Source organism: Solenopsis invicta, chromosome 6 (genome assembly GCF_016802725.1).
Source record: "Solenopsis invicta isolate M01_SB chromosome 6, UNIL_Sinv_3.0, whole genome shotgun sequence".
Lineage (NCBI taxonomy): Eukaryota > Metazoa > Arthropoda > Insecta > Hymenoptera > Formicidae > Solenopsis > Solenopsis invicta.
The window spans coordinates 13,200,985-13,272,147 of NC_052669.1; the positions used below are offsets into that span (position 1 = coordinate 13,200,985).

At 48.2% G+C, this 71,163-nt stretch overlaps 5 protein-coding genes across 6 annotated transcripts; 4 read left to right on the top strand and 1 right to left on the bottom strand.

Annotated features, from left to right (window-relative positions):
- Positions 1-8,103: 8,103 nt before the first annotated feature.
- LOC105201050 lies at positions 8,104-8,997 on the top strand. Its single transcript, XM_011168904.1, has one exon. It carries the CDS (start codon positions 8,104-8,106, stop codon positions 8,995-8,997), a length of 894 nt encoding a protein of 297 aa, XP_011167206.1.
- A 34,636-nt stretch (positions 8,998-43,633) lies between these two features.
- Positions 43,634-45,138, top strand: LOC105198742. The gene is made up of 2 exons (XM_011165577.2): positions 43,634-44,330; positions 44,372-45,138. Exons 1-2 carry the CDS (start codon positions 43,634-43,636, stop codon positions 45,136-45,138), a joined length of 1,464 nt encoding a protein of 487 aa, XP_011163879.2.
- A 613-nt stretch (positions 45,139-45,751) lies between these two features.
- Positions 45,752-46,343, top strand: LOC105198743. Its single transcript, XM_011165578.1, has 2 exons — positions 45,752-45,908; positions 45,952-46,343. Exons 1-2 carry the CDS (start codon positions 45,752-45,754, stop codon positions 46,341-46,343), a joined length of 549 nt encoding a protein of 182 aa, XP_011163880.1.
- A 2,327-nt stretch (positions 46,344-48,670) lies between these two features.
- On the top strand, positions 48,671-50,763 carry LOC105198745 (protein ANTAGONIST OF LIKE HETEROCHROMATIN PROTEIN 1-like). Of its 2 annotated transcripts, none has more exons than XM_039451093.1 (4): positions 48,671-49,036; positions 49,120-49,260; positions 49,380-49,651; positions 50,176-50,763. In XM_039451093.1, the coding sequence occupies exons 1-3, from the start codon at positions 48,849-48,851 to the stop codon at positions 49,618-49,620; spliced, it is 570 nt and encodes a 189-aa protein (XP_039307027.1). In that variant the 5' UTR covers positions 48,671-48,848; the 3' UTR covers positions 49,621-49,651; positions 50,176-50,763. The 2 variants fall into 2 exon arrangements, with proteins under 2 accessions (XP_039307027.1, XP_025996033.1); XM_026140248.2 differs by having other exon boundaries at positions 49,380-49,647.
- LOC120358158 lies at positions 50,746-52,921 on the bottom strand. Its single transcript, XM_039451092.1, has 5 exons — positions 52,683-52,921; positions 52,068-52,166; positions 51,719-51,975; positions 51,505-51,635; positions 50,746-51,388 (listed from the first exon to the last, which is right to left on the bottom strand). The coding sequence occupies exons 1-4, from the start codon at positions 52,834-52,836 to the stop codon at positions 51,531-51,533; spliced, it is 615 nt and encodes a 204-aa protein (XP_039307026.1). The 5' UTR covers positions 52,837-52,921; the 3' UTR covers positions 50,746-51,388; positions 51,505-51,530.
- Between the last annotated feature and the right edge of the window lie 18,242 nt (positions 52,922-71,163).

A 71,163-nucleotide genomic window follows, 5' to 3' on the forward strand; every position in this document is an offset into this window, starting at 1 on the left:
TAGTGGTGGCTCTCACCGCCTTTTCCATGGTGGTATCAAGCAGTTGCGTAACTATATCAGTCCAGCGTGTTGGTGAGCGGCCCCTTCGCCTCTTTCCTTCTGGCTTTCCCTGAACTATCAGGCGTTCGATGTTGTTACTGCGATTTACATGCCCAAAAAACTTGAGGATTTGGCTGTACACCACACTCGACAGTCTTTGTGGTGGATTTATCTCTGCCAAAATGGACGCATTTGTTCTTCTCGCTGTCCAAGGAATTCGCAGCATCCTTCGCCAGCACCACATCTCGAAGGCCTCCACGCGTTTCCTATCAGCCGCTCGCAGCGTCCATGTTTCGGAAGCATACAGAAATACCGAGAATACTAGGGCCCTGACTAGATTGACTTTGGTGTGTCTTGTGATGCTAGGATTTTTCCATACTTTAGTCAGTTGGGCCATTGCTGTTCTACCCATTTGGATGCGCCTACGGATCTCCGCTTCGCAGTCACCCTGGTTGTTTATTAATGCTCCCAAATACACAAATTTATCGACCACCTCAAAATTGCCGATACGCACCGTTTCTGGAGAGTTGTTGTGTTCGCGGTCAATTATCATGATCTTTGTTTTCGAACTGTTTATGCGAAGCCCATATATCTGGCTGATATTTTCCAGTTTTTTCATGAGTGTTATCAGTTCTCCTTCGCTTTTGGCAATCAGCAGCGTATCATCTGCATATCTAAGGTTCGAAAACTTATCACCGCCTATGGTCACACCGCCGTCCCAATCCTCCAGCACCCGTCTCATCACGTGTTCGCTGTAGATATTGTACAGTAGTGGCGATAATATGCAGCCCTGTCTCACTCCCTTCCTAATTGCACTCTCTCCCGCGGTGATGTTCTCAATTTTTACGACAGCTGTGCTGTCTTTGTATAGATTTTTGATTAAGTGTATGAGATGTGTCGGGACGACCATTTCTTTGAGGATGGGCCACAGTAGGCACCATCTGACATTATCAAAAGCCTTCTCGTAATCTACAAAACAGACGAATTATTTATATAGTTTATATTAAAAATATCTAAGGCTAAATAATCATAGGGTTAGTGATAGTGTTTGCGCGATATTCAAAACTTTACTTCAAATATAACTTTTTATTAACGATATCACATGTACAATTAGCTCAGTGTTAGCGTGTTAGGTTGTTATTCCGAAATTTTAGGTTCGAATCCCGCCGGCGCCGATATGCGTTTTCAAAAATTTATAAAATAATGCGTAATTCTAGTAATTGAATTAAAAGATCCGATAACGCACGGTGCGATAACGCACCAACCAATCATCTCGGCTTATCTAACCCAACCAACGGAAAAACTGAGTGGTGGTGGGCTATCGGTCCCATGCGCTATCGGGATCCGCCCGAATCAAAATGTTACATGTAAAACTGTGGATACAGATTATGCTATAACAATAATAAAATCTGTTTAAAAAAAATAAATTTTTTTATTGGTTTTGGAAACATCAGATTTGATCTGTATTTGGTGTCATTCTATCAGCACATTTGAAAACAAATTTGGTTTGTATTTGGCATTTTTTTTAACGCATTTGATAACAGATTTGGTTTTTGTTTGATGCCATTTTGTCACCACATTATTATTTTCAAATTTTTTCTGGTATTGGCTTTAATTTGATTTCAGATATGTTCGTCAGATTTGGTTTACATTGGGCATCCTAATGCGGACACAGTAAGATATGGTTTTGATACGGAATTTTGCTGGAATTTGGTGCCAATTTGATATACTTTTGCGTACAAAATGTTTGCTGGGTATAGATTTTCAGTATTAGCAATAAATATCGGAACATTGCATCAATGAAATTGTCCTTAACGCTCAATGCTTGACGGACGGGATCTGATAGCGCACGGTGCGATAGCCCACCAACCAATCATCTTGACTTATCTAACCCAACCAATGGAAAAACTCTAGGCATCAGCCGCTGTAAGTGGTGGTGGGCTATCGGTTCCGTGCGCTATCGGGATTCGCCCATGCTCGACGCTCCTATGAAAAGGTGCCTGGCCCTATTCATAGTCGTGACTTGTTTTCAAGATCGTTTTAAGTACGGTCTTAAGTTGCTTTCTAGATTCATAATCATAAATCAAGCAAATGCTTGAGTAAAATCTCAAGTCAAGACTTTTTCAAAACGATCTTGGGGGCTATTACGGTTCTTAAAACTAGGTGAAAATTACCAAAGTAAGCAAATTTACTAGAATATTTATAACTTCATTAGTCAACAACTAGTGAATTTGCTCACTTTTGTAATTTTCACCTCGTTTCAGGAACCGTAATAGCCTCCTTTGTTTGGAAACGTCTTGTTTGGTCTCGACATGATTCATAGACAGATCTTATTTGAAATAAGAACAGACTTAAGAATATCTTATTAGTTATAAATTCATAGTCGTAAAAAGACGTCTTGTATGACATATATACAGCCGAATAAGACGATCTTTGCCAAGTCGTGGTCGAAGTGGACTTAAGCAAAGCTGTAGAGTACTATTCTAATCTCAAATTAATATTTGCCGGAGATGAAATACTTAAATTTCAAAGAATGACTAGTTAATTATAGATTTTTAATTCCTATTTTTTTGTAAAAACATGATTGGTATTAAAAAAAAATGTAAAAAATGTAAAAGATATTTTTTGTTTTTTTTTCACAACTTACATTAATATGCTCTTTATGCAGTTCATCTTCGATCTGTGCAAAAATTGGATAAAATAGCTGTTAAAATTTATAATTTATCTGTAATTTTTACTGGTACTTAAAATACAAGAGTGATTTGCAATAATATAAATATAATAATATATTCAATAATATTGTTTGATAAGAAAAAATATACTAAAAAAGTTAAATATATTAAAAATCTCCGCGAACACGCAATTTCGGCAGCAGACAACCACATGTTATTAATTTATTAAGACGATAAATATCTATTAGTATTAATTAATACAAATATTACTTAAATAATATTTGAAATATACATTAATGAATATTAAGTAAATATTAAATAAATGTAAAGTTAACATGTAATTAATGTTAAATTAATGTTTATGAAATTATTGTTTCAAATCAAAATTAATATTAAATTAATATAAAATTAATATAAAATTAATATAAAATAAATATTAAATTAATATTAAATAAACACTAAATAATGTTTTTGAAATAATTACGTTAAAAAACAATTAATGTAAAATATATATTACATTAAAGTTAAATAAATGTTAAATTAAATTTTAAAATTATTGTTTCATATATAAAAAACTAATGTAAAATAAATAATTAATTAATTTTGAAGAAATGTTAAATTATGTTTCTTTAAATTATTATTGCAAATAAATTATTAATGTAATATAAATATTAAATAAATGTTAAATAAACGTTAAATAAATGTTAAATAAACATTTTCCCAAATCATTATTTTAAATGAGTAATTAATAAAATATAAATGTTAAATAAACGTTAAATAAATATTAAATTAATATTTTCTCTAAATTATTATTTTAAATATTTAATTAATGTTAAACAAGTATTTAATAAATTTTTTATAATTTCTATTGTTATAATAAATTGTACAATAAATAATTTGTTGCATCCGGGTGTCGGACACTTTGGGTGATTTGATTAAATGTTATTTAATATTTTGTTTTGTGATTTTTGTATTGGGCTGCTGTCACCAGTCCAGCATTTTGTCCAGGAAAAAATATTTTTCTTATTAGGTTAGAATATTTGGTTATTTTTGATTGAATTTAATGATTATTTATATTATTATCATTATTATATTTTTTTGGTTTAATTTAGATTAGGAAGCATAACTAAGAGCGGTGGCGTGGGATTAAATTCAAATGATTTATAAGCATGGTTAAGTGGAAAATAATGTTGTAAATTTATTTAAATGAAAAGATGTTAAGGAAATAATTAGTTACAACAGTTTGACAGAAAAGATAAAAGTACCGTGAATAAATTGATTTCATTATAAAATATATATATTTATAATTATAAATACCCGGGGGTTGAGCTACCTACCGGGCGCGTCTCCGGGTGGCGGATAGGAGAACGACTGGAGGGGTCCGAGTCCCCCAGGGATAAAATCCTGCGCGGGATTAGGGTACCTCCGGTTAGTGGCGGTTATAACTGGTCTCCCAGGTGTAAAACCCTGCGTGGGGTCAGGAAGGCCGCTACCGCGGACCAGCCCCCCAAGCCAAGCTGTAAGCTATCGTGGCGATGGCTGCGTGGCACTGAGGGAGCAGTGTCTGAACGATACCTCTGGGGCACCAGGCGACACCCCAGAGTAACAGCCTTACCCACGCATGGGGCTCTGTGTGGGCGGACCTTTTGTTCCCTAGCTACTCGTGGGAATTGTATGGATACACTTAACAAACTCAAAGACGTAGTGACGGAGATGGAGGGATCGCAGTGCGGGACCTTCAGTGCGGAGGCGGCGGAGGGGGTTGCGGACGGGGCTCATCTGGGCTCTGGAGGCGCCACCGCCGTCGGCTCCGGCACACAGACGGAGACGGTGGGTGCGGATGGGGCTCTTCCGGGCTCCGGAGGCGCCACCGCCGCCGTCTTAGAGAAAAGCTCCGCGCCAGCGGCGGGCACTCTTGGCAAGAGGAACCGCTCCGGTGCGGAGAAAAGGAGGGCCAAACGGGAACGAGAAAGGTCTCAGTGCAGGACCTCCTCGGGCACCGTGAGCCCCCCGGTAGCAACGCCTAGGGAGAGGGAGGGGCACGCCGGCGGCAAACGCCGGAAGGGCCCCACGGACACTCCCCCTTCGGCGGAAGGACCCGCTAAGAAACATAGGGCTCAACACATTGGGACCTATGCTGAGGCGGTGGACCCTTTAACAAGGGTTATCATCCCCGAGGGTTACCCCGAGGAGGAAATCACCGCTGAGCGGCTGGCTCTCTTAAAGCTGGCCGTCAGCAGGGCAATCAGTGGGATCCGAGAAGGACCCATGCCATGCTTCCGTCGTACCATCTTTGGGGAGGGGCCGCGGTAGTTTTAGGCAGGGATGAGGCGTCCCTAGTCTGGCTCGCTGAGCAGATGGAGAGCATCTCTCCCTAAGAAAACGCCAAGGTCAAGGTGGTGGGCCCGGAGGTGCTTCAAAGGCAGCACAGGACCGTGGTCTGGGTCCCGGGGGCTCCCGATGAACCGGCCGCGGTCCTGGAGCGGCTGGAGAGGCAGAATCCTGGGCTCAGCACCGGGAGCTGGAAAATTATGGCTGAGAAAGTAAGGGCTACCAGGGATGGTAGGAACCTGGTTTTCAGGATTCCAGAGTCCAGCGTCCTCAAGCTGAAGGCGCTGGACTTCAAGCCCTACCTCGGGCTCGATCAAGTCACTTTCAAGGTGAGCGGGGCCCAAGGTGGGGATAGAGAGGGCGAGAAGGGGCCCCCTATGGACGAATCGTAAAGTTCGATTGTCCCGGGGTGACCTTTACTCAAATTAACTTGCACCACAGCAAAGGGGCCTCGGCGATTCTGTCGAGGAAACAAGCTGCGGTGCACACAGCCGTCTCACTGATACAAGAGCCTTGGATTGTCCGGGGCCGTATCAGTGGCGTGGCAGCATGCGGGAGGTTATTTAAGCCTCCAACAGCCGAAAAGCCCAGAGCCTGCGTAGTGGTGAAGGGCGTTGACGCTCGACTAATCCCGCATTTATGTTCCAGAGATGTGGTGGCGGTCGAGCTCGATGTCGCCGATTCCCTGGGAAGCAGGAGGAGGGTGGTGGTGTGCTCCGCGTATTTTCCCCATGACGAGGGGGCCCCACCGCCGCCGGAACCGGTGACCAGACTGGTAGAGTAGTGCCAGAGTGAGCGGCTTCCCCTGATAGTGGGTTGCGATGCTAACTCGCACCAGACGGTCTGGGGTAGCACGGATACCAACGATAGAGGTAAGAGGCTGTTAGAATTTCTAGCGTCGACGGACCTGGAGATTCTCAACAGAGGTAACGAGCAAACCTTTTGCACGGCGGTGAGGAGAGAGGTTCTCGACCTTACTGTCTGTTCTAGGTGTATATCGAGGGACGTGGTCGGATGGAAGGTCTCGCGTGAACCTTCACTGTCAAACCATAGGCAAATCACCTTCAAGCTGGCCTGGGCTAGAGGTGAAGTGACGACGTTCAGGGACCCCAGAAGGACCGATTGGGACTTCTATCGGGCGGACCTGAAATGCCATCTCGAGGGCTTCCCAAGGAGGCACGGGACCGAGGAGGAACTGGAGCTCTGCGTGGATCATCTGCAGAGGGCTCTGGTGGAGAGCTATGAAAGGAACTGCCCAGAAAGGGCGGTTAAGAATTCCAGGGGCAACTCCTGGTGGAGTCCCAAGCTGCAGGAGCTCAGAAGTGCGGCTCGGAGGGCCTGGAATAGGGCCAGGAACACGGGCCGCCAGTCGGACTGGGAACTTCACAGAAGGGCCCAGAAAGACTACAGAGACTCCGTGGTAAGGGCAAAGAAAATGAGCTGGAAAGAGTTCTGCGAGTCGGTAGAGGGCGTGCCCGAGACCGCAAGACTATGCAGGATTCTAGCCAGAAATCCAGACGCCGTCCTGGATTCCATTAGTCTCCCCGATGGGACATTGGTGACCGGGGAGCGATGTCTGGTGCATCTGCTGGAGGCCAGCTTTCCGGGCTTTCGCAGAGAGCGGGTGAATTGTTTGCCTATGATGCGGTGGGCTCGCGCAGGGCTCGCAAGGCGGACTGGGGACTAGCGGCCAGCATTGTCAAGCCCGGAAAAGTGAGATGGGCGATAAACACCTTCAAACCCTTTAAGTCGGCGGGACCAGATCAAGTATTTCTGGGTCTTCTACAGGAGGGGCTGGAGCTGGTCGTGGGATCTCTGACAAGGACTTTGAGGGCATGTTTGGCTCTGGGCCATACGCCTAGCGCATGGAAACTATCGAGAGTTCAACCCAAAAGCGAGAAGAGTGAGCTACTCCTCTGCTAAAGACTTCAGACCGATAAGTCTGACTTCGTTTCTCCTGAAGACTCTGGAGAAATTGGTCGACGCGTATGTAAGGGACGTTGTCCTCCTGCGGCGTCCCTTGCACTGCGCGCAGCACGCGTATCGCATGGGCTACTCCACGGAGACGGCTCTTCATGCGACTGTGTCGTTTATCGAGGGGCAACTGGAGAGGGGCGGTTACGCGGTGGGCACCTTCTTAGACATAGAGGGTGCTTTTAACAACACCCTGCACAAGGTGGTATGTGAAGAAGCGTTGCACAGGGGTGTGCCGGAGAAACTCGTAGAGTGGATCCGGGGCATGCTAGGGCGGCGAGTTGTAGCCTCGTTGGGAACAACGAGGGTCAGTGGATGGTTGGAGAGGGGGTGCCCCCAGGGCGGGGTACTCTCTTCACTGCTATGGTGCCTGGTGGTGGATGGGCTGTTTGAGGGACTGAGTAAGAGGGGCTTCTTCGTGCAGGGCTACGCTGACGACGTAGCTCTGCTAGTGCGAGGACCCTTTCTCGGACCTCTCTTGGAGCTCATGCAGAACGCACTGGGAACAGTGGAGCGGTGGTGCAGGGGGACCGGTTTGTCAGTAAATCCGCTGAAAACGGGGCTCGTTGTTTTCACTCGCAAATATAAAGTGGGCAGTATAAAGGGGCCCATCTTTGAAGGTACAAGGCTAATCCCAACTGAGTCAGTGAAATATCTAGGATTCCTAGATAAGAAGCTGTCCTGGAGGGAACATCTTGAAAACCGCTGTAAGAGTTTGTGCTCCTACTTCTGGATGTGCAGGAGAATCGTGGGTGCTGAAGCCCAGGATGGTCTGTTGGATCTACACTGCAATACTTCGACCCAGGCTTACCTACGCAGCAGTCGTGTGGTGGCCGAGGGCGCGGAAGAAAGCGGCGGTGGCGGCGCTCGAGCACATCAGGGCTCTGATTTTAAGAGGGGCCCTGGGTGCAATGCGAACCACGCCGGTGGCAGCCATGGGCATTTTGCTCGGGATTGAACCACTTCACCAGGTGGTGGTGGTGGCGGCGGCGATCGCCGCACACCGACTAGCCTGTGAACTGAAGTGGAAAGAGGGGCTGCGCATACTAAGTTCCCCAGCGGCGTGCTGACCGACTCCATCTTCAGAATGAGGCAGGACAGGATGCCAGCAGTTCGGGCCCTGGACAGGCGCTTTAAAGTGCAGGTCACAGGGCTCGCGGACGAGATTGAACCCGGAGCATCGGTTCAGGCCTGGGACGGGAACGTCTGGTTCACAGATGGCTCCAAAACGGGTACGAGCTCCGGCGCGGGCATTGTTCGCCGACAGAGGAGGGTGGCAGAAAGCCTGCCCCTGGATAGGTACGCCACGGTTTTCCAGACGGAGATCGTGGCAATCCTGAGATTTGCCCAACTGGCCCTGGAAGTGAAGGAGACAGGTGGGCGCGTGAGAATATGTTCGGACAGTCAAGCTGCCATGAAGGCACTCGAAGCTCCGATTTACACCTCGCGGCTGGTCTGGGACTGCAGAAATGCACTGGAGAAGCTGGCGAAGGACAAAGAAGTTATTGTGACCTGGGTCCCCGGTCATTCGGGGATTGAGGGCAATGAAGAGGCCGATCGACTCGCCAGGGCCGCTTCAAGAATGAAGGTGTTCGGGCCGGGACCGATGCTGGGGGTCCCTTTCTGCCTTGGCAGGGATAGGCTTCGGGCCTGGCTGCGGAACGAGCACCTCGAGTTTTGGAAAAATGAGCTGGGGACCAAGTGTCGACAGGCCGGAGCTCTACTGGGGGAAACACCCAGCGAGGGCCTAGTTCGGGACATAAGGTCCTTGAGCAGAAGGGGCGCCAGGCTAGTGGTGCAAATACTGACTGGCTATGGAGCCCTCAATTACCACATACGCAGGTTGGGCCGTTCCGATACGGCCGAGTGTAGGGCCTGTGGGGAGGAAGAGGAGACAAGTCTCCACATTCTTTGCGACTGTCCGGCCTACGCGGGGCTGAGACTAAAACTACTAGGCTCGGTATTTCCCGAGCCAGGGTAGATTAGCAGGCTGCCTATGAGGGACCTGAGTCTCTTCTGGAAGGAATCGGGACTCCCATAGGCAGCAAGCGACTGGAGGGTGAGACAATGGACAACAGTCTGCGTGCCGGATCTTTGATCCGAGGACCGCCCCCTCAGTCTTTATTATTATTATTATTATTAATTATAAATATATATTATACTATTAAAAATAAACAAAAATAATACAGAGATAATACTTATATTAAATTTTAACTACTCTATTATTGTGGTCTATTATTGTGAACCCACTGGGAGTTCTTTGAATCCAAAAACTGGGAGTGACATTGGATAATACTTTTATTATTTTGTGTTTTTCAGTATAGACGGCCGGATTTATAGGTCACGTGGGTTTCCTCTCAGGAATATAATTTAAAGTGGGCTGCTCTCTTCCTGAATTCCTGTATTTCTTTTTTTACATCTCGTTTGGGAAGTGGAGGAAGTGGAGATGCAATAGGAGGCTCCGGCTCCGGTGACTCCTCTAAGGAAGGATAGGAAGTAGCTCAGACCAAAATTCTGAGAAATCGAACTCACTGATTGAATTTACTCTTTGTCGGAGAGCACGCAAGAAGTGTCTGCGATCTCCTGCTTTACCGCGATGGGTCTTCTTGCCCATGTTGCTTTATAAAAAATTGCCATTTTTGTTGATTAATAAAAAAATTTCGATTATTAAAGAAATAAAAATAAATTCTTACCGATTTTCTGAATATTAACTTAATTAGAGAGAGAGGAGCGTGAGCGTAGGAATATGGCGTGTTGAACAACGGAGTGAACTTTAAAAATTCAATTAATTAATTAGTTTTTAAATTAAATTTAGTTTGCCCTTGTTGATTTTTGGTTTAATTTAAAACTGAACGTTTTAAGTTTAATTTTAAATTTAAATACCGGAGCATCAAAAAATAACTTAAGATGCCGGTGGGGGTTTAAAAGAAGGAAGAGAGGTTAGGAGATATGATATGAAAAGGAAAAGAGGTGGCGAAGAAGGCGCAAACACAAGCGTAAAGCCAGGTTGCACGCAACTCGAGAAAATCACACCTCTCAGGGTAAAAAAAAATGAAAAAAAATAGACAGTAGGTGTCAAGAAGTGATGCAAGCAAGTTACGCCAAGACCAATCTGCGGAAAGGAAAATGAGGAAAGAGAGAAGGAGTGTAAGTTAGGCCAAGGCCACGACGTGAAAGTAGCTCGACCGTGCAAGACGGTCGAGCTACGTTTGAGTGGCCTGGACGACTCGGTCACCTCGAGTGAGATGGCCGAGGCCATGGGAGCCGTAGGAGGATGCTCCCCCCACGATATCAAAGCGGGGGAGATCCGAATGGCTCCCAACGGGTTAGGCACTTGCTGGGTCCGTGTCCCAGCCAAGGCCGGTAAGGCAGCTCTGGCCGCCCCCCGCGTCAGGGTGGGCTGCCGAGTGGTGCTGCTTCCCCCTCGGGGGTTGCAGTGCCACAAGTGCCTGGCCCAAGGCCACGTCCAGGCCAGATGCAGCAGTCGGATCGACAGATCCGGCTGCTGCTACAGGTGCGGAGGCCTTGGCCATCTGGCCAAGGCATGCACTGCAAAGGCGGGCTGACCGGTCTGTCGAGACGCGGGCAAGCCCGCCGAGCATAGGATAGGCGCAAAGGGGTGCCTGGCGAACAAGCCGCAACGGGCACCTCCGAGCACCGAGGGCCGGAAGGAGGCGGGGCCAGCTACAACTCTAGTCCCAACCCCGCCCCCTGCTCCGCTCCCCATGGTAGTAGTTGAGGAGGAAGCTCCTCTCCCGCAAAGGGAGAGGAGCATAAGAACGACGAACGCGGAAACCCGCGAAACCGAGATGGAGGTGGAGGAGCCTCAGGGGACAACTGAAAATGCCCCTTAGGCTCCTCCAGGCCAACCTCAACCACGCCAGGGCTGCGCAAGACATGCTTGCGCAGTGCCTGGCGGAGGGGGGTGGCGGGCTGGCCATCGTCGCCGATCCGTATAGGATCCCCGAGGGCAACCCCAACTGGGTTGGAGATCCCTCGGGGAAGGTGGCGATGGCCAGCCATCATGTGCCGAGCGCTCCGCCGATGATCCCGATATCGGCCGGAGAGGGATTCGTGATGGTCGAATATGGACCTATCGACGTCGTGGGGTGTTACTTCCCCCCTAGTCTTAATAGGGGGGAGTACGAGGAGGCCCTAGATGCCATGGAGAGCGAGATCATTGCTCGCTCTCCTAGGCCGGTCGTCGTGGGGGGAGACCTCAATGCCCACGCTGTGGCTTGGGGTTCCCCCCGCACAGACCTTAGGGGCCACCTCGCCCTGGAGTTTGCGGCGGGGCTCGGCCTGGTCCGGCTGAACAGGGGCCAGGTCAGCACCTACGTGGGGGCCGGGGGGGAGTCCATCGTTGACATAACGTGGGCTTCCCCCAACACTCTTAACAGGGTGAAGGGATGGCGCGTGGAGGCGGGCTCCTTGGGGGAATTGTCTGACCATAGACTGATCTCCATGGAGCTCGTCTCCCCCCCCACCCCCGCGGAGGTGCGCGAGCTACGCCGCCGCAAACGTGATGGACGTCGATGGGTCTTGAGGAAGCTCGACCCGGAAGCCCTCGAGGTCAGCCTCCTGGCATCTACCTGGCCGGGAGGAGAGGCTGACCTCGGAGCCGAGGAGGAGGCGGAGCGCTTATGCGAGATAATGTCGCGCGCATGCGACGCCTCCATGCCCCGCAGCCGACCGATGGCGCGTCGCGCCGCCTATTGGTGGTCCACGGAGCTCGCTGAACTCAGGCGAGCCACCGTGGCCGCCAGGCGGGCGCACACACGGGCCAGGCGGCGGGGCATGGAGGAAGCGTTGATAAACGCCACAGCGGTCCTCAGGGACGCCAGAAAGGCCCTGAGGACCGCCATAACCCGGGCGAAGGCCGCGGCCTGGGAAGATATGCTCTCATAGCTGGACCGCGACCCATGGGGCAAGCCATACCGCATAGTGATGAAAAGGCTTCGCCCATGGGCGCCTCCAGTCTCGGAGACGCTGGACCCCCAGTTCCTCCAAAGGGTGGTGGACACACTGTTCCCCACCCGGGGGAGGGATATCCCGGAAAAGTCCGGCCCTCCCCCAGGATGGGCGGAGGAACTGGAGGTGTCCAGGCATGAAATGGTCGCGGCCTTTGCCCGCATTAGAGGCAAGAAGGCGAAGGCGCCCGGGCCAGACGGCATCCATGCCAAGATCTGATCCCGGGCATCGCCTATCGTAGGGGAGGCACTTCGTGCCATGTACACAAAGTGCCTCCGAGAAGGTACCTTCCCCAGGAGGTGGAAGAGGGCCCGGCTTGTCCTCCTTAAAAAGGAGGGCAAGCCCGCGGAGAGTCCCTAAGCGTACAGGCCCCTCTGTATGCTGGATGATGCGGGCAAGATTTTTGAGCGAATAATCGCTAACCGCATCATCCGGCATATGGCCCGGAACGGTCCTGAACTGTCCCCCGAACAGTACGGGTTCCGAGAGGCGCGATCGACTATTGACGCGATACGTCATGTTCGGTCCCTCTCGGAGTCCCTAACGGGGGACGGGATGGTGGCGTTGGCGATATCCTTGGATATCGCCAACGCCTTTAATAGTCTCCCCTGGGGCGAGGTGATGGCGGCGCTGAGCGAGCACTTTCGCCTGCCGCCCTACCTCGTCGCCATTGTTCAGGACTATTTCCGGGAGAGGGAGCTGCAGTTCCGCGACAAAGACGGACTCCAGCAGCGGAGGGACGTGTCATGCGGCGTTCCGCAGTGGTCTGTTTTGGGCCCTCTGCTATGGAACGCCGCATATGACAAAGTGCTCCGTACGGCCCTCCCCCCCCCACTGCTACGTAGTCGGCTACGCCGACGACACGTTCATAGTAGCGGGGGGACCTCCTGGGGAAGAGCAGTCGCAAACGGCGACTGGGCCATGGCCTGTGTCGTCGGCGCCATCAAAGACCTGGGCCTGAGGGTGGCCCCGGAGAAGACAGAAGCCATCTTCTTTCACGATGGCTCCTCCGGGGTACCGCCCCAGGCCTTCGTCCCGGTGGACAACACCCGTGTTCAGGTAGGTGCAACCCTGAAGTACCTTGGGTTGCACCTGGACGGTCGCTGGGCCTTCGCTGATCACTTTGACCAGCTGGCCCAGCGGTTGGGCAGGAGAGTGAATGCCCTCAATGGGTTGATGCCCAACCTCCGGGGTCCGAGGGTGAGTGCTAGACGCGCGTACGCCCTCGCGGTCATGTCCGGGGCTCTGTACGGAGCCCCGGTGTGGTTCCGCGAGGCGTTGGCCAGCCGCCGCATCAAGAAGGTGTTGCACGACGTGCAGCGGCGGCTGGCGCGAAGGATAACGCGCGCGTTTAGCACCGCTCCCAACGCGGCAATCATGGCCCTGGCGGGGCTCCCCCCGGCGGAGTACACGGCCAATGCCCTGGCGTGGACTTACGCCAGGGCAAAAGCCATCCGCCTTGAGGGAGGGGGGGGGGTAGTTACCCCCAGGGCCGCCGTGTTGCTACGGGAGAGGGCCCGCCGGCGGGTGATGAGGTCATGGAAGAGGAACCTCATCGAAAACCCGCCGGCGGCCGGATCTCGGATCTTGGAGGCCGTCCTACCGCACCTGGACGTGTGGGTGGGCCGCCCGTTTGGCGGCTTGTCCTATAGGACGACACAGGTGCTCACCGGGCATGGTTGCTTCGGTGAGTACCTGTGCAGGATAAGGAAGGAGCCGACGACACAGTGCCACCACTGTGGCGCCGCCCGGGACTCCGCGCGGCACACGCTGGAAGAGTGTCCAGCGTGGGAAGAGCTGCGCGGAGTCCTGAGGGCTGAAGTTGGAAATGACCTCTCCCTGCCGGCCATCATTAGTCAGATGGTCGGCAGGGAGAGCGCCTGGAAGGCGGTCTCCTCCTTCTGCGAGCGAGTCATGCTGCAGAAGGAGGAGGCTGAAAAGGTGCGGGAGCGTCAGCCTGGGGGCCGTATGCCGCCAGGCGATGCGAGGAACAGAAGGGGCGGCGGAGACGGGGGTCACAATTCGTCTCGGCCCCCGCCCCGTCCGCCCCGACGGAGAAGAAGTGGCCCCCCCCGGCCCCGGAGTTCCACCGATCGACGGCGGGGCAGAAGAGCCGTGGCGGTCGCCCCCTCCCTCCCCACTATCGTGGAAGAGAGGGACGACGGCGACCGCCACGGGAATGAAGAAAGGGAGCGACCCTCCTCCCCTACGGCTGCCGGCCTAGCTTTCGGGACGCGCAGCCGTGGGAGGAGGGCCCCCCGCGCTAGTGAGCCTGGCGAGGCAGATCTGACCTAACGGTCCGGGGGAGCGATCGCGCGCGCTACTACGCGCCATCGCTCCCCCTCTAGCGCCACGCCGGGGTGCTGGTGGGGGAGTGGAAGGAACTTCTTCCTACCTCCTCCCTCCCAACACTGAGAAGGAGAAGCCGCCGCGCCGGACTAGTCCGGCGCTTAGGGGCCCGGGACATCTGGCCGGGGGGCCGGACTCCCGGGCTTTACCCCCGTAAACACCTCAAGGGGAAGAGGCGGGGGAGGGCTGGTGTCCCTCTCCCCCGACCTGAGGCCGGCTTGGCCTCACGGCCCTGCCGGGGGACCTGTATCAAGATCCCCCCGGCGTGCTGAGTCGGCCTCGGCCGACCGGTCCGGGGAGCTCCGGAAGCATGCTGCACGCGTTCCCGGAGTCCCCCAGTCAAGGACCAGAGCCGGACACCCGGAGGGGTTTTAGTGGGTATGGCCCCGTCGTCACGTCGACGGCGGGGGAGAGCCCCACATAACCGCCAGGCTTCCCCCGGGGCCTGGGGTATGCGGTAACGCATTTAATGAGGTAACGCACAAAAAAAAAAAAAGGTTAGGCCAAGGCCCCCCTCGATGGTGACCCACCTTGACGTGGTAAAGGGGCTGCCCTCTTCCTCGAGTCGCCTTCGGGCGAGGAGAGATGGAGGGTCTAAGAGGTCACCGGGAAGGCACCTGTCTTCCATTGGAAGGCAGCTGCGCTGCCCAAGGCGCCTTTGGCGCGGCGGGCACGAGAGGTGGAGGGGCTGGCAATTCCCGTGTCTGGGGACGGTGTCGTTTTCACGGCTCGCGTCCTGGCACGGGGAGAGCTGGCTCCTCAAAGGGTAGGACGGTGGGACCTCGGTGTTACCGAACCCGCCGGGCTGGGCCGTCTCCGGGCCGCCTGGACGTATTCCAGGGCAGGGTCGGAGCGGCGGGGGTGTCCCGGCGCGGGCATCGTGGGAAACTCTCCCCGATGCATCGGGTCGGGGCGGCCTTCGGGCCGCTCGGACTTTTCCGAGGCTGGGCCGAGGGCGCATGCGGACAGCGGCGAGGAGTTTCTGTGAAGGGACTTTTCCCGGAACGGAGCCCCTCGTCGCTCCCAATTGGACGAGACGGGCCGCTGGGACCCCGGTGTCAACCGGACCCAGCGGGCTGGGCCGTCTCCGGGCCGCCCGGAATTATTCCGGGGCAGGGTCGGAGCGGTGGAGGACGGTCCAGCGCGTTCCTCGTGGGAAACCCTCCCCGAGGTCACGGGCTGGACTGGCCCTGGGGCCGCTCGGAAATATTCCGAAGCGGGGCCCGGGGCGGTGTTGGCTAGCCTGGCATTCCGCGACGGCGTCCCTTCCGAAGCGGGTGCCGGGCCGGAGTCTTGTCCCCCCAGGGGAGTTGTCACCCCCCTGGGTGAACGTGCAGGTCGCCACGGCGGTTAGGGTGCGGAAGGGGCGTCGCTTCCGTTGCCCGACCCGTCCGTGGGGCCCCCCGGGTGGCGCCACCCGTGACGATGCCCCCACTGTCGGAGGCGGGGGACCCCTAAAAGCCCATACGGGGCGAGCCCTTGATGGCTCCTCCGTATGGGTGTGTAGGGGGCTGGAGGCCTGCGCACCGGATGTCACATTCCCGGTGCCTGCGCCATAAGCCGACCCCCCGGGAGTACCCGGGGCACTCCTCCTCAATATACGTATTGGAGCGGAGTGGGAGATACGCCGGTAGGTGCAGCCGTCACGGGGAGTGGTATTCAATCAAAATGAGCACACCCATTAATATTAAAAAGGAGGGGAAAAGCGTCGCGTCCCCGGGCGCACGCTTGGGTGGAGGATTGGGAGGGGCGAAATCTTCGTCTTCTCCCGATTTGTTGAGCCAGGACGTCTCACCCGCTGAAGGAAGAGACACCTCAAGACACCTCAAGACACCTCAAGAGGACCTTCTACTGGGGCTGGCGAGCTGGAGCTTTTCAGCCCGTCCAGCTCCCAGGGGAGTCCTATGAAGAAAGAGTTGCGGAAGCTACAAATTACCCTTGAGGACTTTCTGCCCAAGGATGGAAAGGCGGGCTCCGCTGGCTCGAGGCTGGGCCCGGCCTGCAGTAAAGGGATAAAACCCAGTAACTGCGGGCCAGATGTTACCGGCCTCGCGTCGGGTAGTGCTCCTGGGCCACTTGGCCCGGAATCGAAGAAAGGAGGCTCTCTGCCTCCTTCCCCATTTCTCCCCCCGGTGTCTGTGGATATGGACATAGATACCGATCGGGAATCGGTAGGGCGGGGGAAAAAAAGGGCGCATAACAAGACTTCGACCACGAGGTACTTCATCACTTCCTCTTCGTTGGAGTCCGATGAAGGACCCCCAAAAAAGGGACGTGGCAGGTCTGCCAAACACCCCTCACACGAGGGGCAATTCACTGCGCAGGCCCTAGCCCAAAAAGCAGAAAAAGAAAAAGCTAAAAAGCTAAGGAAGGACCATAAGGCTATCCTCAACCCAGAGGTTGAGCCTTCCTCTGAGCGCGCTGCAAGGGCAAAAAATGATGCCCTTGAGCGCGCCGAGGAACTCGAGGCGCAGCCCATGGCCGCTGTCGCAGCGGTCATGACACAAAGCCTGGGCATGATGGCCAAGTCGGTGGAGAGATCCAACAACATACAGGGCTCAATCCGCAAGGACCTTTGGCGGGCCTACACCGACTTGACGGCCGGTCTGACGGCCATCATGTCCAGAAACAGAGAAGACAATGAGGCGCGATAGCGCCGAGAGGAAAGCGCGGCTCTGGCTAAAGCCAGAACCAAATGGGAGGCCGAGAAGCGCAAACTCGAAGCAGAGCTTGGAAAGCTCCGTGTTCGAGTGGCGCTTCTCGAACAAAACCCCCCTACGCGCACAGACGTAGATGGTCAAACTGACGTTGAGGTCCAGACGGACCTGGACCTCGACGCAGAAGTAATGGCCACTCTGACGAGGAAAACTCCCTATCAGCCGTACACGTTTGAAGACACGGATACGGCGATAGAGGGACCCCCCGTCGAGAAGCCCCTTGCAGAAGCCGAGACCACCCGGCGTAAAAGGAAGCCGGTAGTGGTTTCCATGGAGACGCTCAAGGAGTCATTTTGCCGTCCGCCGCTGAAGGGGGTGAGGAAGCAGCTCAATCGCGGCGGACGTGAGGGTGGCTGCCGCCTCTCACTCCTCCTCCTTCCCACCCCTCCCCCCGCCCTCACGTTCCTTAGAGAGGGCAAGACGAACAGGGGAGACGGAGAAAAGAAGGGGAAAGGCGATTACGGAGGACGGCCTTAGGGAGGCCTTCAACAGGGTCCTCCCGGCTGTCCTCCGTGAGATGGGGCTTCTCCCGGCCAGGGCGACGACGACTGAGAGGCCCGGGACGGTCTCTGCTGGAGGCAGGGTGACTACCCGCCCCCAGACCGAGACCGCCCCCAAAAGAAGAACGGCGGGCGGCACAACCGCAATGGCGGCCAGGCCCGCACCAGCCGAAGAGACCACCTCCCCCTCCATACTAGAGTTATGGACGGAAGTGGTCTCTAAGAACACTAAAAGGAGGACTGCCAAAGCCGCTGATCAGGCGGCTGAGGCGGTCCCTCCGACAAACAGGCCGTTAAGGATTCTCCCGATCCCCCCCCCCGAAAAATCCCCCTCAACAGACTACTTCGGCTAAGAAGAAGAAGAAGATGGGCGGACGCAGAGGGGGCCAGAGGGGACCCGGGGGTCAAACCCCGAGCGGAACCAGCTTCCAGGGTCCGGCTAAAGTGACCAAGATTAGACCGCCGACCACGGCGGCTGTTACGGTCACCTGCGCTGACCCAGGAGCTTACGCGCAGGTCCTCAAGACCGCTAGGGAGAAGGTCGACCTCTCCTCCCTCGGGATTGAGGACCTGCGCCTACGCCATGCGATACGGGTGCCCTGATACTCGAGGACAGGGGCGTCGACAACGGCACCAAAGCCGACGCCCTGGCCGAAGGTATCAGGGTGGCCCTAAGTGGACGCGACGACGTCAAGGTAGCTCGACCGTGCAAGACGGTCGAGCTACGCTTGACCGGCCTGGACGACTCGGTCACCTCCAGTGAGGTGGCCGAGGTCCTGGGAGCCATCAGAGGATGCTCCCCCCATGATCTCAAAGTGGGGGAGATCCGCATGGCTCCCAACGGGCTGGGCACCTGCTGGGTGCGCTGCCTCGCGAAGGCGGGCAAGGCAGTCTTGGCCGCCTCCCGAATAAGGGTGGGCTGGTCGAGCTGCCGTGCGGCACTGCTCCCTTCGCGGGGATTACAGTGCCATATGTGCCTGGCCACGGGCCACAACCAGGCCAAATGCAGCAGCCGGATCGATAGATCCGGCTGCTGCTACCGATGCGGAGGCATTGGCCACCTAGCCAATGCCTGCAAGGAGAAGGCGGGCTGCCCGGTCTGCAAAGACGCGGGCAAGCCCGCCGAACATCGGATCGGCGCAAAGGGGTGCCTAGCCAATAAGACTCAAAAGGCACCCCCGAGCGCCGGGGGCCGCCGAGAGGCGGGGTCGACATCAACGCCGACCTCGTCCCAGGGGCGTCGACAATGGCACCAAAGCCGACGCCCTGTCCGACGGGGCTGCGCCCCCCTCCCCCCGAGGCAGAGGCTCCTCTCCCGGAGAGCAGGGGGAGAGCAGAACAGAAAACCATGAGGACGCACCTAGGTGCGTAGAGATGAGGGAGGTAGAGGAGCCTCGGGAGCAAGACAACAATGCCCCGTAGACTCCTCCAGGCCAACCTGAACCACGCCAGGGCTGCACAAGACATGCTTGTGCAGTGCCTGGCAGAGGCAGGTGGCGGGCTGGCCATCGTCGCCGATCCTTACAGGATACTCGAGGGCAACCCCAACTGGGTTGGGGATCCCTCGGGGAGGGTGGCGATGGTCAGCCATCATGTGCCGGGCGCTCCGCCGATGATCCCGATATCGGCTGGCGAGGGCTTCGTTATGGTCGAGTATGGACCCATCGACGTCCTGGGTTGTTACCTCTCCCCTAGCTTAACCAGGGGGGGGAGTACGAGGCGACCTTAGACGGCATGGAGAGCGACATACTCAGTCGCTCTCCAAGGCCTGTCGTTGTGGGGGGAGACCTCAATGCCCACGCTATGGCTTGGGGCTCCCCCCGCACAAACGTCAGGGGCCGACTCGCTCTAGAGTTTGCGGCGCGGCTCGGCCTAGTCCTTCTTAACCGGGGCCGGGTCAGCACCTACGTGGGGGCCGGGGGAGAGTCCATTGTCGATGTGACATGGGCCTCCCCCGGGGTCCTTAACAGGGTCCAAGTATGGACAGTGGAGACCGGCTCCCTCGGAGAGACGTCAGATCATAGACTTATCTCCATGGAGCTGGTCTCCCCCTTCCACGGAGGTGCGAGAGCAACGCCGCCGCACCCGGGACAGGAATCGATGGGTCCTGAAGAAACTCGACCCCGAAGCCCTCGAGGTCAGTCTCCTTGCCTCCACTTGGCCGGAGGGAGGAGCTAACCTCGGAGCCGAGGAGAAGGCGGAGCGCCTATGTGCGACGATGTCGCAAGCCTGCGACGCCTCCATGCCCCGCAGCAGACCAATGGCGCGTCGTGCAGCCTACTGGTGATCCGCTGAGCTCGCCGAATTGAGGCGGGCTACCGTGGCTGCCAGGCGGGCTCACACGCGCGCCAAGTGGCGGGGCATGGAGAAAGAGTTGAATAACGCCGAGGCGGAAACCAGGAAGACCCTGAGGACCGTCATCGCGCGGGCGAAGGCCGCGGCCTGGGAGGAACTCCTCTCCGAACTGGACCGCGACCCGTGGGGGAGGCCGTACAAAATAGTGACGAAGCGGCTCCGCCCATGGGCGCCTCCAGTCTCGGAGACGTTGGACCCCCAGTTCCTCAGAACGGTGGTGAACACCTTGTTCCCCATCAGGGGGAGGGACATACCGGAGAAGACCGGCCCTCCCCCAGGATGGACCGAGGAACTGGAGGTGTCCGGACACGAGATGGTCGCGGCCTTCGCCCGCATAAATGGAAGGAAGGCAAAGGCGCCCAGACCGGACGGAATATATGCCAAGGTCTGGATCCGGGCGTTTTCAATCATTGGGGAAGCACTTCGTGTCACGTACACGAAGTGCCTCCGTGAAGGAACTTTCCCCAGGAGGTGGAAGAGGGCCCGGCTTGTCCTCCTCAAAAAGGAGGGCAAGCCAGCCGTGAGTCTCTCCGCATACAGGCCCCTTTGTATGCTGGATGATGCGGGCAAGACCTTTGAGCGAATCATTGCCAACCGCATCATCCGGCATATGTCCCGGTACGGTCCCGAATTGTCCCCCGCACAATATGGGTTCCGAGAGGCGAGATCAACTGTCAATGCAATCAGACAAGTCCGATCCCTCTCGGAATCCATCACGGGGAACGGGGAGGTGGCGTTGGCGATATCCTTGGATATCGCCAACGCCTTTAATAGCATCTCAGGGGGAAGGTTGTGGCGGCGCTTAGTGAACATTTTCGCCTGCCGCCCTACCTCGTCGCCATCGTTCGGGACTATTTCCGGTACAGGGTGCTGGAGTTCCGGGATAAAACCGGACTCCAGCAGCGGAGGGAAATGTCGTGCGGCGTTCCGCAGGGGTCCGTGCTAGGCCCCCTGCTATGGAACGCCGCTTACGACAAAATGCTCCATGTGGCCCTCCCCCCTGGCTGCCATGTCGTTGGTTACGCGGATGACACTTTCGTGGTAGCGAGGGGAGCCTCCTGGGGAAAAGCAGTTCCAATGAGCAACTGGACCGTGGCCTGCGTCGTCGGCTCCATAAAGAGTCTGGGCCTGCGGGTAGCCCCGGAGAAGACGGAAGCCATCTTCTTTCACGATGGCTTCTCCGGGGTACCGCCCGAGGCCTTCGTCCGGGTGGACGACACCCGAATCCAAGTGGGGGCAACCCTCAAATACCTGGGGTTGCAATTGGACAGTCGCTGGGTCTTTGTCGAGCACTTCGACAAATTGGCCCAGCGATTGGGCAAAATGACGGGCGCCCTTCTTTGGGGTTGATGCCCAACCTTCGAGGTCCGGGAGTAGGTGCGAGGCGCGCATACGCCTACGCGGTCATGGCCAGGGCCCTGTACGGGGCTCCGGTCTGGTTCCGCGAGGCGTTGGCCAGCCGCCGCATAAGGGACGTGCTGCACGCAGCGCAGCGGCGGCTGGCGCGAAGGATTGTGCGCGCCTATCGCACCGCCCCTAGCGCGGCGACCTTAGTACTGGCGGGGCTCCCCCGGCGGAATTCAAGGCCGACGCCCTGGCATGGTCATATGCCAGGGCGAAGGCTGTCCGCCTGCAGGGGGGAGTGGTTACCCCCAGGGTTGCCGCGCTATTGCGAGAAAGGGCTCGCCGGCGGGCCATGAGTTCTTGGCGAGAGAGTCTTGCCAATGACCCGCCGGCGGCAGGATCCCGGATCGTGGAGGTTGTCCTACCCCACTTGGACGAATGGGTGGGCTGCCCTTGGGGCGGCTTGTCCTACCGGAAGACACAGATGCTCACCGGGCATGGCTGCTTTGGTGAGTACCTGTGCAGAATAAGGAAGGCCGACGCCGCAGTGCCACGACTGTGAGGCCGAGGGCTCCGCGCAGCACACGCTGGAACACTGTCCAGCGTGGAAGGAGCTGCACGGAGTCCTAAGAAGAGAAATAGGCGACGACGTCTCCTTGCGGGCCATCATTTGCCAGATGGTCCGCAGGGAGAGCGCTTGGACCGCGGTCTCCTCCTTCTGCGAGCAGGTTATGCGGCAGAAGGAGGAGGCTGAGACCATCAGAGAGAGGAGGCCGGGGGGACGTATGCCCCCCGGCGAATACAACGGCGACAGGGGATGGCGGGGACGGGGGCCATGACCCACCTTGGCTCCCTCCCTGGCCGCCCCAAAAAAGAAGAAGGTCTGCCCCCCCGCTTTCCGGGCCCTCGCGGTCCGTCTGCTAAAAGGTGGCGGGGGGCCAGTAGATCAGCCGCAGTTGCCCACTCCCCACAATTAAGGAGGAGGGGAGCAAAAACGCCTATGTGGAGAGGAGGCGAACCTCCTCCCCTATGGCTGCTCGCTCCGCGTTCAGGACACGCAGCCGCGGGAGGAGGGTCCCTCACATTAGAGAGCTCGACGAGGCAGATCCGACCTGACAGTCTGGGGGGAACGACCCTGCAGCATAACGCGGAGTCGCTGCCCCCACTGCCTTGCCGGGGTGGGGGGAGAGGAAAGAATTTTCTCCCCCCCCCCCATGGTAGGAAAAAGAGCCGCGCCGCTGTCAGCGCGGCGCGTAGAGGCCCGTGGTTACGGCGAGGGCTGATACCCCGGGCTTTACCCCAAAAATATCAGGTGAAGAGGCGGCGGGGTATGGTGTCCCCCTCCCCCGACCTAGGGCAGACTAGGCCCTTAAGCCCTGCCAGGTGCGCCCATGGTTATGGCGCACCTGGCGCGCCGAGTCGGCCTAGGCCTATTTGGTCCGGGGAGGCTCCGGAAGTATGCTGCACACATTCCCGGAGCCCCGCAGTCATGGGACTAGGGCAGGACACCTGGAGAGGTTTTAGTAGGTAAGCCCTCGCCGGCGCGTCGCCGGCGGGGAAGAGCCCCACATAACCACCAGGCCTCCCCCGGGACCTGGGGTATGCGGTAACACATTTCCTCTCCGTAAACAAAAAAAAGGGTCAAGTCGAGGCCGCACTCAAGCATATGCTCGGTGTGGTTCAACTGCCATGTCCTACAAAGGAGAGGTAGTGAAAGAAGGAAACATCCCAATGCTATTCTTCGGCTGCCTTGTTTGCAAGAATAACCCTCCTGTCGTTGGAATCCCTCTGCCAGTTTTATCGTTGGCTGTCCGCCTGTCAAACGCACACTCCGACTGTCCAGAGCGATCTGTTCAAAAAATGCTCCGTGCGCGCTTTTTTTATACGCTCCGGACGCGCGAGGGTGGTTATGGGTTTGAAAATGGCATTGCAACGCACCCTCGCGGCTAGCGCCGTCTCCCACGCTTGCCGACGCTCGCGCGGGGGCAAACCGCAGAGGAAGGGGGGCGGGTGATTGCGTTTCCCCCGGCGGCCGTATTCCGCCGCGCGGCCACACGTCGCCGAAAGTTCGAAAACGCTGGACGGCCGCGCGCGCTCGCGGGCGCATTCTTTAAATTTTAATATTTTAAAATCAACACATCCACGCCGAATGAATCCAATATATTAATTAATATTAAAGTTTATTCTACAAAATCATAAATAAATGCGATTGTTTTAGAAATGTTTTAATTTGAAAATATTATTGGATGGCGTGAGGAAAGAAAAAATTTTAAACGCTAGACGTAACAAATTAATATTAAATAAATATTAAAAAAGCATTTAAAAAATATTGTGTGCTGATTGGGATATACTTTGATAATCACGAAAATCAACTTTAATAAATAATCTTATATTTTATAACATTCTCTCTAATTTCAGTTATATTTTTTAAGGATTTTATGTTTTTTACTTTTAATTTATATGATCCCGCATTGTAGAATTTTTTGAAATATTTAACTGTATCTTATTTTCCATTAAATAAATAAAACTTTTCGGTTATTGATTATTTTAATTGTTCACAATTAATTTAAGCTAATAAAGTTTAAATAATTAATTATATTATACTAATTGACTCAAAATTGTCGAGTCTACTGTTGAAGTTATAATATTAATATAGTGTAAGAAATAATTCAGGATGGGGATAAAGGCTGAGAAGTCACAATCGAGAACAGCAGTGGTATCAAAGTCATTTTATTACCAAGACCGCATGAAAGGACCTTGGCGGTCAGTCTCTTGTCCAGCACGGTCTTACACAGAATTGGCGGGAAAACGTTTTTCCTCGGATGTTTAACATAACGAACGCACAGACGCGCGGCAATCGCGCGTTTCAGCCAATCGCGTAACAGATACAGATGACTAATCTATTCTGGGGGCCTATTTTCGAAAAATATCGCATACGAAAATACTAGGGAACTCTATAATATTTGTAACGTATACTATAGTATTTTCGTATATTTTCGTATGCGACATTTTTAGAGAATAGGCCCCCTAATCTTGTCTTTGGTCACGTGATGACGAGAGCCAATACCATTGCTTAGATAGCGCGATGCAAGCGCTACTAGCGGAGAAATAGTCTATTACTCAAAAATATACCGGATGCGCTAGTTAATTTCTTACAATAATTATAATACTTGAGTTCGCTGATTTTAACAGATCCAATGGAATATTCAGTCTAATCCGTTTAGCTCAATGTATGCAATGTTCTCATGTGAGGATTTATAGGAAATATCACGGAAACAGCCGATTCATAAATAAGCGTTGAGCATTGCTTTGCAAAGACGATCTTATATTAAATAAGCACAACTTGAGCAAGAACTTCTTTGCCAAGCTTGCCTTAAGTCGTGACTACAAAATGTATTTTTATTAAAACGATCTTATTCGAATAAAACGATCTTCGCTAAGACGGTCTTAAGTACCGACTTAAGACTCGACTATGAATACCGGCCTATGGCTTCTGCGTCAAGAAACTGCGCCAAGCTGCTCAATAACCACTGCGCAACTCGACGCTTGACGCACAACGCTTGCATGTAACTGCACTTTTAAGGGCCTTGCACATGAAATGCATAACAAAGCATAAGCGTAGCAAAAGGCCTCTGGACCAATGGGAATCTTATGTAAATCAATATGGCGACTTTATGCTAGATGCTCATTGGTCCATCAGTCTTATGTTATGCTCAAGGTACGTTATGCGTTTCATGTGCAAAGCCCTTTACACTGCGTTAAGACTCAACTACACACTTTTGCATAGCTGCATAACCATAAGCATAAGGAAATTGATTGGTCCATTAGCGCATGCAGAAGGAAATGGACCAAAAGCTGCAAAAGGATGCAAAAGCTTGTGTCGCGGCTTTAAAAGCTCAAGCACACACTGGGTGCATTCAGATGCGCGACCGTTCACTGAGAGCGTAAGTAGCAATTAAAGACGATTGGTTCTTAGCTTTGGACCTAACTAATAATCTTTAACTGCTACTTGCGCTTCTAGTGAGCGGTTGCGCATCTGGATGCACCCACTTTTGCATAGCTGCATAACCATATGCATAAAAGAATTAATTAGTCCATTTTCTTATGCATGTGCTAACGGAATCCGATTGCGCACGGTGCAATAACCCACCAACCAATCATTTTGACTTATCCCAACCAACAGAAAAACTCTAGGCATCGGCCGCTGTGAGTGGTGGTGTGCTATCGGGATCCGCCCGTGCGCTATCGAGATCCGCCCGTGCTAACAGACCAATCAACTTCCTTATACATACGGTTGTACAGCTGGGCAAAAGCCTGTGCTGCAACTTTTATAGGCCATGGCATATAAAAAAAGTTAGGGCTTCTTTCACCAATTTCGGTTAGAGCTAACCGAAAAGTTAGTTCATTGGAATTGACCAATTTCTTATTGTGTAAAATAACAAATGCTATTGGTCAATTTCAATGGGTTAACTGATCGGTTAGATTGGTGAAAGAGGCTCTTTTTACAATAAGTTATTAATCGGTATCATAAGTCATAAGCCATAAGAATTGATCAATTATAGTTGAATATTTTCTTCATATTTGAATGTAATTGGTCAATTTTTATGGCTTATGACTTATGATACTGACTAATAGCAGATTGTAAAAAGCCTATTAGGCATTAAAAGCCTCTGCACAAGAACATCCGTAAGACGTTACGTTACGTTAAGTATAAACTTTAAGCTTGTACTTACAAATGAACTTAGTCCAAAGCACAAAGCAATCCGTAAGTATAAGAGCCTCCGCACAAGAACATTCGTAAGCCTAGATCCTCATGCAGACATCGGCGCTTTGACACCGAGCGTTGATTGGTACAAAATAGGCAGTGGAGGTAAATAGCACTAGCTTTATTAATTTTTCACCAATCAGCACTCAGTGTCAAAGCGCCAATGTCTGCATGAGAATCCAGGCTAAGACGTTAGTAGTTATACTTATGTTACGGATTGCTTTGCGTTCGTTTAACCCAGCATAGATTTTGAACGCAAAAAGGTATCAAATTGGCACCAAATTCCAGCGGAATTTCGTACTAAAACCGTATCCTACTGTGTCCGCATTAAAATGACCAATGTAAACCAAATCTGACAAACATATCTGAAGTCAAATTGAAATCAATACCAGAACAAATTTGATAACAATAATGTGATGACAAAATGGTATCAAACACAAACTAAATCTGTTATCAAATGCGTTGACAAAATAATGCCAAATACAAACCAAATCTGTTTTCAAACGTGCTTACAGAATGACGCCAAATACAGATCAAATCTGATGTTTCCAAGACCAACAAAAAAAATTTTTTTTTTAAACAGATTTTATTATTCTTATAGCTTAATCTGTATCCACTGTTTTACATACAACATTTTAATACACTTATTACAATTACGCATTATTTTACAAATTTTTGAAAACGCATGTCGGCACCGGCGGGATTCCAACCTAAAATTTTGGAATAACAACCTAACACGCTAACACTGAGCTAATCGTACACATGTGATATCATTAATAAAAAGTTATATTTGAAGTAAAGCTGAATTGAGCCGGAAGAATCTTGCGTTTTGAATATTGCGCAAACACTATCACTAACCCTATGACTGTTTAGCCTTAGATATTTTTAATATAAACTACATAAATAATTAAAATCTTTTTTTTCCATCCAAAGCCAGATCAGTCAAAAAATAACAATTGGAAGTAATATCGAAGCATAATAAAACATTATTGACGTAAAGAGCACGTTGTCAATTTTGCAATTAATTGTTATAAACAAATTGTTAAAAATAACTGTACGAGGTGTGTTCAAAAAGTATCGCGAATTTTGTGTTTTTTCAAAAATTATTTATTTATTCATGAATATCTATTTTGTCCCCTTCAAAGTAATCCCCATGAGATATTATACACTTGTGCCAACGGTTTTTCCAATCTTCGAAGCACTTCAAAAAATCATTTTTTTTTATCTTGTTCAGCTCCTCCTTCGATGCCGTCTTTATCTCGTCAAGCGTAGCGTAACGTCGTCCTTTCATGGGCCTCTTCAGTTTAGGGAACAAGAAAAAGTCACAGGGGGCCAGATCTGGGGAATACGGTGGCTGCGGCATCATTAGTGTGTTGTTTTTGGCCAAAAAGTCGCGCACAAGCAACGATGTGTGAGCAGGGGCGTTATCGTGGTGCAAAAGCCAATTTTTGTTCTTCCACAAATCCGGGCGTTTCTGGCGGATTGCTTCGCGCAAATTGCGCATAACTTGCAGGTAATATTCCTTATTGACCGTTCTACCCTGTGGCAAGAACTCATGATGCACCACGCCCCTACAATCGAAGAAAACTGTCAGCAAAACTTTCACATTCGACCGAACTTGGCGCGCTTTTTTCGGTCTTGGTTCGTGCGGCAGCTTCCATTGAGATGATTGAGCTTTGGTTTCCACGTCATAACCATAAACCCACGATTCGTCACCAGTTATGACCCTCTGGAGCAAATTTGGGTCGTCGCGGACAGAGTCCAACATCTCATTAGCAATGTTCATGCGATGCTGTTTTTGGTCGCAATTGAGCAATTTTGGTACGAATTTCGCGGCGACCCGTCTCATGCCCAAATCATTGATAAAAATCGAATGGCACGAGCCAATCGATATGTTTAGGTCCTCAGCAACTTCTCTAACGGTGATTCGACGATTGGCCAATACGGCCTTCTGAGAACATTTTGTACCACCGATAAACGTTGCTTCGGTCCAAGGTAGCTTCTCCGTATGCCACAGTCAACATTCGGAATGCATCCGCGCACTTAATTTCGTTTTTCACACAAAATTTGATACAGGTTCTTTGATCCATTTTTTTGAATAGGTAAAAATCGAAGACGATCCAAAACACGTGCAAGCAAAGCAGCTGTCAACAATTAAGTGAACATTCAAAATGGCCGAGCTTGTCGGCATAAGTGAGAGACATGAGTACCAACATAACGCCACAAAAAGATCGAAATTCGAATATACGTAACCCGCGAAAATTCAAAATTCGCGATACTTTTTGAACACACCTCGTAGAGGAAAACTAATTGCACCAATAGACTCACCGAAAAAAATTACTAAAGAAACATATATGACGCTTTCTTAATTCTTATAGTTGTTATAATTATTATAAACAAATTAGTTGCATAATTGTTTTGACAAAAAAATAATGACCGAATTTTGTAAAGAGTGCATGATGTGCGTAACATTTTATCTTTCCGTTTGTTTTCTGTTCCTGAACTCTCTAAATTAGTGTATACTTAAAATGAAATAAATAGATGTTTGAAAGTTAGCAAAAGCAAGAAGGAACGTTCCAGTGCAGTCTAGTGCAGGAATAGAAAACAAGCCTCTTGTTTAACTTTCGGCGATCAACAGGCATTATGTCATGCGCATTATGCGCTTTACGGAACTCAACTAATGTTGCATTCTTGTGTGATAAATGCTGACATTTTCGTAATAGCAAGCTTGCTTACTATCTGCCATCAATTTGTCAATCATACATACAACAAATCTGTCTGCTATCAACTTCCTTAACTATTCTCGGCCAATAGAAACCGTCCGTCCCGCACGTTCGTTCTCGGGAATTTTTGGGACTGACACCGTCGTCGGGGATACTCGACGCCGTCCCTTATATACGGCACACCTGTAAACCGGATGGTAGAGATCTAAGTGATCTCATCCCGGAGTGACAGCACCCCCGGGGTGAGATTACTTAGATCTCTACCGTTGACGACCCTCGCGACGACCCTCCGCTGCGCCGCGCACCGTCGATTCCGTGATCGCGACCAGCCGTCGCGCGGGCCAATCAAGACCCGTTTAACCGTTCATTGAGTTCTCCTCACGGCAATTCCAATCATTTAAACTAAGCATATATTAAAAAATAAGAGTCCGTCCGTTTATTTTTTTTTGTTATCCAAATCCGTTTAGCCTGTAAGAATATTCGAATCCGTTTCATTCGTTAGTAATAAACCATATATACAACCTATTTGTTTCTTTTGATCCAAGTTGTTAGATAAAACTTCACGGCATATCCGCGCCGTCATTCGGACCGTTGTCCACTTATTTTTGTTTGCTGATTTACGCGAGTTATTTATGTTTGCCGTTCTTTTATGGACATCTCAATTGTCAATTCTGTACCTTAACCCAGTTAACAAATATAATTACATTTTGTATTTAAATTACGAAGTTATCATTTCACAAACCTTGGCATCCGGCGAGCACATCCCAGCAACCTGTTCCAATATCCCGCACCGGAAAGTACCAACGTTACATGGCGCTCAAACAAGAACCGTTTCAAACCGACAAACCGTGGCCAAACTCGGAAGTAAATGTCGCTGACCGGTCGGGTAGGAAACTTACGACAAGACCAACTCGAAGTTTTGGTCCGAACCTATCAAATCGAGACTACCGGTACGCTAGACAAACTCCGCCGCCAAGTAGTCCAACATTTCTTCACAATGCCCGGCCAGGTTAAAATCCTCTACAAATCAAACACCGGGGCCACAAACTCCTTCCTGTCAAGAATTGTGACCGACAACGCCCACGTCAAGACCATGAATCAGATTCATAAGTGGAGATGCCACTTTGACGGAGGCGACCCTTTATCGTTTCTCGAGCGCATAACCGAGTTCCAACAAAAATACCTCTTTAGTGACGCGTAAATGAAGGCCGGACTACCCAAACTCCTGCGGGGGGACGCTCTCGCCTGCTATAGGAACGAGAAAGAAGACTGGGAGACGTGGCAGGACTTCTTAAGTGCCTTACGTCGCCACTGTTTGCCCTGCCGATACCCCAGGCTAAGCTAACCAAAAAGATACAAAAGCGACGCCAACAGGCAAAGAAAAGCTATGCCAAATATGCAACGGCAATGCTGACGATGATGCGCCGCGCCGGAAGCTTCACTCAAGCTGAAAAAGTAGACCGCTTCTACGAAAATCTACGCGGCAAGTATAAACTCTATGTGCGGCTGGACAAGATCACTGACCTGACTAGTTTAGCCAAGTAAGTGGTGGAATATGAAGAAATCACAAAGGCGCAGGAGGCCGAGAATAGGACCGACAAATAAAAAGTTAACGCCTCCACCACATACGATTGTTCCACGACCTGCTGGCGGTGCAAACAGCGAGGCCACGACCGCTTCAACTGCCGATCGCCTAAAAAATTCAGTTCCCAGTGTGGGAAAAGATGGTGTGCTAATCAAGGATTGCCACCCGCGGCCGGGAAACGCCGCAGCGGCCGAGGCCAGCAATTCCGACTCCCGGCCCGTATCTAGCTAAGTTACTAGCCCCGATAGCACGTACATGTCCGGGTGGGGTCCCGTAACATCACCGCTTAGACACCGGGTCCGAGATCTCTGTGATGATCAATGTTGCCAACGCAGGGCTGATAAAAGCCCTGCTGGAGGATCTGGCCAATAGTACGGGAAGAAACAATCAGTCTGGCAGATGGTACCACCGCTACCACTCCGGGCCAGGTCACCATTTCGATACAGATCTTGAGGCGGCAGCTATGCCATTGTTTCCACATCCTGTCGACACTGGAGAGCCCGATGCTAATTGGCACCGACTTATGGGCCCGACTGGGAATAACTATTCCCCCTCCTTCTGCTAACGCGCTTGTTCAGACCTTCACGCGACCCACCTACACAATTGCTACCGGCATCGTCCACCGCACCCCGCAGGAGGAACGGGAACTTCGGGCCTTCCTCGACTCAGGACTTCCTAAGTTCAACATCTGCGAGGACCGACCGACCGGGCCACCCACGTGATTTGGATAAAGACCGATACACCGATAAAACAACGATACCGACCGTGTAACTCCGCGATGCAAAAGATCATTAACGACGAGGTGCGCACCAAGGAAGCGGCTGGAGTTATTGAACCGTCCACTAGCGCGTAGAATTCCTCCGTCGTTATAGTACGGAAAAAGGACAACAAGCCGCGGTTTTGTATAGATTTTTGCAAAGTAAACAAGATCACGGAACGCGACGCATACCCCCTGCCCCACATCACCGCAACCTTAAGGGGTAACACCATCTTTGAGGCCCTAAAATGATACCTAAGTTTGGGAATTTATTGTCGGCAAATGAATAACTTTATATAAAAAAAGCTTAGAGGGCTTTATTGTACATATATTGATAAGTAAAAAAATATTTTTTAATTTTTTTTCATGCACAAAATGGCGGCGTATTGGCCCATTTACGAAATCGTCTTATTTAAAAGATGAAGTTTTGCGTGCAAGTTTTCTGCGAAATGGTTTATGTTCGAACCAAACAAAAAAAATTTACGTTATCTACATATTTAAAACTAAAACTAAGGAAGTACGTAAGGATCTTTGAAAATATTAATTTTTATCAAAATGGCAGCTATTTATAAAAAAAGTGCATTTTTCACACAAAAATTTGTTTTAAAAATGCTGATTACAAAAAGAGTTGTCAACATTTCGCAAAAAGCTTACGTACTTCCCTATAGAATAGTTACAAGAAAATTGTGTAAAAATTTCTAGTCAATCGGATAAAAATTGTAAGACTGACGATTGCAAGCAAATTTGAAAAACTGTTTTGAGAAAAACGCATTTAAAGATTTGGTAACTGATTTTTTGTGTATAAAGTTAAAAATTTTTAATTTATCTCTAGTCTGCAATGTCTGCCCCATAAAGCTGTCCTTTCACAAGTTTAGCAGCCTCATTATATTCCTTTCTTGTTGCTAATAATGATATTCTGGTCTCTTTTGCCTTTTGGGTGAAACTGCGCTCGGCAAGTACAACGCGCCGCGCATTCAATTTTTGGCAATAATAATAACAAGTAGTGCCCACCATGAGGTTTTAAACTTGCAAAATTTTCATTAGACTGTTATAGCCATCATTATAATAACAAACAGCCAAATTTGTTGCATAAACACAGAAAAACTAATGGCGTCGCATAATCACAGAAACTGACGCTTCCAGAACTATTTACTGATATAGTACAAGTAATAACATTTATATTGTGTTAGTCAAAGGTCTATTTTTGCTACATAAATAAAGCCCAAATATCTACAAAATATAGAAAAAACGGGACCGCTCCAAATCGCTTGCAGCTGCTCGGTAGGCGCATAGACACGATTCATTTAATCAGCTCAAACACTATAATACAATTTGAATTTTGTTCTAAAACTACTTACAGCATATTTTTATAAGTATAAACTAATGATTTAACAAAAAAAAATCGATTTTTTCAAACATCAAAGGTGGTGTTACCTCTTAAACAAATTACGAGGTGCCCAGTTCCTATCAACCCTTGATCTTCAACAAGGGTACTGGTAAGTGCCACTATCGCCCCAGAGTCGGCCCGTGACCGCGTTTACCGTCCCGGGTCAGGGACTCATGCAGTTCACGATCATGCCGTTTGGGCTGCATTCGGTCACGGCCATATTCCAGTGGTTACTTGACAATGTATTAGGCCCAGAGCTAGAACTGAACGTATTCGCGTACCACGACGACATAATTATCGTAAGCGCGACATTTACCGAACACCTATGACATCTGGCAGAAGTATTCCGACAAGTGCGAGACGCGCGACTAAAACTAAAGCCCGAAAAGTGCCGCTTCTGTGCAAACAACTTGAAGTACTCGAGGCATATCATCGACAGGCAGGAAATCCGAACAGACCCCGACAAAGTACGCGCTGTAACATAGTGGTCCACACCCACGAACATCAAGCAAGTACGTCTGTTCATCGGCCTGACGTCGTGGTACCGACGATTTACACCAGATTTCGCGACCGTCGCCGCACCCTTCACCCGCTTCACTCGCCAACTTGCCACATGGCAATGAGGGAAGAACGAGGAAACCGCGTTCCGTATTCTCAAGCACTCCCTCACCTCCTCTCCCATGCTCGCCTGCCCGGATTTTTTGCGCCGTTTCATTCTGCAAGCTGACGCAAGCACGGACGGACTCGGCGCAGTATTGTCACAGTATTTTGAGGAGGGCAAACGCGTAATCGTCTACGCTAGCCGCTCCCTCAATAAAGCCGAGAAAAATTACAGTGCAACCAAACTCGAGTGCCTGGCCGTCGTATGAGGGATCCGACACATGCATGGCTACCTGGAGGGCTATGAATTCACCGTAGTCACCGATCACCAGGCTCTCCAGCGATTGCGCCGCTTTGACTTCCCCACGGGATGCCTCGGGCGATGGGGGCTCGAGTTATAACAATTTAACTTCGACGTCAAGTACCGCAAAGGTCAGTTTAATAAGGCTGCTGATGCCTTCTTACGACTGCCGGCGGTAAGTAGCGCCCGCCGACCCATCACATGTGCCTATAAGCGCCAGTTACGCCGCGTACGGAACCGCCGCACGGATTTCCCTGAGTAAGAAATCCGACAAGAAAAACTATTTTGGCATATTTTGCACTCCACCAACTTCCGCGAGGAACCGGCGGACGAGCAGTAAAAGGCGTGCATACCAAAGGAGGACCGGGCCGCTATACCAAATACACGACGTCCCCACTGCCGGACACCTAGGCATAGCAAAGACCATCACGCAAGCCGCACGAAGGTACTATTGACCCAGGATATTTGCCAACGTAGCACGCTTTGTACTCTCATGCCCAAGCTGTCTGGCGCATAAGAGCTTGCTGGACCAACCAGCTGGCACTCTCCACACCGCCCACGCGGAAACCCCGTGGGAACAAGTCACCATTGATCTGGTTGGACAATTATTACGTTCATCGCATGGGCACACCTGGATGCTCGTGACACAGGACCAGTTCATCACATGGGTGGAACTCAGCTCACTGCACCGCACCACCGTCCCCGCCATCGTCCAGCATTTTTTGGACAAGATTATCTACCGCCACGGATGCCCCGCGAGTATAATTTCCGACAACGGCCGGCAATTCGTCTGAGGATAAATGAGATAGTTGTGCAAAGAATTCGGGATTCAACATCGGACTACACCCGCCTACGCTCCTCATTGTAACCCGGTGAAGCGCACCAATAAAACCATCAAGACTATGGTGTCACAATTCGTTGAACAAAACCACCGGGACTGGGACCAACATCTCACAGCCTTACAATTTGCCTATAATACAACACAACATGAAGCCACCGGGTATAGCCCAGCATACCACAATCACGGGCGAGAATTGTCAGAACCACCCCGAGGGCACCACCGCCAGAACGCACCTGTTGCCACACCGGACACCACGCACCGCCAATTAAGGGACGTTTATAAGTTGGTACGAACCAACTTAGCCCGTGCGTTCAACAGACAGGAAAAGTACTACAACCTCCGACGCCGCGCCAGGAAAGCTGCGATTGGGGACCTCGTCTGGAAGCGCGAACATCCATTGTCCAAAAGAGAAGACGCTTTCAACGCAAAGTGGGCACCAATATACAACGGGGCAATAGAAGTACGGAAAATTCTTTCTCCAGTAATCGTGGATTTGCGAAACGCAACCGACAAGTGACACCGTAAAGTGCACGTGCAAGACCTGAAGTCAAACCGCTGCCGAGAAACCAAACACACCGAAGACTCCGACCCAAAAAAACCAACCAATTCCGAGCGCACCGATACTACCGATGGCGAAAGCGGCCAAACCAGTCAAACCGGCTCCGAAGCAAACGACACCGGAGCAAAAGACTCTGAAGCAGACGACGTCCCCGATTCAGACGATGAGGATTCACCGAGGGCGATGGCACCGCCAAAAATTCAAACGCGTGAGAATCACGCTCTGAAGACGTGCGACCTCCAAAAGAAGAGGATCTCTCTCCCCATCTTGGCAAAGTACGAGGTGTGATCAAAAAGTAAGGTGACTTTTCATTTTTATAAAAAAATATTCATTTATTCATCCAAAATTATGTTATACCCTTCAAAATAATCCTCCTCTGATACAATGCATTTGTGCCAGCGCTTTTTCCAGTCGTCAAAACATTTCTGAAATGCACTTGTGGGTATTGCCTTGAGCTCCTCCTGCGATGCAGCCTTAATCTCCTCAATCGTCGCAAATCTTCGTCCTTTCATAGGCCTTTTCAATTTTGAGAAGAGGAAAAAGTCGCAGGGGGTCAAGTCTGGTGAATACGGTGGCTGAGGCATGATGACAGTATTGTTTTTGGCCAAAAAAGTACTCACTAGTAACGACGTGTGCGCAGGTGCATTATCATGGTGCAGAATCCATGAATTTTCTTTCCACACTTCCGGACGTTTTTTTCTTATTGATTCACGCAAACGCCGCATAACCTCAAGGTAATACTCCTTGTTTACCGTACGACCTTGTGGTAAGAATTCTTGATGCACAACGCCATGGTAATCAAAGAAAACTGTGATCAAAACCTTCACATTCGAACGAACTTGGCGTGCCTTTGTCGGTCTTGACTCTTCTGGGCTCTTCCACTGGGATGATTGGACTTTGGTTTCGACGTCATAGCCATATACCCATGTTTCGTCACCAGTTATAACCCTTTTGAGCAGATCAGGATCATCATTGACGTCGTTCAACATGTCTTAGGCGATGTTCATGCGACGCTGCTTCTGATCAAAATTAAGCAGTTTTGGAACAAATTTTGCTGACACACGTGTCATACCCAAAACATCCGTTAAAATTGATTGGCATGAGCCAAACGATATGTTAAGATCATCAGCTATTTTTCTAATCGTGATCCGACGATTTTTCAACACAATTTCTTTCACTTCCTGAACATTTTCGTCGGTTTTTGACGTGCTGGGGCGTCCAGAGCGAGGTTCATCGTTAACATTTTCTCGGCCCTCTTGGAATAACTTATACCATTTATAAACATTTTTTTTGCTCAAAGTTGACTCACCGTACGCCACTGTCAACATTTCAAGAGTTTTTGAACACTTAATACCATTTTTTACACAAAAATTAATACAAACTCTCTGCTCCATTATTTTCAACAGCAAAAAATCGCCGAGCACGCAAACACGAGTCTAACTTTTATGCCTCTCACATAAAAACAACACATGCTATATAGTCTAAAACTGTGAACATATGATCGTGACGAGTGTACCAACACAAAAAAAAAATTTTGAAATTAGAGTGTACACAGCGCGCGAAATTCAAAAAGTCACCTTACTTTTTGATCACACCTCGTATATAATGCGGCACCCCACAGGTCCTGGATCGTAGAAAGTCATATCCTGAAATGGAAACACTGGACGCATTGCTAACCGCACCAGCTGACGACGGGGAGTTTGAGTTGCTGTGGTCGCAAGCCATAGCCACAGCAATCAAACAGCCGCACTTGTTCAGCACGGCTAACTCGATGGTTGCCACCGTCGATCAACCGCCCGGACTGACCAGACAACATCCAGGGTATGCTCTACCCAGAAGCCACGCGCAGTGGCACTACCACGCAAGACACCAGCCGCCGCTCCAATGACCACCGACTGCCTTAGAAGCCTAATGACGGCACCATTAAGATGACGACCAGGAGCACCGACGATCCGCGCCCCGGGCCACAGTCTCGTTCAGAAAGGTGTTAGCCGTCGTCCCACAAAAAATCACATTGCGCCAACACAGACGCAGCCACGGCCCCCGACCGGGAAGCGTCCGCCCCCGACAGTAGGCTGTGCCATACAGCGTTCATCCGCCACCACGGCACACAAGTGGCAAAGCCTCCTAGAGGTACTGCCGCCACCTCCGAAACAGCTAAAGTCGCCACCTCCGCCGACTAGCTCGCGACCACACCCAGGCCGAGCTGCCAGGCACAGCAGCGCCGAAACCATCGAGCTGCCCTGGGACTCCAACTAAAACCAAGGAGAAGATCAAAGACAAGCTGCGAGAAATGTTCGGCGACGACTTATCAGACCTGGACAACGATGAAACTCTGGCCAGCACCCGATCACCCAGCCCGGTCGCCGCCGCTCCCGTGGAACGAGCCATACCGCCAGGCAACAATACCGCCGCCAGCGGTATGAACAGACGATTAGCCACCATGACAAGTCCGGACACTTCAGCAAACCGTGATCCCGACGGCTACACCAACCGCACCAAAAACCACCAGAACCGGCGAACTCCCGCTACCACCACCTCCAGCTACAACCAAGGCGCCCACAGTCAACCAGCTCACCTATCGGTGCCCGTACACGTACGCGACAACGTACCCATTCTCGTACCGTACCACGCCGCACACGTGGCACAAAAATACAAGGCACGCATTAGCGGAATAAGATACACCCTCCGCTTTGGCCATGACGGACACTGCCACTACGTGCGGGAATTTCCGGCGTAGTGGACAGAGTTCGCCACTTAAAAGCGGAGGGGGTGGTGTAACATGGCGCCCCTCCACCGTGCCGCCACTTCACTCCGGGCTGTACACACCACTATATGTAAGCCAAGCATGTGCGTGCGTTCGGCTAACCTTATCGCGATCACATGCTACCACGCGCGCCCGGCGCGCCACGCGCCGCGTTCGACAGGCGTTCCCACTCCGGCTGGCCTGGCCACGCGCACTGATTGGTGCGTCTAACCGCGCGGACCGATATATAAGCCGGCAGTGGGAAGCCGAAGTCAGATCACTCCGAGCCACCGATCTCGCACCTACTCTTCTCCGGATATCCTCGGCACTTTCTTCGCTCGCGCATTCTCGAGCACTCCTCGGAGACAGGAATTCTCGTTCGCAACCACCGTACGACGGGTATCCTCGTCGCTCCTAGCGGCTGGGAATACTCGGCTAATCCAATTCGCCTTCCGCGACAGGCATTCTCGTCGTTCCCGCGGCCGGGTATTCTCAGCCAATAGGAACCGTCACGCACGTCCGTTCCCGGGGATTCTCGGGACCGATACCGTCGTTGGAAATACTCGACGCCGTCCCCTTTATACGGCACACCTGTAAACCGGACCCTACGGGGTGACATCACTTATAGCGTTTTTGATTTGGCAACTCTACTCGACTCTAAGTCGAGTCGAGTCAGATCTCATGTTCGATTTGGAACTCAATCTGGGAACTGTCATGGCGGAAAGTGTATGCCTAACCTAAATTTATCAAAATTATTTCACCGTATTTTAATTGATATATTTATAACAATGAGTGAATTAGGTAAGAAATTTGTACTATATTGGTAATAAAATTATAATTAATGATATAAATATAAAAAACATGTGAACTATATGTTATCAATACTATGTCTCATGATACATAATTTGAATCGTAGGTAAAGATTTGAACTACAGAAAGATAATGAAAAAGCAATTTTATTTTAGAGAACACGATGCCATGCGGTACAATAAACACTACGCAAGAGAAAACTAATAAAAATGTGCACAAACTTGTTTTGCATGTGATTATTTATTTTCTTCGTCAGATAGTTCTGATGATAAATTGCAATACATTTATGTAATGCAGAAGAAAAAGATATAACGAATAAAACATTATATTACAAATATTGTTGATCATTATACTGAAGTAGAGGTAAAGTATAATAATATTTAATAGAAATATTAATTTCAATGTGTAAACTATTTTTTATCATATAAACTGTTTTAGTTTCAGAAATATTTTAGACTTTTAAGAAGAACTGTGTGCATATTATTAATTTATTCAAACAGAGCGATTATTGTCCAAAGAGTCCTTGCGGAAGAAAAAACAAAACAGCTAAAGCACATATATTAGTTTTCTTATGCTATATTATTTTTAAATCACGTATAAATATATTAAATAATTTAAATATTGCTGATAAAAAATAAATGTTTCTTTAATAAATTTTGATATAGGTTTGCTGCAAATAAAACATTAGTAAGGAGCGTAGCAGAGCGTTTTGACATGCAAATTGCTACAGTGCACCTTATTATCAAAAGAGTTACAAATTTCTTAATAGATTTGGCTCCATCAGTAATCCGATTTCCTGCTACAGAGCAAGAACGTCAAAAAAAGGCTCAAGAATTTCAAAATATATGCTAAATTGATGGAATTGTGAGATGTATAGATGGAACTTATATTCCGATTAGAACACCTGCCAAAATAATTCGTCATACATATGTTAACAGACACGACAAAACTGCAATTACTTTGCAAGGCATATGTGATGCAAAAAAAAGATTTATAGATTGTTTTACTGGAGTCTCTAGTAAATTTCGCGATGCTCGCGTATATGATATATCTTTTGTAAAACAGAAGGTGTCTGCAATGAGTGATTATTATCACATTATTGGTGATGCAGCTTATCCGATATCTATAAATCTTTTAACACCATATAACAGACAATTGACACCAGTGCAAACTAATTTTAATAAACATTTTTGTAGAGCATGAGTTAGAATTGAAAACGCGTTTGGATTATTAAAGAGTAGATTTAGACAATTAATCAGACTCGACATGTGGTCTGTAACATCAATGTCCAAACTCATTATATCTTGCTGCGTATTACATAATTTATGTATAAATAAAAATGATACGCTTGATTACATTGTTTACGAAGAACCGCCGTTTCCAATTCAGCCAAATATTTCCAATAATAATAGAATAAGAATGTTAGGCCAATTGAAACGTGATCGCATAGCGCTTGATTTAATTTAATATTTTGCTCATAGACTTATACAATTGAAGTTTATAGGAAAAAGTATAAAGTATATAATAAAATGTAATGTCGTATAATATTAATGTAAAATAAATTTTATTAAATATATTTTTAAGAACATATATAATATTAAGCATAAAACAGTCTTTTAAAGAATTTTTAACATGTATGACTTAAATCTTATTAACTAAAACGCTTATAAACCTTATTAATATCAATTGTTTAGGCAAATCATACATTGAAATTCTTATACTGTAATACGATAATATAAAGGAACAATGTCGAAAAAAATATTAACGGAATTTATCACATATGGCAAGTACTACTTTAAACATAAATTATACTTATTTGTAGAGAATAATTATCATAGTGGGATTTCATTCTTTTTACGTTAGATCCTTACATTGCAACAAAAACAAAAAAAAGACAAAATAAACTGTAAGTTTAATAAAAAACAAACCAATCTGTATTATAACATAAAATATAATATTTTGAACGGAAAATAAAAAGTTTTAAATAAAGTTTGTTATAAAATTTTTCAAAAGTTTTATATACTTTAGGAAAATTTTATAACAAATTGTGATTATATGCAAAGTATATTGTTCATAATGATATTATTTTTTATTTGTTAAAAAATAATTCTTAAAAAACTTCTAATTTTTCTTTATGTCTGCGCTCTTTCTGCTCTTCTTTCTCATTATTAATCTTTCATAATACTGTAAAAAATGTTTGAAGATTTCTGAACTTTTCTTTCAACTTCTTCTTCTTCTTCACAGTTTAGATTGTCCATTTTCCATTTTTTAACAGTGTGCTGTCCTATACCAAAACAAACTTCAGGTTTAACGCTATCGTCAATGCCACTGATTAAATAAAATTCTTCTTCAAAATCGATATCACATTTATCATTTTCCGATCTTTTATTATTGTTCGGGACGGCGCGAGAGACGGGGACAGGGTACGGGGCGTTGCCTCTTTTCCCGAATTCGCGGGAGACCGACGTTCGCGAGCGGGAAGCGAAGGCCGGCCGTCGTCAGGCGATGACACGGCCGCGAGCGCGAACATGCGCTCGAGCGTGACAAATGGCGAGCGGGAGCGTGCGCTCGGGCCGTGCTGGATTGCCAGCAAACGTAGCGACAAATATTGACGTCTTCGGTATTTGACGATCCTTCTGGAAAGATCCGGAGAGCGGAATGTTGTTGACGATCTCTCGTTTTCCCGCCGGAATCTTTCTAGAAGGATCACTGTCTTTATAAGGTGCGAGAGCAAGACGCGCGTCGCAGTCGCAATTGAATCTCGAGACAGATAGTACGCGAAAGTTAGAGTGCGTGAACTTTGAAACGGCTTGCTTCCCTTGTCGGACTTTGATCGGATTAGTACCGCCATCGATAAGCGTCGATGCGTGCGTGAGCATTGTGTCCGTTCAGAGTGCGGTGGGCTAGTTACACTTCGAGCGCGGTAATCTCCGGGTCCTTAAGAAGAGAACACATTCGCGTTGACTCACGCTTTCTTTGTCGGGCAGTCGCCTAAACCGTCTCCGTCTCAATATTTCGTTTCGCCGTCTCACAGTCTCTCAAGTTTCAAGTCGGAGCGCGAACATTTGCTGGTCCTTCGAGCCGGATTTCCGCGTTGCCGGTGCCGGATTTTTTGAGTGAGTGCTGTGACATGACGGTGATATTCGTCGACTATCGTTCGGTGAGCTTGCCTCCGCAAGATAAAAATGGCTAATCCTTGGGAAGACCTCGTGCAAGCTCAGCATGACCTGTTCGGTCACCCTTCTCTCGCGATCCTACGAGAACATGAGGAAGTCTGGAGAAGCCAACATAACGCTCGGGCTACTGGAAGCCCGCCTCCAGACCTTGGAGAGTTATTGGGGCAAGTTCGTCACTCGACATAAGCAGCTATTCATGGAGTACGGAGACGACCTCGAGGACCACGAGTACTTAACGGACGATCTGATGCTCAAGGCCGATATATCCTTCCATGTACAGAAGGGCACGTACCTTGACGATATGCGCGTGATGCGCGGTCCGGGCCATGCGGTAGTCGCCACTCCCGTCGCAGCTCTTGCTGCCACACCTGCTGCCGCCGTCGCGGCCGCTGCTCCAACCGTCGCGGCAACGGCTCCCGTCGTTGCGAGGTTGCCTCGCATTTCAATACCACAGTTCTCCGGTCAGTCCAAGGACTGGCCATCCTTTCGTGACCTTTTCTCTTTGCTGGTTATTAGCAATTAATCCGCCACGCCGGTTGAGAAGCTCCATTACATGAAAACCAGCCTAAAGGGAGAGGCTGAGCAAGTTACTCGTCAGCTACCCACAACTAAAGCCAACTTCGAGCGTACCTGGCGAGCATTGAAGGAGCATTACGAGAACAAGAGGCTCCTGGCGAGGTCATACATCTCACGACTTTTGTCACTACCTAAGATAAAGGATGAGTCGGCCGCTGATCTCCGCAAAATATATCATTACGTACAGACAACCGTCGGGTCTTTAGAGGGGATCAGTTGCCCCTTGACGCGTAGTGATGACCTTTGCGTGCAATTAGTTACGGGCCTTCTCGATTCGGTGTTCTGGCGGGAATGGGAAACGCAACTTAGTCGTACGGCGGAACCGTCATCCCTAGACGAGCTGCTCATGTTCATCAATCAGAGGATGCGGACTCTCGAGTCGCTGACTACCTCGAAGAGCGAGGCTGGCTCGACGAAAGCTTCTTCAAGTGCCCCTCGTCAAAAACAGGCCTTACAGGTGCGTACGCAGAGAAGCCAGCGAGGCCACTGGTTTCTTTGCAATCAGGACCACTACGTGCGCCAGTGCGAATCGTATCTCAGCAAGACGGCTGTCGAGCAGAAGCAGTTCGCGTCTTCCAATGAATTGTGTGTCAACTGCCTCGGCAAGCACAAGCTTGCCGATTGTCCGTCGAAAAAATCGTGCCTGTCGTGCAATGAGCGTCATCACTCAACCTTGCACGACGCATACTCCGCTGTCGCGATTGTAAATACTCATCTTGCGAGATTGCAGAAGAAGGCCCAAATGGCCATGCTACTGCAAACAGCTCGCGTCCGAGTGAAGGATCGCTGCGGTGTCGACCACGTCGTGCGGACACTGGTCGACACGGGAGCGGAGACGTCGTTGGTAACGGAGTCACTGGCTCAACGACTGCGATCGCCGCGCTCGCGATCAGCCTTCGCCGTCTTCGGGGTCTGTGGGAAGAAGTCCGGGGTATCGCGCAGTCTTGTCGAACTGCAGGTATCGCCTCGGGAGGGCGGTCCGTCGTTGCCGGTCTCTGCGTTAGTTCTTCCGCGAATAACGTTGTACGAGAGCGGCTTCCGGGCAGATCCGAGCGCCTGGTCACACTTGAACGGTATCACCCTCGCCGACCCGGAGTTTCTAGAGTTGGACCCGGTGGACATCCTTCTAGGAGTTGACGTTTACAGCACCATCATCCGAACGGGAGCGAGGCTGGGCGAGCGTGGCCAGCCTGCTGCACAACTTACGGCGCTGGGTTGGTTAGTCTCCGGACCAGTCGGTTCAGCGGGGCCTTCCGACCGCACACTGTCCTTGCAATGCAGGATCGAGGAGGACCTTTCTGGTGAGAAACTTCTGGCAGCTGGATGACCTGCCCATAGGTCTTGCGCCCCTCACTCCCTCCGAGCAGGAGTGTGAAGATCTCTACCGACGTTCACATAGCCGACAGTCGGATGGCCGTTACGTCGTGCGGCTGCCAGTGGTTGCCCCTCTGCCCAACCTGGCAGCCACCAAGCATGCCACTTCCCGTCTTCTGACGGGCACGGAGAAGCGATTGGCACGAGAGACGACCGACAGCGTCAAATGTACGTGGACTTCATGAGGCAGTATGAAGACTTAGGCCACATGACGCCGGTGCGAGCTGACCAAGCTGCCGGGGATCGTGTAAGCTACCTGCCTCACCACGGGGTTCTGCGGGAGGCCAGTTCCATCACGAAGCTGCGTGTGGTCTTCAATGGTTCTACGACGGTCCTGTCCGGCGATTCTCTCAACCGGAGCCTCCTGGTGGGCCAGAACCTGCTGCCTCCACTCGCCGACGTTCTCCTGAGGTGGCGGCTTTCTCGCTACGTCCTTGCCATAGAAAAAATGTACCGACAGATTCTGGTCCACCCTGAGAACCGGGATCTTCAGCGCATCCTGTGGCGATACCATCCCCAGGACGAGGTGATGGAGTATCACCTAAACACCGTTACTTACGGGTTGGCGTGCGCTCCATTCTTGGCGATGCACACTCTTCTCCAGCTGGCCAACGACGAGGCTGAGAACTACCCCCTAGGAGCTCGAGCACTTCGTGGGAAAGTTTACATGGACGATATCTTAACCGGCGCCTCTACCTTGGAGAAGGCATGCGAGCTGCAACGGCAGCTGACTGGATTGTGCATGGCGGGCTTTCCCCTGCGCAAGTGGTCGGCAAACGATGCAGCTATCTTAGCTGACGTTCCTGCGGAGCACCGGATGCAGCGGGACCTTGTCGGGATTGGCGGCCACACAAGACGCAAGGGACTTTTGGTCTGCGGTGGCATCCAGCCACTGATGAGTTCTTCTTCGCCGTTCCAGAGGCCACATTGACTGACGTCACCAAGAGATCGGTGCTCTCATTTACCGCACGCCTCTTTGATCCCCTCGGTTGGCTGGCTCCTGTGGTGGTGAGAGCAAAAATCGCCTTTCAGGCTACCTGGCTGCTGGGATTAGCGTGGGACGACCCGCTGGACGAGGCTGCCGCTCGACAGTGGCATGCCTACGCGGAGGAGCTTCCTCGGCTCGAATGTATCCAAGTTCCTCGCTGGTTGGACGTCGCATGGCCGGCCGACGCTGCGGAAATCCATGGCTTTGCCGACGCTTCTGAGCGTGCCAACGCGGCGGTGCTATACATGAGGACCAGCGTCGGCGATTCTTGGCGGACGAATCTGGTGGCGGCCAAGACCAAGGTCGCTCCTCTGAAAACGGTTTTGCTGCCTCGGTTGGAGCTGTGTGCCGCCGCTCTCCTGGCTAAACTCACCTCTCATGTCTGTTCCGCGCTCAGCCTGGATCGGCTTCGGATCCACCTGTGGTCGGACTCCACGGTTGCCTTGGGATGGATACGCGGTCACCCGACCCGATGGAAAACTTTTGTAGCCAACCGCGTGGCCGATATTCAAACCAGGGTCCCGGACGCTCTGTGGCACCACGTGCCTGGGCTCAAGAATCCTGCCGACTGCGTCTCTCGTGGTTTGTCCCCCGAAGAGCTAGTGGAGCATTCTCTCTGGTGGCAGGGGCCGCCGTGGCTCCGGACGGCTCCCTCGACATGGCCCTGCGATGCTGCCATGCCCGACGAGGATGGCTAGCCGGAGGCAAAGCTATTGATCCATCCTGCCCGGACTGCGCCCGCTCTCGTGGAGGAACCTGACGAGCTCCGACGATACTCGTCACTCCGTCGGTTGCTGCGTGTGACTGCCTGGTGTCGTAGATGGCTTCTCCGCGGACTGCCGACGGGCCCGAGCTGACGGTGGACGAACTGGAGAAGGCCAGGCTGATCTGGATCCGGCAAGTCCAGGCTGGATATTACAGGGCCGACTTACGAGATCTTCAGCAACACCAACCTCTACCCTCTTCCAGTTCACTTTTACGATTATGTCCATTTTTAGATTCTCAAGGCCTTTTGCACGTGGGTGGCCGAATTAAGCACTCTCGCCTGGCGTACGATGAGCGACATCCGGTCATTCTCCCAGGCGATTCTTACCTGGTGGTGGAGACTAGCCACCGCTGTTTGCTGCACGGCGGAGTCCAGATGACTCTTGGAGCGATCCGACAGAGATCCCGCGCGGGAGAGCCGTTGTCATGCTGTGGTTGCGTCGTTGCGTTACCTGCGTGCGGTGGCGGGCGGCTATTCCGCAGCAGCTGATGGGGAGTCTGCCGCGGGATCGACTCACTCCCGCGCGGTCTTTCTTCAACACTGGCATGTACTACGCCGGGCCCATTCAGCTGCGGACTAGTAGGGGACGTGGCCAGCGCTCGTACAAGGCATTTGTCGCCGTGTTTGTTTGCCTGACCACTCGAGCGGTCCATCTCGAGGCGGTATCGGATTACACCGCCGACGTGTTCCTGGCCGCTTTACGTCGGTTTGTATCGCGTCGTGATCTTTGTCACACGATCCAAAGTGACTGCGGGACAAACTTCGTCGGCGCCGACGCCCAGTTGCGGGCCTTCTTCACCGAGGGCAGCCGGGAGCTGCGCCGGATCGTCGGACGACTGGCGACGGAGCAGATTCAGGAGGTTCAATCCTCTCTCGGCACCGCACTTCGGCGGTATTTGGGAGGCTGCGGTGAAATCACTGAAACACCACCTGGGGCGAGTCCTGGGTGACTCCACCTTGACCTTCGAGGAGATGAGCACCCTCCTCGCTCAGGTGAAAGCGTGCCTAAATTCTCGCCCGCTCCAGGCGTTGTCCGACGATCCCGAGGACTTGTCGGTCTTGATTCCCGGCCACTTCCTGGTGCGGGGACCGCTGACGGCCTTGCCTAAACCATCACTGACAGAGCTGCCTGTCTGACTCGCTGGTAGCTCCTACAGCAGATGCGCGATCACTTCTGGGAGCGCTGGTCCCGCGAGTACCTGCACTCTCTTGTCCATCGACCTAAGTGGTTAAATGGAGTGGCCGATTAACACGTGGGACGCCTGTGCCTCATCCGGAACGAAACCACACCGCCTACACGCTGGCCGCTCGTGCGCATCGTTCAAGTTCATCCCGGTGAGGATGGATTAATTCGCGTAGTCATCGTCCGGACAGCGGCGTCGATGTTCACGTGTTCGATCGTCAAGATCGTCCTGCGGCCGGTTTGAGACAACGAGGAGAATGGGGAGCCGCTTGACTAGCGGTTCAGGCGCCTCCCCCTCTGCGCATGAATCTGCGATTGTACCTGTCTAGGATAGCAGCGTATTAATTGTTACATAAACTATAATAGAGTTTAGCTCCTTCCTTTGTTAACGCCTCTATTCTTTATACGCGACTCGCCATGACTGCCGCATGTATGTGGGTGAGATTTATCGCTTTTCTATACATAAAACGTCAGCTGTTCTTTGTTCGGGCTCGCCTAGCCTCGTTCGCGCCGAGGGTGCCATAAACTTCAGCGATTCGCGCTGTCCGCTGCGCTTTGCGAGCTCCTCCTCAGGGAGGTTGTAGTGCCTTGCGGGTAACCGGCACGGAGAGACCCCAAGGCTCGACCTGGGCATGTCGCCAAAAAAATGATTCGGGCGTGACGGGCGGGATGTTTGGAATGGCGCGAGAGACGGGGGCGGGGTGCGGGACGTTGCCTCTTTTCCCAAATTCGCGGGAGACCGACGTTCGCGAGCGGGAAGCAATGGCCGGCCGTCAGGCGATGACACGGCCGCGAGCGCGAACATGCGCTCGAGCGTGGCAAACGGCGAGCGGGAGCGTGCGCTCAGACCGTGCTGGATTGCCAGCAAACATAGCGACAAATATTGACGTCTTCGGTATTTGACGATCCTTCTGGAAAGATCCGGAGAGCGGAATGTTGTTGACAATCTCTCGTTTTCCCGCCGAAATCTTTCTAGAAGGATCACTCTCTTTATAAGGCGTGAGAGCGAGACGCACCGCAGTCGCAATTGAATCTCGAGACAGATAGTACGCGAAAGTTAGAGTGCGTGAACTTTGAAACGGCTTGCTTCCCTTGTCGAACTTTGATCGGATTAGTACCGCCATTGATAAGCGTCGATGCGTGCGTGAGCATTGTGTCCGTTCAGAGTGCGGTGGGCTAGTTACATTTCGAGCGCGGTAATCTCCGGGTCCTTAAGAAGAGAACACATTCGCGTTGACTCACGCTTTCTTTGTCGGGCAGTCGCCTAAACCGTCTCCGTCTCAATATTTCGTTTCGCCGTCTCACAGTCTCTCAAGTTTCAAGTCTGAGCGCAAACAATTATGTTTCTTTACAACGTTTCTTTTCTTTATCATATTTTTATATCGATTTTTACACTGCAAAGACGAACGAAAAGTTTCACTTATTTTTGTAATTTTATTGCTTATAAATTCCCACATGCATTTCTTATTTTTAAAGGTAAATGATCCTATTTATCCATTATTTTCATAATATAATTGTAGCAATTCTTTGGTTTTATCATCTGACCATAAAACTTTATGCGAATCATCTTCTTTAATGATTCATTGTTGTTAATAAGTGATACTGTATTACATGGCATCATGTTCTCTGAAATAAAATCGCTTCATCATTATCTTTCTATAGTTCAAATCTTTGTGCACATCTTAGCAATACGCACACAAATAACTTACCACTTTCAATTGCTATTGAATTGTTAGGCCGATTTTTACAGTAACTTTTTAGGCCAATTTTTACATTTTCCGATGAGATTGTTTTAAAAAATTTTAATGTTACATTTCCTGAAGAAAAAAATTATGTTATATTTTTTATGCCACAAAAGTGAAGATTCGTTGACGATAAAGCAAATTATTAATTTTACAATAAAATCTTTACCATTGTTATCCACATATTTGCATAGAATTCTTTCAGCCGTTTGAACTATTTTGTCGTTCTCATCTCGGATTATTCTCTGCTGTAGCGATTTTCTGTAAAATTATTATTTAAAATGTTTTCTTACGATCAAAACTTGTATATCATGCGACATGGTATTAACATATAGTTTTCATACGTCTTTTTATGTTTATACATTAATCATAATTTTATTACCAATATAGTACAAATTTCTTACCTAATTCACTCATTGTTATAAATATATCAATTAAAATACGGTGAAATAATTTTGATAAATTTAGGTTAAGCATACACTTTCCCCCATGACAGTTCCCAGATTGAGTTCCAAATCAAACATGAGATCTGACTCGACTCGATCAAATTCGACTCGGAGTCGGGTAGAGTCGCCAAATCGAAAACGCTATTAGGGATGCGTTCCACTTATCGCCCGCATCGCTCACTCACATTGACCGCGGATTTCCTGTTCTACTAAATTGCAAACATCGCAAGCGTTAACTGTAGTGGAACGGACTGTGGACGATCTAGTAAATATGGATGCTGCCGTTGTGATTAATATGTTCCATCAAAGAAATAATTATTCTTCTGAAAGTTCATCAAGTTCCGATGAAGATTGGGACATGTTAAGAGAAAAAAGAAAGCGGAAGCTTCGTCCGCGAATTATAAATTACATTGACGTTGTTGGCCGTTATATGGATTATGAATTTAAAAGTTATTTTAGGTTAGTGATCATTTATTAAAATTAGATTTTATTTGCATAATTATTTTAAAAAATGAGTTATTGAAATTGCCTGTTATTTGTAGAATGTCAAAGGCTACATTCAAATACCTCCTTAAAGTTATTCATGAAGATTTAATTAGGAAAGTGAAAGGCTGCCCTACAATTCCTGCGCACCAGCAATTAATGATAGCCCTTTGGAAAATGGCTACTATGGATTCATACAGGTAATGATCTAGTACAAATTCAAGATTTGAATGCATTGAATAAAATTCATTTATTTTATGTTCATAGTAATGTTGAAATCTGCAATATGTTTGATGAATTTAATATTACTTTGTTACAGATCGATCTGTGATCGGTTTAATGTGGGCAGAACAACTGCTCTGAGAGCAGTGCAAAGAGTCACTCGAGCTGTGTTTAGAAAAGCGGCAAGGTTTATTCAATGGCCTAGTGATGATCGTGCTATTACTGTAATGCGGGGATTTGAAGAAGCTAGCGGATTTCCAAGAGTTATTGGAGCCATCGATGGTACCCACATCTGTATCGATGTCGGCCCCAAAGGAGAATCCTGCAGATTATATTAATCGCAAAGGATTTCACTCAATTCAGTTGTAGGTAGATAACATTTGTCTTAACATGTTAATTGTAAATACTATCAGCCACATTGTAACTGTTCCCTGCTGCAAATTTACTTTAGAACTTTATAGAAATGTCTATAGTTCTGAATGTGTTTTTTGAAACAGGTATTGCATATACGGAATGGGGTTCTCCTTATACGACTTTTATAATTTTTAATAAAGTAATTCGTATGTTCATTATCTTATTAAAAATTATAAAAGTCGTATAAGGAGAACTCCATTCCGTATATGCCTATTTTAAAAAACACATTCAGAACTACAGATATTTTTTTCTATAGAAAAATATACGGAATGGAGTTCTCCTTATACGACTTTTATAATTTTTAATAAGATAATGAACATACGAATTACTTTATTAAAAATTATAAAAGTCGTATAAGGAGAACCCCATTCCGTATATGCAATACCTGTTTCAAAAAACACATTCAGACATTTCTATAGTGTTCTAAAGTAAATTTGCGGCAGAATTTATTTAGTATTTACATGTACATTTATTTGCAGTTAATTTGTGATCACAGAACTTTAATCACACATTGCTTCACCGGTTACCCTGGTTCTGTTCACGATCAAAGAATTTTTCGGCACTCTAAAGTGGCAAACTTTTTAAACAGTGAAGACAAGTTTTCTGGAGACAGCCACATTTTGGGTGATGCTGCATATGAGCTGCATCAACATTTGCTTACCTCTTTTCGAGACAATGGTCACCTTAATGAGAGACAAAACAATTACAATTATCGACATTCAGCAGCAAGAGTAACAGTGGAGAGGTGTATTGGCTTACTAAAAGGACGTATGCAAAGTTTATTGCACTGCTTAACAATGTTTCGAGTCAACTTAATGGCAGAGTATATTGTAGCATGTTGTGTAATTCGCAACATTTGCACATTGCGGGGAGATGAAATAGATTTAGTCATATTACCTCCACTTGCGGAAGAAAATGTAAGAAATCAAAATATTGTACATCACTTGAGACAGAATGTTGCGACTTATAAAAGAAATTTAATTATGGATAGTTTAAGAAAATAATCTATAGGTACATATTTTGTATTGGTAATGATATACACAATAAAATATGCTTATCAAAAAGTACTTTCTGATATTTTTATTCATAAACTCTGATTACAAACATTAACAAACGTAATGTTATCTTAAAATCTAAAATGTTTATAAAGTAATATATCTTGTCCTTTTATTCCACAGCCGTGAGACTCATTGCAATCACAAAAATAATACTTTTAATAGGCTTACAGTAAATGTTCATAAATAAAAGTAGAATTCAAATTTATAATAATACATAAATGGCATACTTAATAATTAATTGGCACATTTATCAAAGTTATGCTAATAAACTGAAAACTATTTAATTTAGACTTTATTTTTTTATTTATTTACTCTTATTATATTGAATATCCTGCAAACACTGTATTCAAAATAAAAATAAAATAGTAAATAAAATTTTAAAGCAAGTTTAAAATAAAAATTAACAAATCATTATATTTTTAGCTTTATCATAGGCACATTTATCACAGTGCAAATGCAATGAATAATGAAAAATACTAAATTATTTATTAACCAGCTTTTCGAGAACTGCAAGGAACTTTTTATCCATTTCCATCCTCTTTTTGTGTCGTTTTGCTTTGGCTTCTTCATATTCTTGTTTTTGTTGCAATCTTTTACCAAGCAGTGTGTTGGCATTCTGTTTGGAACTTGATAGCTTTACAAAAAATTAAAAAGTAGCATTTGTAAATCTAATAATGTAAATATAAAGTGATCAGAAAATAAAAAAAAATAATTCAAGAAAATCCAGACATTACAAAAAAATGAACTTACCAATTGTACACTCACTATTGTCAGATTCAACATCTGCATTCTCTTTTTCGCGTTTTTCCGATAGTCCTGAGGAAGATGCAATCGCCAGAGGGGCACACCATGCTTTTTTTTGAAAATATTTCATCCATGATCTTCAAAGAAAGATAAAATGATACATATTACAAGAATCAAGAAAATATTGGAACACATTTACAAATCTATTTTGTTTCTGTACCTCAAAAAATTGCCACGACCTTCTACCGTTGCCTGACTTGTTATTATGATCCTTAACTGTTTTATACGTTTTCTTCAAACTTCTCAATTTAGCAGCACACATCGGTCCAGTTACGTTATGTCCATTGCATTTGAGCATTTTGGCAATCTCTTCCCATATTTTCTTTTGAGAGTGTTTTCCATTGGTGAATTTTTCCTCGTTTTCTTTATAGGTTTGCAACATCAATAACACACAAGATGTTGTCCACCTGTAGAATCCTGCAAATATGTAATATACAATGTTACAAATTGTTTTATTCAGATTTTGTAAAAGATTGAAGCTGTGACTAATTTATAGAATTTCGGCATACCTCCATCAAATTCAGAGTTGTTAATTCCATCATCAGATCCAGGGTTGTTAAGACTACTTTCCTCTTTTGCTGCATTCAGTAACGTTGCAAATACAATATCTAAAATAAAAATAAAAAAAAAAGTTAATGTTAATTAACATTAAAATATAGCCTGTGTCGTTGACTTTCTGCTGTAATTCACTTGACACTACAAATGGCTTTAAAGCGTTTTTCTTCTTCTCTTTTAATTGAAAATAATAAAAAAACAATTATAAACATTTGTAGTGTTAATTGGACTAAGGCAGGTTTATAGGCAGGCAATAACTATCCCAGTGAGAAATGATAACGAAATCAATGTCGATTTTGTTATCATTTATCATTGGGATTAACTTATGCTGGAATCCGTAAAGTTCAATACTATGATTTCAATGCTTGTATTTATCGAGACTCGATAAACAGAAGCTTTGAAATCCTCGTATTGAACTTTATCAGAACCAGCACAAGTTAATAATTATTGCCTACATAAACCAGTCTTTACAGCAAAAGAAAACATTAATTTTAATGAAAAGGTTAACCTCACAAAAGGCGTCGATTGTTGTAGAATGTTTATAATCAATATGAGGTTATATCACTTACCATTACAAGCCCGAGTTGCATCTTCGGGTGATAAAATGAACTCTATTACTTTATCGTTGTCGAAAATCGCAACTTTTTCTGTAGCCATTTCACCACTACTGCCGAATAAAATTAAAAATAGCGCGAAAATGATTAAACGACCGCACCGACCCATGTACTAACTGCGAGTGTTGTGAGCTCGATGCAAGGTCCGTGGATTGGCGTTGGAGGGGAAGGAAGGTCGTTGCATCCACTTCAACGATGTGGAACGAAAATGGCGGCGGCCATACTTTTACTGCACACTCGCTCACTCACACAACTAATAGCTGTAGTACCTTACTATCTACGTACATACACTAACACTGACTCGCTGTCTCGAAAATGGCGGCTATGCAACGACCTTCCTTCCCCTCCAACGCCAATCCACGGACCTTGGCTCGATGCGGTCGCGATTAATGACGTCATCTATGATGTTTTGGTTGCGACCATTACGATTACGATCGTTATGTGGAACGCACTTATAAGGTTTGCAAACGTTGTGGACATTAAGTGGAACGCACCCTAGATCTGTCGACGACCCTTGCGTATCGCGAAATCGTCCGCTGTGCCGTTCACCGTCGATTCCGTGATCGCAACCGACCGTCGCGCGGGTCAATCAAGGTCCGTTTAATCGTTCGTAGAGTTCGCTGCCTGACGGCAACTCCAATCATTTACGCCGAGCACATATTAAAGAATACGAGTCCGTTTAGTTTCTTTTGTTATCCGAATACGTTTAGCCTGTAAGAATATTCGAATCCGTTCCATTTGTTAGTAATAAATCATATATGCAAACTATTTGTTTCTTTTGATTCGAGTCGTTAGTTAAAATGTTACGGCATATCCGCGCCGTTATTCAGACCGTGTCCACTTATTTTTGTTTACTAATTTACGAGAGTTATTTACATTCTCCGTTCTTTTACGTACATCTCAATTATCAATTTTGTACACCCAGGGACTTTGATTCTGTCCATGAAGAAATTTTCTAAACTGAGAAGTCGCTATCTTTCTACATACTTACAGTTCATGATTAACGTAACGACCAATAAGCTCTAGTCGTTTTATTAATCATGAACTGCGAGTATGTAGAAAGTGGTGACTTCTCAGTTTGGAAAATTTCCCCATGGACAGAATCAAAGTCATTGGGTGTACCTAAGCCTAGTTAACTGATATAGTTACATTTTGTATTTAAATTACGAAGTTATCATTCCGCAAACCCTGGCATCCGGCGAACACATGCGAGCAACGTATCCCGATATTCCGCATCGGAAAATACCAGCGTTACATAATTATTATAAACAAATTAGTTGCATAATTATTTTGACGAAAAGATAATGGCCGAATTTCGTAAAAAGAGCATGATGTGCGTAATGTAACATTTTATCCTTGTTTAACTTTTGGTGATTAACAAGGATTATGTTATGCGCGTTATGCACTTTACGGAACTCAACTAATGTTGCATTTTTGTGTGATAAATGCTGACATTTTTGTAATAGCAAGTTTGCTTACTATCTGCCATCAATTTGTCAAACTTACAAACAACAGATCTGTCTGCTATTAACTTCCAATCTGTCGTGTATTTTGACAAAAAAATAATATTGCATTCTTGCGTGAAAATTGGTAACATTTTTGCAATAGCAAAATTTGTTTAATATTTGTTTAAATTTGTTGTCAAAACTTTCAACAAATTTGCTTGCTTTTTAACGCCAATTTGTCATATACTCTGCCAACAAGGTTGTAGTATATTTGGTACCTGCTAACAGTACCAGAAATACCAATGTATGCGGACCATATGCGGACTAAAATCTGTTACCAACCTTTGCAGTTATAAAAATGGTTATAGGGGTAAGAAACAATCAATCACAGTCGAATATTCTCTTCACATTTGACTGAGATTGGTCAATTTTTATGACTTATGACTTATGATACCGACTAATAGCTTATTGTAAAAACCCATATAACCAAGCTAGATTTAGCACATCGGGCAAATTAATGCATTGCATGTATTGTTGTGAATTTGCAGGTAATTGGCTGGTTATAGAATTTGACGTAAAACTGAGTCAGCAACAGGCACAAAACACAACATCAGTTAATGAAATATAAAAGCAAACGTTTATTAATAATAATATATCATGTTAACAGCAAATTGTCGGCTCATCATGAGCTTGCATTCGTATATGTTATAATAACAGCAATATGTCAACAAAATGATGGCACGTATGCTATCAAAAGTTTAACCCTTAAACACACCGATCCTGTAAAATACGAAAACACATTTTCGGGTCTTGGAGACTTTTTCAACTTTGAGAAGCTATAACTTTGATTATAATCAATATTTTTATACAATTTTTTTTTAAATAAAAGTTCAGAATCTCAGGAGTGTGACTGCACAATCGGCATTGCCAAAAAATAATTTACTGTGAAGTTATATAGGAAAAACCGTTAACCAAAAATCCACTTTTTCTTTAAAAAATCATATCTTCACAACAAAAACTTTTAAGGACATTTAAATACGGCGTTTTAAAGCTAAAGTGTCACATTTTTAAAATAAAATTCAGCAAAGTTGTTTTTTTTAAAAAGTATAATTATGTAACATGAAGAATATGAAGTATTTTTGGGCATCTAAAAATCTACTTTAAAAAAAAAAATCATATCTTTGCAACAAAAAACTTTTAAAGACTTTACAATACGGCGTTTTAAAGCTAAAAATTCATACTTTCAAAAAAAATTATATCATTGTCATTTCTATTAAAAAATGTACTTATGTAACAAGGCAAATATGAGGTAATTTTGATTAAATCGTGTCTAAAATTGAAAATTGATGTGTTTCATGATATATTTTGGAAAAACTCCCTTTTCTACGGCATTTTATAATATTCTAATTTTAGACAGAGTATATGCGAGTAACATCCGCAAACCGACCTGTTCGAACGTATTTTGTCCAGTTTTTTTATGTAAAATACTCACAAAAAAGATTTCACTTACACACTATATGGGTCGCATTAACTCTAACAAAACTTTGCTGCCATGCTGTTCAAATTTTAGTTGACCAAAAAAGTTGATAAACCAATCGAAAGAGGAGATTTCAAACTTTTTTTTCGTCTTGGTCCGAACCTCCTTTCTCATTCCGTCTTCGAACAGAAAGCGTTCGAAACTTCATATTGAGTCCCTCAGACTTACTTACGTGTTTAAAGGTTAATACAAGAAGTAGAATATTTGGTGAATACTGTTAAAAATTCTAAATTGCAGATTATTATCGACAATTTGGTGACATGACAATATTCGGTCCCGCCGTGTGTAAGACCCCACACAAACAAATAAGTGCTGCTGCCATCGCTAGGCGGCCACGCCGCGGAGGATTTCTCGTGAGTCAAGTGCGGCCACAGGCGTTATATGTAGGCGCCACCGCGACCGACTCCCCAATTCATACCAAGGTTTATACTTTAGTGAGCCTTTAAAAGCTACATATTGTAACATCGAGACAAATACTCGTTCTCATTCTTTTAAAATATGACGTGTGTATGGAACGCTGTTCCACATAAAATTTTATATTTTTGGTGCAGAAATCCCGATCGATTCGTATAATTTTTTTTAAATTGATTTTGATCGCACATTTTCGGCAAGGAAGCATCTTGAGACTATATTAATATTCTGGTGAAAGAATTTTGCAAATATTGCAGCAGATATATACAAATTTCTTGTAAGAATATGACTGCAGAATCTTACAGAAGAATTGAGTATAATAAGAAAGCAGATCATAACGTCCTGTTGCAGAATCTTTCAAGAATCTGCTGCAAGATTTACTGCTGTCTTGCAGAAAATTATTACTAGGGTAGTAATCAAATTGCCGACAACAAAGCTTCACGTGTAGATATCATGTATGATAATGATTTGCTCACATTTTCATATCAAACACATCAATTGAATGTAGTGCACGCATGATAACAATTTGCTGGTAATTTGCTGAATTTAAATGAAGACTTTAATAACGTCAGAACAAGAGACAGTTTTTGGAAACACCTTAGTTCTAGTTTGATGAAATTGAATGCGGAATAAGTGACAGCAAAATGTCATCTGATTACGATCATTTGGCTATAGTAGATGTTATAGGCCGATTTTAACGCAATTTGGGGTGGGGAAGTCACGTGACACGGGGAGTCTTTCCCTCTTTTATTAATTAAATTAATTAAATTTATATTAACACAATGATAGTAGGAAAGCCTTCTTCGGTCGCAGTTAGATCTTAGTACTTATATTTATTTGTGTGATTTTATATACTTCTCCAAATGTAACCAGAATGTGCGCCAAATTAATTTTTGGTCATAACACAACATGTCGAATAAGAATTAGTTATATCACTATTTATATTAAATTGATTAATTTAATATAATGATTGATGCTGATTTGCATCGGGAAGGTACCGATAGCGCACAGTATTATTGCACACAGCCAATCACAGCGGCTGGTGCCTAGTGATATTCTTCTGTTCAAGCGCTATGAGTGGTTGTGAGTACCTTCCCATTTGCATCTATATACTCTTGATTGCCTCGGTTGTCACTAATAAATATCTCCACCCATCGGTACCTTCCCATTTGCATCTATATACTCTTGATTGCCTCGGTTGTCACTAATAAATATCTCCACAAACGATGTAGGTCCCACGCTGATTCCTATGTCGAGATATTTATAAGCCGTAGACGTCAATGCCAATAACCTCCCCAAAATGTGAGGTGTATACCGTGGTGATATTCGGTAAATAAAAATATGGATAAGTGAGCCGAAAAAAATATAAAAAATGTATAAAGGATATTTACGATTTCTCACGTGCACCGATCTGGATTGGAACGTAATAGTTTACTATTTTTCCTCTCGTATTTTCGTGAGTAATTCATTGAGCGACTAATGCGGTAACATTTTTAGAGTTCTTTTTATTTTGCAATCACCACCAACGAATCGACAATTAAATGAGGAAATTATATATATTTTATGATGTGATCATACACGTATTCAAAACGCAACTCATGCAAGCGCTGACAGATGAGATCACGGAATGATATAATTCAATTTTGACATGTCTGAATATAATTTGATACCACAATGAAATCATGTAGTAAGTACCGTAGTTTTGTATTTTTAGCGTAATAACGTAACACAATGTAAACTATATGTTTTATGTATCACTTATGCAAACAGTATTCTATGGGAGATATAGAAAATTCAGATTTCATCAGAAACAGTGAAAAATATATTTTATCTCTTTATTTTTAATATTATTATTTATATTTTACCCTTTTCACGTTCTATAAGGTAAAACCAATCTGCCACGGTTGTCGTCAAGCATTAATGCCACGTCATCTGATTTTTTCTTCAATAGCTTGACAAACGTCAATTAAAGGATACTTTTGTGAAAGCACAGCTTAAAATCACTTTTGTCGTAATATTGATATAAAAATTAATGTATACGAATACATGTTCAATGCAATGGTCAAACAAAGAAAAGTACAATTTTTTACCTCAAATACATTCAAGTATTACGTAATATTAATTTTCGTAAGAATAACGTTTTTGTAAACATTTATTATATCATCACTTATTTTGGTACATGCTATGTATTGCAAAATATGCAAAATTAGAGGCTTCTTACAGCGACTTGTAAATTTATAATTGGTTTTAAACGTCAAAATCTTCGACAATGTAAAATATGCAAAGTGTGGACGACACTATTGAATGAGGTAATTACACAAGTTGTTCGAACGTACAATCAACGTTGAACGTACAATCACCCCAATGGCTATAGAGGAGAAGAGGGTAATACGACACCCATTTAGATTTTATTGAATAACTTTGTTTATAATTAACATTTTCTATTGAAACTTGAACGTTTACATTCATCAAAGTATTGTTTGACAGATTCTAAACTGAAAATAATGATATACTTATTATTTGGGACGTGATTTATAAAAATCTAATGCACTGTATAATTGCTGGAAGAAGAAAAGTGGTTATAAAATGGCTATTAATAAAAAATAATTTTTAAAAATTAGTTTAGTTTAAAAAAAACGCAGTACCTTGTTACCAAATTATTTATTTTTTATTTTTTATTGTTCAGAATTTTCCTGATTTAGAATTTTTCTGTGTTCAAAAACTTTAGAAATACCATTAAAAAGTTCATTAGAAATATTACTTTATCCCTGTTTAACATTAAGAGAATGCTATAGTGACCGAAGAACTTCTTCGACGTTAGCACTGCAGATTATTTTTGAGAGAGACCAGGCTATCGCTCTTTGTCCAACGCATAGTTCTGTCTTTGTTTTTCGATTATTTTGTCATCTGCAAAAAGACCTATCAACTACAATCACTCCTCTGCTTGTCATCGTTTACGTGCGCTAAACAAAATTGGTACACGTACAGCTGTTTACATGTTAAACCTTTTTGTTAGGCTTTTGACTGGAATGACACATAGTCAGTGTTGTTTGTTAGAGTTTTCTGAAGTCCGGGCTGGTCTCATTTTATACATACAAGCTACAGAACATCAAAAAATGACAAAAGTTAATCTCAGTTGACAGATTCACAAGCCAAAAATAAATAAATTTTTAACTGTTTATTCTATTTTCTCGTAAAATTTACTACCCCAGACTTTGTTTTGGTGGGTACTCTTATTCTGCAAAAGGATTTTGTGATCTGTAGAGCTAATTCGAAAATTAATGAACACTGTAATTCCCATCAGTATATCATTCCTTAAACAACAAGCGTAAAATGATGTCTCTAATGTTTCTAAATATCGCCCTGTAGAATGATAATCGATTTATCGAAGAAATATTTCAATATAAAAATTTTGCTTAAAAATCTATATTAACAAATTTCCATATTATTGTTTTAACTTTTTATAACTCAAAATGTATACGGCCGAATAAAAAGTTAAATAATAAAAAAACACTCAAGTGTATGTACCTTCGTGTGATAATATACCCAAGTTTAACAATAATGAAAAAATGTACATAATTAAACGTTAAAAGTGTCTTAAAAAAAGTTTAAAAGTCAAAATGCCTTATAACAATTGTAAGTCATTATGTATTGAAATATTAGCATCACTAAGAAACGGCGGGCTACTAAACGAATAACTCCATAAGCAATTGTTAGAATACGTCACCTAATAACGGAAATAATAAGAATAGCCATATTCTCGACAGTAGCCATAATATCCACTCCTCCTCTACCAAAGTATTTTTGAAAAATGTTCTTATTCCTCTATAAAACAACCGCATTTCCGCGTATGCCAGAACTGTTATCAATGAGCTGTATTACACGAGATGTTAACGTACAGCTATTGTTAATACAAAAATCTGTAGCGTTTCGAACGGCTCGACTAACTCTCACAAATCTATATATTGAAAATCACATATTATACATATCAATAAGACAGTCACACACATACACACGTGCACGCACGCACACGCACACGCACACGCACACGCACACACACTCACACACACGCGCGCGCGCTTGCTCGCACGCACAAAATTTGGAAGCACTTTATCCAACTACATTAGAGGATTCAAACCTTTTGAAGATTGTCGTACAATGCTTGCTATCTCTCTATGGCGAGCGTTAAATTATGCAAAAAACAGTGGTTCTCTCATAATATTAAATGTTATGGTTTTCTCGCTTTATTTTGATCGTGCAGACTACATTGTACTATGATAGAACATTTCCTGTATCACGATCTCTTGTACTATCTACGTATCATTTAACAAACATACGTTTATGGAACCGCATTGTATGGTGGTTGAACGTCTAGCGTACGTTCATCGAACCGCTATGAGTTCATTATCAAACTACACTGTACCGTTATTGAATCGCTATCAGTTTACTATTGAAGTGTTTGTTAAAGACAGAGAAAATAACAAGAGGTTTAATTTTAATTTATACACATTTTATTATTTTATATCTTTTATATTACATAATTATAATATTTTATAATTTTTTACATTTATTTACAATGTAATGCATCAAAATATACAAGCCTTGGTTAAAACACTTTACAATACATAAAGTGGACTGATTTATTAAAAATTTTAATTTTTGTAATCAAATTTCTCGTGAAAAGTTTCACCAATGGGAACCAAGTGCTATTACAAACACGGCGCAAGTACGATGAGCGTGGTATATCATAACACAGTTGTACTTTAAATATAATTTCTTGGAGGTTTATTTTTAATACTATTCTTTGCATCATGTACTTAGTATAGCTCTCACTGTACTAAATATATATTGCAAAAAAATATTCTTAACTGAATTATATGATTACATTACCATCATCTAATTTAGCGGATTTCTACTCGTCATTTTTTGATGACAAGACATTTCCGGAACTATTAATATAAAGTTTCATACATTTTTCATACAACTAAATTAACACTATTAATATCTGATATTAGAAATGTGTAATTTTAAATATATAATTATAAATATTATACATATTACATACTTATTTATGTATTTGTTTACGTTTATTTCAAGAAGATGTTGTGGATAAGTAAATCAGTATTATTGTCACGCAATATTATTATTGCAGATTTTAATAACTCCCGATAATAAATTCCAAGCCTATACTAGTTTATTTTAAAATTAAAGTAAAGCATTTTTTATTTTTAGATGCATTCGCGGTAACAAAGGAATTCACATTTTATCATGTACCAACCGCTAAATATTAGTTGAATCATTTATGTATCTCTATATACAATAATCATACATCTATCAAACTAGGATTGAACGTGTATCATACTGATATTGACTTGCTAACCAACCCGTTAACGGACATCTATCGAACCATGAATGATCATTTATCGTACCACAAAACAAGAAAACATACATGTACCATAATCAAACATCATAATTGAACCACTTGCGTAATACGGTCGAACATGTATAGTATATCTATCGTACTGCATTATACCATTATCGAAAGTTTTCTGTACCATAATCAAACATTTCTTGTACTATTTACATACCACCATCGAACATCCATCGTACATCCATCACACTACTCTCGAACCATGAATGATCATTTATCGTACCACAAAACAACAAAGAAGACATACATGTACCATAATCAAACATCATAATCGAACCATTTGCGTACTACGATTGAACATGTATAGTATATCTATCGTACTGTATTATACCATTATCGAACGTTTCCTGTACCATGACCAAACATCTCTTGTACCATCTACATACCACTATTGAACATCCATCGCACGTCTATCAAACCACTCTCGAACCATGAATGATCGTTTATTGTACCACAAAACAACAACAAAAAAAACATACATATACGTCTTTTTGAGAGGTAGAGAGCGCTACCTTTATTCCCAAACAATTGTTATTTGCTAAACTAATTTTTTTTTCAATAAATTAATATAAAATTTATATTAAATTGATATTAGGTTAATATTAATCTAATATAAACATAATAAAAATTTATATTATTTTTAAAAAAATTGGTGTAGCAAATAACAATTTGGAAAAAAAAATTATTTTAATTAATAGTTTCATATAAAAAATTATTTTAATTAATAATCTGATATATAAATTATTTTAATATATATATAAGGTACCTTATTCCTTGCGGAGTACACTGCAGACCTCCGATCCGCTTACAAAATTTAAACATTTTATTCCTCGCATCCTACACAACACATGAGAGAGAGAGAGAGAAAGATCACTCATCCATCCATACATCCACACTCATTCTCCGGACCTTTGTTTCCGCCGCATTTTCCTCTCTTCCTTTCACACTCTCATTCACATCCAACCACCCTCCTCCCTCCCTCATCTCCTCTAATCTTTTCATCCAAATCTCTCCCTCCCCGTCCTCTCCCAAGACCTCTTCCACCATCTCCTTTTCAACCCCCCAATTTGTGCATTCCTTCCATACGTGCTCCCAAGTTTCCATTCCACCTCCACATATTCTACACTTCCTTTCATCGTCCCCATCCCAATATCTATTCCCCATCACCCCGTCTCCCAGCCTAAACTTCGCCACTCTCTGCCATCTTTGCCCCTTCCATCCCTTCTTTAGGTACTCTGGCAGCCCTTTACCTTTCACTCTACCATACCATATGTTAAATCTAGAGCCCCTAATTTTCTCCCATCTTTCCTCCTCCTACCACCTATTCTTTCTTGCCACTACTTCTTCCCCCCTCAGCTCTCCTCCCTCTCTCATCTTTTCTTTCTCGATTAGGCTCCAGCTCTTCTCTTCATAAAAATCTCTCCTTTCCTCTTCCCATTTACCCATCACTTTTCCCACCTTTGCCCTGTCTCTCATTTCCTCTAAACACAACTTCGCCAGCTCTCCTCCCCCTCCTTCTCCCAGTTTCTTTTCATAGCTCCATGCCCTCAACCCTGTCCTCCCCCTTAACTTTTCCCTCTGCATTTCCTCCCTCACCATGTACCCAGGCGTGTACCTCCCAACCCCACAATCCACTTCAAGAATCTATCCTGTATCCTCTCTACCTTCTCTCTTTCTTTTCAGCCCCATATTTCTACACCATATCCCATTACTGTCCAAATCAATCTATCAAACAACCATATCCTTCTCGACCAATCTTTTTCAAACTTCCTCTTTCCTATCCCCCACACTTCTCTCATCACCACTGCTTCCTTGTTAATTCTCTCCTCTATATGTTCTTTCTGATCCCCATTCGCCATCATTACATACCCTAGGTATTTGTATTTTCTCACCTCTTCTATCTCTCTTCCTTTCCATTTCCATACCATCTTTTTCTGTCTCCCGCCCCCCTTTCAACACTTCATTATTTTCGTCTTCTCTACATTGACCTCTAATCCCTTCCGTTCTATATAACTTTCCAGTGCCTTAATCATTCCTTTCATCCCCGTCTCTTCTTCTGCAACCACTGCCACATCATCTGCGTACGCTAACGAGTATACTTTCCTTTCCTTTACCTTCACTCCCCCCGCCCTTCTCTCTTTAACTCCTCATCTAAATCCGCCAGCAACAGTGTAAACAAGCATGGGCTTAGGGGGCACCCCTGTCTTACCCCTCTTCCCGTCCAAAAGTTTTCCCCTAACTTATTCCCCACCCTCACTCTACTTATGGTCTCCTCCAGTACCTCCTCGCACCTCACTACCAAACTTTCTCTAACTCCCCTCTCCCTCATCATCTGTATGAGGATTTTCCTATCCACCGAGTCAAACGCAGCTTTCAAGTCTATAAATAGCACCATCTTGCCTTTTCTCACAGCCACCCTCTTGTTTATCAGATAGTTCAATATGTAGATCTAATCAATCGTGCCTACCCCTCTCCTAAACCCCGTTTGACTCGGTGGAAGTATCCCCTTCCTCTCCACCTCCTCCCTCAATCTCTCCACCAGTACCGTTGCGTACACCTTGTATGCCGTTTGTGTTAAAGTGATCCCTCTATATTTTTCAACCCTCTTCCCCTTCCCTTTTTTCACTACCGGCACTACCACCCCCTCCCTTCACTCTTTCGGCCAACCCTCTCTTCTCCACACTTTGTTGCATATTTCCCACAACCATTCCTTTATTTCTTTTCCCCCAAATTTCCATACTTCATTTACAATACCATCCCCTCCCGCCGCTTTTCTCTCCTTTAGTTTCATTACCGCCCTTGCTATTTCTTCCCTACCGATATCATCTTCCTTCACTCCTTCTCTTCCCTTCACCACCCCTCTCACTCACCATTTTACTCGCCCAACACTTTTTTAAAGTGTCTCTCCCATTTCCTCATTTCTATCCATTCTGTAACTCTCTTTCTCTTTTTCCTCCCACTGTTCAGTATCCTCCGTACATCCCCTTCCGTTCTTACACTTTCCAATTCCCTCTCCCATCTTTCTCTTTTCCTTCTTTTCCTTTCCTTACAATACTCTCTGTATCTTTTCCTTATCTCCTTATATTTCTCCCCATTTCCTCCTCTTTTCTTCTATTTTTAAACTCTTTGCTTACTTCTCTTTTGATACTTCTTCATTCAACGTATTACCAACCTCTCCGGACCTTCCTCTCTTCTCTCTCTACTTTTTCCAATGCTCCTTCCACTCTTTTTTTCAATTTCCTCCAACCCTCTTCAACCTCCTCCAAAGCACTATCCCTCTTCTCCGGAAGTATGCTGCACGCGTTCCTAGAGCCCTTCAGTCATGGACCAGGGCAGGACACCCGGAGAGGTTTTAGTGGGTAGGCCCTCGCCGGCACGTCGCCAGCGGGGAAGAGCCCCACATAATCACCAGGCCTCCCCCGAGGCCTGGGGTATGCGGTAACGCATTTCCTCTCCGTCAACAAAAAAAAGCACTATATCTTTTGCCCACGTATTCTTCAAATTTTTTCCTTTTTTCTTCCGTCCACACCCCCTTTCTTTTTTTTTAACGGGGGGAAAATGCTCATGGCACCCCGGGTTGGCTAGACCACGGGAGTGTGGGACTCGGGACGCGGTACCCCTCGCCGGCACAGACCGCTTGCGCATCAGAAAAGTGGCGAGGCCCGGCCCGCCTACCCACTAAAAATCCACCGAGCCCATCTCACCCCATTGCGTGGAGGGACCGGGATGCAAATGTATTCTTCAACATCCCTCCACCGGGGGTCGGAGCATGGAGCTCCGAGACGCGTCAGTTCGTCGAGTTGGGAGTCGGGCTTTGCTGGCCCAGCCGAGATACGTCGGCCGGTAGGGCCTAGCCCGACCTCAGGGATGCGGAGCGAGGCATCACGCACCCCCGCGCTCATTTAGGGCCATGGGGCCGCTCCCGACATATCGCCGGTGCGAGCCCCACGCCCAGGGACGAGCGGTCGCAGCCGCCCGCCCCACCTCCTCCCGTCCACGGCGCTCAACGTGGCCGGGCCGGGCGTCAGGGGAGAGAAAACATCTCGCCTAGCGCCGGGCCCCATCAGCCTGGGCCCCGTTTCGTTGCATCCCCCGAGGGGCAGCTAGGGGCGGGCACCCGAGGAGCGGGTTCTCATCGCCGCTTCCCCTTGCCGAGGACGGGCGGCCCCGGGGAGGGCGCACTAGGCGCGCCTCCCTTAGGCCTATCCCCCTCGCGGCCTTACTCCCCCTCCGCTCCCTCTGCGGGAGTTGGGGGAGGGGTGAGAGAATTATCCTGGCCACGGGGAGGTTCTCCCCGGATGCGTGGCTCGACACGCTTATCGCATCCAAGGCGCCGGCCTCGTCGACCGCGCGAGTTTTTGGCGGCGGGGGCTCCCCCCGGACTCCGATGAATCCGAGGTGGACCCCGGCAGCCGAGCGTCTCCCGCGGATGGGGCCCCATCGACAGGGACCCCGCTCGCGAGAGACGCATTCCCCTCGGCGGCCTCGGCCTTCACCGGTCTGTCGCCCCCGACGGCCTGAGCGCCGTGAGCAGCGCCGGCGTCCAGCGGTGACGGAGGCCGCTCCACCTCCATCTCCTCCGCCCTCCCTGGATCCGGGGAAGAGGGGGAAGGCCCCCCAGTCCTCCTTGGCATGGGGGTATCTTGGGGCAGCCCGGGCCACCAGGGCGGTGGATGGCTGTCCTATTGCGGCAGGCACACTCAGGACAGAACGGTTGGTTTGCGCACTGAGCCCGAGTGTGACCCTCCCCGCCGCAGTTGAAACAGCACCGGGCCAGGTCTGTGTAACCGGGACACCGGTGCTGCATATGGCCCTGAGCCAGGCAGCGATAGCAGCGCTGAGGAGGCGTCTTAAGCGCCTCCACGCGTGCGGCCGCCCAGCACAGGACCACTCGCCCCACCTTGGCGAGCCTCGCAGCCGCCGCGACCGGGCACTGTGCGATCACAGAGCCCATGCCTCGGCGGCCGCGAGTGGCCCTGCCGACCTTAATCTCGGCGGCGCTGCAGGCTCCGGCGCCTGCCAGCGCCGCCGCCACCTCCTCCGGCTCGGTGGAGTCGAGGAACCCGGACACCCGGACTCCCACCCTGCGCACAGGGCAGGTAATCCGGATACCCGGCCCCACCGCCACGCGAGTCATCTCGGCCGCGAGGCGCTTCGCCGCCGGCCGGCTCTCCGAGCCGGGGATCTTCAAAGGACACCCCGGCCTGAGACACCCTGAATTTGAGGCCCAGTTTGGACTGAAGGAGGGTGTCCCTCAGGTCGATAGCCGCCCTGGACCTCCGGATGATGTCGGCGTAGGAGTCACAACCCGACTCCACCGTGATCGCAACCACGGAGGACCTCGGGATCCGCCTCCCCACCGCACTCGGGGCAACGGACGCCGCCCGAGACGGTGGCGCCCCCCCAGGTTGACCCCCTTAAGACCCATCTACTTCTTTTTCTTGCTGGGCTGCGACCCCGGAGGAGGGAGCGCAGCAATGCCGCGCCCGCCCCCGCCGAGATACCAGCACCAGCAACGCCCGGCCGGGGAAGGGGACGACCCCGGCCGCTCTTCGAGGCCGCAGTGCCGGGGGCCGGCTTCTTTGCCAACGCCCCACCCACTGCAGTCCTCCTCTTCTCCTTGCGGCCCACCACGGCCGCCCACTCCGGTTCGTCCGTGGACGGTGTCGGAGCGGGCGGACACGCGGGGCCGTTGGGGATTGGGGGGCAGGGGGCTCCTCCCGCGGAGCCCAATCCCCCCGATGTCCCCCCCTTGCCCGTTTCGCACCGGCGCCGGCCAGGAAGGAGGCTGAGACAGCCCCCTCCTCGACCCACGCCAGACGTTTCTCCAACTCCCCCAACGAGCCCGACAGCTGCCCCTCGAGCACCCTCACCTCAAAAGAAGAGGGGTCGGGGACAGCCGCCGGGGTCGGCGGGGGGCGGGATGAACCCCCCACCATCACTCCGGGACGCAGCCGAGGGCCCCGATCCGAGCACGAGAGCTCTTCTCGCAACCCCCACCTACCCCCGTAAGTCATCGACCTCAGCGCGGAGGATTCGTAATTCCTTCTCACGCGCCGAGACCGAAAACGTCCTCATGTCCCTCATCTCGCCCGAGGCGGCCCATGGCCCGATAGGCCAGGGTCATCAGCGCTTCTCGGGCGAGATGGGTACATTTCTTCATCTGCCCGGACAAGGCACCATGCATCCCGAGCTTGGTGCACTTTGTCCGGGCATTTTCAACCTCCCGCAGCCAATCGTCGGCCAAACCGGCCAGATCGGTCGTGGTGCTGTGGGAGATCACACCTATCTCTCGATCCATCTCGCGGCGCTGTTCGGGAGTAAACAATGTCGGGGGTATCTTAATTCTCTGTCTGGGCCGCGAATCAGACTCCTCCGACATCGCTTCATCCTCCGAATCGGAGTCTCGCAGCACGTTGGCTCTGAGCCGCCGTGCTCTGAACTCCTCCATAGGCACCCCGTGGAGGCGGTCCTCAATGTCCGCGCCGTCCGAGAGGGGAGACGGAGACCTAAAAGGTCCGCTCCCATCGAGCCGGGACGGCCATGCGCCCTTCCTCCCGCGCTGTGTCCCGGATTCGGTGGGCACACCCGGAATATCGGGGGTAACCACGACCTCCTCTGGAGACCCAGGCGGAGGGGCAACCGGCTCCACGGCGCCCCTGGAGATCTGTACCTCCTCCTCCCCGGACCGATCCACATTCCCGAGGGCACCCTGACGAGACTCATCGGGTGAGTTGGCCTCACCTTCGCTCCCCAGGCCACCCCCGCGGATGCGGATCGGCGAGCGCAAGCGCGACCGATGCCGCCCTCCGCCCCCGCCAGGCTGCCCGGCATCCGCCATTCGGCGTCCGCCGAGCAACCGGCTCGGAGACAGGGAGCGCGACCGACGCGCCCCGCCACCGAGCCCTGGTCCGCCCGCGGCGTCCGCCGGGTGACCGGCCCGAGAGCTCCCTAGCGGGAGGCACGGGGGCCTCGGCCATATTGGCCGGCTCTACCCCGGGCCGCCCGCCAGGCAGAGATAACGTCCCTTCCCCGGCGTCAGAGGCAAGGGCCACGACTCGTTGAGCCGGCTCAACCCTGCGCCTGTTCCCCGAGGAAGAGACATGCACCTCTTCGTCCGAGGAGTAATCTCCCGACCAGACGTACTCTTCGTCGGAGCATCAGAGCCCCACACCCTCGGCATCCGCCACTCGACGTCAAACATATGCATGTTCCATAGTTCTTTCTGGCTCGGCACATAGTCGCACCCGAATTTCCTCCAAAAGAGTTTCCGGAGGTACTTCATGCGCGACGTCGAGTACGTCTTGTGAGGGTCATACTCGCTTGTTCCTACAGTAGCCCTGTGGTCGGCGGAGCCTGTGGGCACTCCGCTCGACCGCCCGTCGCTCGATGTCGACAAGGGGAGACCCACCATGCCGGCCCTGGGGTGTCCGTTCACCTCTGGGCAGTATCTTCTTCTTCTTCTTTTGCCCATGTTATTCATAATTGGGGTCTTGTCAACGAGGGGAATCCCACCCTCGCCCCGGAGCCTACTCAGGCCAATGTCCGGGGACTATCGGCCCGAGGCAAACCATGGGCAAGCGGATCCCCCAAGGCGGGGGAGACGGCCCGGGGAGGCCCCGGACGAGCGCAGGCACCCGCCTGGGACCACCCCGGACGGGCACCCCCACCCAAGCAGCACGCTACCGACCAACTGAAGAAGCTGGCGTCTGAGACACGAAGCACCGCCCCGCTGTTACACGGAGCGACGCCCCGCGCCACAGACGCCACCCTTGGATTTTTTATAGAGGTTTACTCCTCGCAGCCCGGGCGGTGAGGCCCAGGCCACCGGTCCATCCCGCACGTAGTTTTAGCAGGTGATTACGGTATATCAGCTCGGAAGCCAGGGTGGCTGAAATCCCTGAGTCTACGGCCCACGAGAGACCGCAGACCCCCTAGCGAGCTCGGGAACCGCAGGAACGCCGCTTCCTGTATCCGGAGCTGGTCCGTAGCCTCGGAAGACCACGGATCGATTCCAGACCTCTACGGACCCCCCACGTCAAACGTGGCAGCTAGCTGCCCGCCAACTCACGTAGTTGGCGTTCACGACGCGAAGCCCAGCACCGCTGTTACAAGGTACAGAACCCCGCGCCACAGACGCCACCCTTGGATTTTTTATAGAGATTTACTCTTCGCGGCCCGGGCGGTGAAGCCCAGGCCCTCGGTCCGTCCCGCACATAGTTTCAGCACGTGACGGATTACGGTGTGTCAGCTCAGGCGCCAGGGTCGCTGAAATCCCTGAATCTGCAGCCTACGAGAGACCGCAGACCCCCTAACAAGCTCGGGAACCGCAGGAACGCCAATTCCTGTATCTGGAGCCTCGGGAGGTCTCAAAACTCCAGACCCCTACGGGATCCGTCCACACCCCCGTTTTTTTTCAATGCTCATGGCACGACAGGTTGGCTAGACCTGACAGTGTTGGACTCGAGTCAGGACGGTGCTAACCCGGCCACGTAGTTTCAGCGACCAGGCTCGCCCTAACCCGCTTACCAACGAAAAACCTCGCCACCTCGCCCCAGATCGAAGGAAGGCCCCGGCCAGCAATACGCTATTTCATCAGTAGCCTTCCCCCGGGGGTCGGAGCGTGAGCCCCCCGACGCGCCAGTTCGTCAGGTTGGGAGAGGACGTGCCAGGGCGGCGGCCGAGATACGTCAGCCGCCGCCTTGTCCACCCCGGGGTAGCGCCGTGAAAAACACCGCACGCCCCCCCGCGCTCCTTTAGGGCAGGAGGCGAGCGCCGAACTTACCCGTTCCGCGCCAACCCCCTACCCAAGGTCCAGTGGTCCCGAAGGAACCGACCGGGCCTACCTCCTATCCTCGCGTGGCCGGCACGCCGGATGAGCGGAGACCCCTACTCATCGGACGGCCCAACAGCCAGGGTCCTCGTCTCCTGGGCATCCCCGAGCGCAGGGGCAGCCGGAAACGAGGCCCGGGATCGCGTAATGACCCCCCCCCCAGGGGAGTCACTTCGCGGCCCTGTCTCCAAGGATAGGCGACCCCGGGGGAGAAGGCGTCAACGTCTTCTCCGCCCGGGGTCTCAACGCCTTTCTGAGAGGCGTGCTCGAGTCTTGTCCCACTCGCTTCTCCCGTTGCGGGAGAGGGAGGGGCTCGAGCACCACCTTCGCCTGGGGGAGGTGCGCGGCGCTCGGACTGTCGAGCGCCTCGCACCTCTTTTTAATCGGCGGACTCGTCCAGAGTCCCGATGCTCCGGACGAGTCCGACGAGATCTCTATCACTCCCGTGATGAAGGCCTCATCGGCTGAGGCCTCCGCCACGGGAGGGGTCTCCTCCATGTCTATATCGGCCACTGGCCCCCCCGCCACACCACCATACTCGGCCTGATCGCCGGGCGGGGCGGGAGGCGCAGGAGTCAGCCGCCGATCTTCTTCTGAGGCTCCACTCTCCTCCCGCTGCAGAGGAGGGGGAGCCCCCTTCCCCGGGCGAGCAGCCGGGGGAATTCGGACGCACTTCTCACCGCCTGGGCGGTGGTTACGCGGTTTGCCTTTGGAGGCACACTCCGGGCAGAACGGCCTACTCGCACATTCTGCCTGGATGTGCCCTTCACCTCCGCAAT

Excerpts from the sequence above, each read along its gene's own strand:
- LOC105201050 (XM_011168904.1), top strand. The coding sequence starts at position 8,104 with ATGAGGCAGGACAGGATGCCAGCAGTTCGGGCCCTGGACAGGCGCTTT.
- LOC105198742 (XM_011165577.2), top strand. The coding sequence starts at position 43,634 with ATGAGGCAGTATGAAGACTTAGGCCACATGACGCCGGTGCGAGCTGAC. Across the intron at positions 44,331-44,371 it reads CAAGGGACTTTTGGTCTGCG|AGGCCACATTGACTGACGTC; the intron begins GTGGCATCCAGC and ends TCGCCGTTCCAG.
- LOC105198743 (XM_011165578.1), top strand. The coding sequence starts at position 45,752 with ATGTACTACGCCGGGCCCATTCAGCTGCGGACTAGTAGGGGACGTGGC. Across the intron at positions 45,909-45,951 it reads CGTGTTCCTGGCCGCTTTAC|TGACTGCGGGACAAACTTCG; the intron begins GTCGGTTTGTAT and ends CACGATCCAAAG.
- LOC105198745 (XM_039451093.1), top strand. The coding sequence starts at position 48,849 with ATGGATGCTGCCGTTGTGATTAATATGTTCCATCAAAGAAATAATTAT. Across the intron at positions 49,037-49,119 it reads GAATTTAAAAGTTATTTTAG|AATGTCAAAGGCTACATTCA; the intron begins GTTAGTGATCAT and ends TGTTATTTGTAG. Across the intron at positions 49,261-49,379 it reads GCTACTATGGATTCATACAG|ATCGATCTGTGATCGGTTTA; the intron begins GTAATGATCTAG and ends ACTTTGTTACAG.
- LOC120358158 (XM_039451092.1), bottom strand. The coding sequence starts at position 52,836 with ATGGGTCGGTGCGGTCGTTTAATCATTTTCGCGCTATTTTTAATTTTA. Across the intron at positions 51,976-52,067 it reads CAACTCTGAATTTGATGGAG|GATTCTACAGGTGGACAACA; the intron begins GTATGCCGAAAT and ends ACATATTTGCAG. Across the intron at positions 51,636-51,718 it reads GGTCGTGGCAATTTTTTGAG|ATCATGGATGAAATATTTTC; the intron begins GTACAGAAACAA and ends CTTTCTTTGAAG.